The sequence below is a fragment of the Silene latifolia genome, chromosome Y (genome assembly GCF_048544455.1).
Source record: "Silene latifolia isolate original U9 population chromosome Y, ASM4854445v1, whole genome shotgun sequence".
In the NCBI taxonomy this organism is placed as follows: Eukaryota; Viridiplantae; Streptophyta; class Magnoliopsida; order Caryophyllales; family Caryophyllaceae; genus Silene; species Silene latifolia.
Window position 1 is genome coordinate 18711880 of NC_133538.1, and position 72089 is coordinate 18783968.

At 39.7% G+C, this 72089-nt stretch overlaps 1 protein-coding gene across 2 annotated transcripts; it reads right to left on the minus strand.

Moving 5' to 3' along the window:
* Positions 1–493: 493 nt before the first annotated feature.
* On the minus strand, positions 494–54953 carry LOC141627050 (oxysterol-binding protein-related protein 3C-like). Of its 2 annotated transcripts, none has more exons than XM_074440551.1 (4): positions 54482–54953; positions 54046–54186; positions 53163–53340; positions 494–1045 (listed from the first exon to the last, which is right to left on the minus strand). In XM_074440551.1, exons 2-4 carry the CDS (start codon positions 54085–54087, stop codon positions 867–869), a joined length of 399 nt encoding a protein of 132 aa, XP_074296652.1. In that variant the 5' UTR covers positions 54088–54186; positions 54482–54953; the 3' UTR covers positions 494–866. The 2 variants fall into 2 exon arrangements, 1 of the variants encoding a protein (XP_074296652.1); XR_012536615.1 differs by lacking the exon at positions 494–1045 and adding an exon at positions 29907–30177.
* Between the last annotated feature and the right edge of the window lie 17136 nt (positions 54954–72089).

Below are 72089 nucleotides of genomic sequence, written 5' to 3' on the forward strand. Positions count from 1 at the left end.
GCCCGTGAAACACCAAACCACTCGATCGAGCAGTTTGAAACAGCTCGATCGAGTACTTCTTCAAGCAATCCACTCGATCGAGTAGAAATACCGCTCGATCGAGTAACCTCTATTTCCAGCATTGTTGATCGAGTAAAATAGACTGCTCGATCGACCTCCAAAGCCACTAAAACCACTCGATCGACTAATAAATGTCCTCGATCAAGTATTCTTCCTCTAAAACAGCTCCAACTCGTAGCCGACTGCTTCGTAGACCGTTCCTTCACGCATCCCAATGCAATATCCCACTCTGAAAATCCCGTCTCCTCAAATTGCATGCAAAATAGGACGAAAATGGTACGATTACACTACTTTTACGTTCATTCCTACAAGATAGACAAAACGAACCAAAGTAGCCAATTCGGGGCAAAATGCAATATAAACAGTACAAAAGTACATGGAAATACGTGCAAAAATAGACTAAAAAGACTATACAAAATGCACGTATAAAAAACGATGCTCGGGAAGAGGAAGGGGTGTTTTGTTTGTGTATACAATACAGGCATACAGCAGTAGCACACTAGCACGTCTTTTAGCAAAGACCAAGAGAGGCAAATTAAAATAATAAACTCCTTACTAACTTCTTTTCTTACTAGTTGTTGCCACGCGCCCTACCGGGCGCGGGACCTCAATTTGGAAAACCGTTTGGGTGATCACATATGAAGGCGTCAATATGAAAATGGAATTTCCGAAAACCAATTGGGTGATCATAGTGAATAATAAATACAACTACATCGTGTTGGCAGTCGAGGAAACTTGACCTCGAACAGCAGATAAACCACTATACTGCCATGGATTGAACTCCTTGTTCTTCACGTCTTCCACTTCTATAGCGTCTGTCGGTCTATAGCTGTGCGGTGCTCAACATACTTTCCATTGAATTGATAGACTTCCAACTCACCCCACGGGGTGGTTGTAACTTCTTCGGTTAGTTCAAACCATTTTAGGATAAACTTGACGCCATAGGCTTCTCGATTCCTTTTTTCTGCTCCGACTATCCTCAAAGCTGAAAATCGGATAAGAGTCACAATAGTCAGAACTCAGAACCAAACAGCAGAAAATTTTTCTTTTTAAAACAGAAATCTATTCGGAGGGAATCTGGTAGCCAATGAAGTTTAAGTAGTTAATCTCAATTCAACGAAATATGTTAAATCAAGAACTGCAACTAACTATGAGGTGGGTTCTCCTCTCCAAATCATTATGTGATAAATTGTCCAAATTTAATAACATATGATATTTAATGGATCATTCTTCGACAAAACTTTAATCTGCCTTTAAAATTGGTAAAGTATATGTAAGCGTATGAATCCCTGACTAGGGTTGCATATCATTAAGGAATATATAGTTACAAATTACATAGGGTTAGCCTAATTACAAGGAGAGAATATCTCTAAATAAGTTAACATACTAACTAATAATATACAAGATAATCATAAAGATATATACAATCTAATATATTTACTAATACACCTCGCATTCGAAGCGGTAGGAGAACGAACGCTTAAGCTGGAGCGAAAACCTGTAAACAGTGGCTTGGAAAGGCCTTTAGTAAAAATATCTGCATATTGGTATTCGGCCGGAACATGAAGAACTCGAATTTTCTAAAGTCGGACTTGATCGCGAACAAAATGAATATCAATCTCAATATGTTTAGTTCGCTGATGTTGAACCGGGTTGCCAGATAAATAAACAGCCGATATATTATCACAATAAACAAGACTAGCCGAGAAGATAGGAACGTGAAGTTCAGATAATAAATTTCGGAGCCAGCTTGTTTCGGCAACCGCATTTGCAACGCCCCTGTATTCTGCTTCCGCGCTTGATTTAGAAACTGTAGCTTGACGCTTGGAAGACCAAGACACCAAGTTATCCCCAAGAAAAACATAATAGCCGGAAGTAGATCGTCGTGAGTCGGGACAACCACCCCAATCAGCATTCGAGTAAGCAGTCAAATTATGAGTTGCTGATTTGGTAATGGTCATGCCATATTCAAGGGTCCCCTTAACATAACGCAAGATACATTTCAAAAACTGAAAATGGGGCTCACGAGGGGAGTGCATAAAAAGACAAACCTGTTGAACCGCATAAGTTATATCAGGCCGAGTAATTGTAAGGTACTGTAATGCGCCGACAAGACTCCTATATAGCGTGGAATCGGCAAGGAGAGGGCCTTCCGTGGAGCTCAATTTTGAGCCGACCTCAACAGGTGTCGTAGCGGGATTGCATGAAGACATGGAAGCACGATCGAGTAGGTCACGAGTGATGCGTGTCAATTATATGATGTTTTACACCCTATTTTACACGCATTTCAGAGCTCATTTATGTGGTTTAAGGCTACTATTTGCCCCATTTCATCTACTTTCGTATTGTTATGTAATATTGCAGATTTATGCGGAAATGAGTAGATATTGAACCAAATCCGTCCCCGAGTATCTTGCATTGCATTTGACGTGAAGTATTTGCTCAAGGAACGAGCTTGGTGCGCATTTCGAGGCCCGAAGGACAAATCCACGAGGATTTAGAAGTCAAGTATCGCTAAAGCGATCGATCGACCGCTACCTATGGTCGATCGACCATACCTCGACTTCCAGGAGCCACTGTTCAGAGCTTACCAGTTGATCGACCGGCCTCAGTGGTCGATCGACCACACCGCTACTTTGACGTGAATTAAAAGATCGAGGAATAGCAAGCCCATAGTAGTTAGGTTTCGGCAATAAGAACTACGTTGTATTCTATATAACGTATGCTAGGTTTTGAGAACGATTATTCAGTTTTTATCAAGCTTTAATCTAGTTTTATTATCAGAAATTCTTTAGGGTTCTTTAGTTTATAATCTTTTCCATTCAATAAAAGTTACTTTGGCATTCGGGTTCTTGGATCTTTATTCTCTGCAAATTCCGTTCGGTATTCTCCTGCTCTTATTCAGTTTCATTGCTTATATTTCGTTAATAGTATAGAATTGCTAGTTAGTTTCCCGAAGCCGATTATCGTTTATTGTTATTTGTTATTTAACTATTTCAAGCATGAATCCAGTAGTTTTATTCATTAATATTGTTGTTGTTTTTATCAATACCATGAGTAGCTAAATAGCTTGTGCTAGGATGTAGGGGAACTGTAGATTAGGCGGCATTAGAATAGGGGACCCTGAATCGCGCCATGGTCGATCGACTGGGTACCCTGGTCGATCGACCGCCTCGTGAGATATGCTTCGTTTTAATTAATTTAATTGCTTTGTTTGACGAATCCAGTGCACGCGACTAGTTGAATGTTTAGGATTTGACCGACCCAATAAAGATCGAAAGATAGGGAAAGGAGATAGCCTACCTAATTAAGATGACTAGATTAACGAGATCGAAAGATAATTTAGTTTAGCCTTTTAGTCACTTTTCAGGACGAAAGTTAGTATTAGTGATATTAGGGACCTGTAGCGAGATCGAAAGATGCTACTTGTGAGAGTGGACCGAGAGGACCTCTTATTTTTCCGTCTCACGCGTTTGATTTAGACCTACCTAGTATGTTTGCCTTAAAACTATAGTGAACCGACCATCTTAGCACCCTTTTAATCCTTGATTTCATCTCTTTGTTTAGTTTATTTTACTTTTATTGCCTTAGCTATAGATAACTCAAATCAATCAACCCCACATACTTCATTACCTTAAGACTAGAAATAGACAATTATTAATTACATTCGCCTCCCGTGGTTCGACCACTGTTACCACTAGCTTCATTAGTTTTAATAGGTACTAGGTAGTATCCCGCGCTTCGCGCGGCCTATTTTAAAATTTTATTATTATAATTGAAGAAAAATAACAAAATTTGTATATGACCTTTAATATTTTTAACTATAAATAAAAATAAATCATTTTTTCTCAAATTTAATTTTTTAGGTTTAACTTCAATGTTTTAAAATAAATTACATACCGTTTTAATTAAAACTAATAAGTGATAATTAATTATGTATGATCAATGTTTATAAATTATTTTATGACTGATCAAATATCATATTAATTAAAATAAAATTTATTCGAATAATGCAACAATCAACATTAAGTTCTCAAATTATATCATTTCACTATATTTTATGTTCCAAATCAATTAATATTTGTTCAAAATAAAGTGAATATAATTTTATATAATTTTTTGTTTTTTATTTATAACGTGTGATATTAATGTATCAAACATATAGAGTTCAAACTCAACTTATTCAAATGTTTTCATTGTGTCTTACACGTGTTATGTGTCAAGCATATCTATAAGAATTGCACCTTTTGTATTTTTAAACAACTATATATAAATGATGTTTAAGAGTTTACCTGTAAATAAAATAGGTTAAACTTTCTTAAATAATATATTTTGATGTTTAACTTCAAAGTATTTAGAAGATGTCATATAAAATATTTAACTAAAAGTAATATTTAGCTAGTCATGATCAATATTTATACTCGACGTATACATATTTTAATTGAAGATATTAAAGAAAAATATAACACTTTTTCTACTTTTTCATGTCGTTTATAATTCTATATTATTTTATAATCATTACTTTTGTTTTGATTATTTAAATGCACTCGCGATCACTGTGTACATACATACTCGTTATCACACTATTTAAAGCTATCAAAATCTCACATTTAACTTATTACGGGATTCTACCTAGGTTTGTGACCCGTGAAATTCACGGGTTTATGAGAATTTTTATGAGGCTTGGTGTCGATTCAACAGCTTTATGTTTACGTAAAAAGACATGTCGACGACACCAAGCCTCATAAAAATTCTCACAAACACCTCTATTAAATCATCGGGTTCTCACCACTATTTAACTTATTACGCATAAACACCTCTATTTAACTTATTTTGACTCCTGTACTCTCTCTTTTCAAATGAATTTTATAATTTTGTTAAAATATACTTCACATATAAATATAAAATATATGAAATTTATTTGAATGAAGGGAGTATTTTATTTTCTCCATAGTTTCTATGAAGACAATTTATCGCCAGTTGTGACATAAATTTTTTACCAATTTAACATTACATATTGAGTAAACTTCTTAATATTTGGAAATTCAACTATTTGAAAGCGAGAAATGACGTTTTGAAAAAAACCATTGAAACTTCAACATATTTGTATAACACACTACTTTTGTACTCCACTTGTAAAATTGCGATGAGCATTTAAAAATCTTGAAAATGTATACACAATTACTAATTGTAAAGCTATGAGGGAAGAGGATTCTCTCTGTTTTTTTTGTTGTCCATTTGCTCTCACAAAGATGTTTATTATTATTATTATTATATACTATATTCCAATTTTACTCATTAACCCTTTTCATTTTTAAGTAAATTCACAACCATTCGATTAGGCCTAGAGAATCTGGACATTTGAGAAGTAATGAACATCCATTTCGTTTTTTTCTAAGAAATAGGGAAAATCGTTACTCATAGAAACATTAGTACTCCATACTATATACAGTAGTCCCTAATAGTGGCAACATTCGTAAAATTGTTCGGAGTATCAATATCAACTATTTTATACATTAGATTTTGTTTTCTCAGTTTGGGTAAGCATAATGAAAGAAAAGAAGCCTATATATATATCAAAAATTAATAAGCATAATTAAAGAAAAGAAGCATGGATGTATAAAATAAAAGTTGTACCATATTTTTATTTTTGGCATAATCATCACCAACTCGATTGTTTTTACACCATTTTCTCAAACTGTTTTGAACTTATTCAACAACTATACCGCTTGTTATGCAAAATTGTTAGCCGTTTAGAACTCTTTATTCATTGAACCCATTGAAATTTTTACATTTAGAAAGAATGCATAACAAAACGGATGCGAAGATTTCGAATAAATAAGACAAAGTGAAAATTTGGTAGTTTGACCTTCATTCTACTATAAGGAAATATAAACCTCTAATCTCATTAACTTCCCTTTTTGGTTGTAATTCTTAGAGAACATCATCATACACATATATACATATTCAATTATCCACAACTAATATAGAATCATATTAGTAAGGGAATTGTCCTCACTTGAACTCATAGTTGATCTTGCACTTGAACCTAATAATATCACCATATATGTGTGAATGTGTGATTCCACTTTGCTATTCATTGAACAACTGAAGTTGTATAGAATTTGTTTTTCATGGGAAGTATGACCAATTTCAGTTTTCTCCTTGAAATAAAGGGTTATCATTTCCGATGCATTTGGCAGCCATTTTGCCAGGAGCGAGGCCGGGTTCGGTGAAGTTCTTTAATGGATCATCTTGATCTTAGACGATGATACTCAAATCAATGATAAAAAACATTTAACATTTAGGAAATGATCAATGTGACTAATGTAAATGCTAAGTTTTTATTTGAAGCTTTTTGCAAATCTTCTTAAAATAAAGAGAAAAAGAAGGATGTGACTCAAATCTGATGAGAGAAATAAATTTATAGGGTAAATAAGTGGATGAAGAGAAGGTAGTCAATAAAAAGATATGAGTTACATTCAATGATGAGTCTACCACTCTTTTGAATGAAAAATTGGGAAAATGTGCGTTGAACATTGTTTGTTGACATTACATTGAAACAAAATATTGCACATAATAGTATACTCGTAGTCTCATATGGAGTATCGGAAGATAAATCATACATTGGGAATGTGCGTAGTAATTTAGTACACCTCATTTCATTTCTAGTCAATTTATCATTTTTCTTTACATACTACAGTAAGTTACTAATTTGTGTACCTAACGACCTACTATATTTCAAAGTACTATATTATTTCCAATTTCCAATTATTTATTTTCTTTTGCATGCTACTCCCTCCTATTCAGGGTATTTTTCCCTATTTCCATATTCGATTATTCGGGTTTTCTTCCCTATTTCCTTTTTTGGGTTGATTTGTGTGGTCCAAACTCAATGGCATGTGGGGGTAGTGTGTTTTGTGTGGTCCAAATTGATTTCCTTATTTCTTGGGTAAAAAGTAAAGGGGAAGAATATAGTGAATAGGAGGGAGTACATGTCTAATCTACATTGTTGCAACCCAACTTTATATATAGATATAAAGTTTATAACTTTCTCAAAAATGTCTTTTTGAAAATTCACGGGATCACACTAAGTTTTATAACTTAGTGTTTGTGAAAATTCACGGGATCACACTAAGTTTTATAACTTTCTCAAAATGTCTTTTCACGTAAACATAAAACATTATGAGACACTCACTTTAATCATTTCTACAAATAAAAAATATTTCAATAAATATAATGAAAATTATACTCAATTTGAAGCATTTTTCGCAATGAACGTAATTATTTACGTTTTAGAATTTATATCAAAATAATTTTTTAATAAATTTAGAATCAAATCACCCTAATTATTTAATTTAATTTTATAATAAAATTTATTAAATTATAATATATTTTGCTGAGATTTATACAACATTTATTATGTTTATATTTAATGTTCAAATTTGTAATTAATACTTGTATTTAATGTCAAGTTGACACGTGGCGCATCCACAAATAAGCTTTCAACCCATATATATATATATATATATATATATATATATATATATATATATATATATTTATTGGTTGAGCTGGTGTCCTCCACAAATTAGTGTGATAACATTTGTAAATCTCTTACAGGTTCACAAGGGTATACTTCGTATATTTAATCAGTTGATTAACGTTTACCTAATAACGGTTGGCTTGCTAGAAAGTTTGACGTTATTATCATACAGATGGCGGTGATCAACTGGTCCCTAAAGGTCACACCTATAGGACGTATTTGAGAAATGTGGTTATAGAAATATAATTACATTGATGCCCAAAATGACTAAAAAGTTAGTCAATGTGTTGATGAGATAATTATTTAATGAAAATTAAATAATATTAAGTTGAGACGAATTAACTGTCAATTCGTAAATTAAATATAATAAGTTATATTTAATTAAATATATATAAGGTTAGTTTGGACGAATTAATTTGTTAATTCGTAGTTAAATATAATCAGTTGTATTTAATATCAACAAGTTGAATGTGTCATAGTGGTAATAGTGAGGGTACACAAGCCAAGAGGTCATGGGTTCGATCCTCACTAGATGACAATTTAACACACTTTATATATTTTTGGAAAGACCAAAAATAAGGAAATTCTATTCCTTATTTCGGTCAATGTTGGCCGAAAATTAGGAGATATATTTCTTTCCTAATTGATTTCGGATTTTGGTACAGAAAATTATGAGTTGCTGATTTGGTAATGGTCATGCCATATTCAAGGGTCCCCTTAACATAACGCAAGATACATTTCAAAAACTGAAAATGGGGCTCACGAGGGGAGTGCATAAAAAGACAAACCTGTTGAACCGCATAAGTTATATCAGGCCGAGTAATTGTAAGGTACTGTAATGCGCCGACAAGACTCCTATATAGCGTGGAATCGGCAAGGAGAGGGCCTTCCGTGGAGCTCAATTTTGAGCCGACCTCAACAGGTGTCGTAGCGGGATTGCATGAAGACATGGAAGCACGATCGAGTAGGTCACGAGTGATGCGTGTCAATTATATGATGTTTTACACCCTATTTTACACGCATTTCAGAGCTCATTTATGTGGTTTAAGGCTACTATTTGCCCCATTTCATCTACTTTCGTATTGTTATGTAATATTGCAGATTTATGCGGAAATGAGTAGATATTGAACCAAATCCGTCCCCGAGTATCTTGCATTGCATTTGACGTGAAGTATTTGCTCAAGGAACGAGCTTGGTGCGCATTTCGAGGCCCGAAGGACAAATCCACGAGGATTTAGAAGTCAAGTATCAGCTAAAGCAGTCGATCGACCGCTACCTATGGTCGATCGACCATACCTCGACTTCCAGGAGCCACTGTTCAGAGCTTACCAGTTGATCGACCGGCCTCAGTGGTCGATCGACCACACCGCTACTTTGACGTGAATTAAAAGATCGAGGAATAGCAAGCCCATAGTAGTTAGGTTTCTGAATAAGAACTACGTTGTATTCTATATAACGTATGCTAGGTTTTGAGAACGATTATTCAGTTTTATCAAGCTTTAATCTAGTTTTATTATCAGAAATTCTTTAGGGTTCTTTAGTTTATAATCTTTTCCATTCAATAAAAGTTACTTTGGCATTCGGGTTCTTGGATCTTTATTCTCTGCAAATTCCGTTCGGTATTCTCCTGCTCTTATTCAGTTTCATTGCTTATATTTCGTTAATAGTATAGAATTGCTAGTTAGTTTCCCGAAGCCGATTATCGTTTATTGTTATTTGTTATTTAACTATTTCAAGCATGAATCCAGTAGTTTTATTCATTAATATTGTTGTTGTTTTTATCAATACCATGAGTAGCTAAATAGCTTGTGCTAGGATGTAGGGGAACTGTAGATTAGGCGGCATTAGAATAGGGGACCCTGAATCGCGCCATGGTCGATCGACTGGGTACCCTGGTCGATCGACTGGCCTCGTGAGATATGCTTCGTTTTAATTAATTTAATTGCTTTGTTTGACGAATCGAGCGCACGCGACTAGTTGAATGTTTAGGATTTGACCGACCCAATAAAAATCGAAAGATAGGGAAGGGAGATAGCCTACCTAATTAAGATGACTAGATTAACGAGATCGAAAGATAATTTAGTTTAGCCTTTTAGTCACTTTTCAGGACGAAAGTTAGTATTAGTGATATTAGGGACCTGTAGCGAGATCGAAAGATGCTACTTGTGAGAGTGGACCGAGAGGACCTCTTATTTTTCCGTCTCACGCGTTTGATTTAGACCTACCTAGTATGCTGCCGCCGAAACTATAGTGAACCGACCATCTTAGCACCCTTTTAATCCTTGATTTCATCTACTGTTTAGTTTATTTTACTTTTATTGCCTTAGCTATAGATAACTCAAATCAATCAACCCCCACATACTGTTACCTTAAGACTAGAAATAGACAATTATTAATTACATTCGCCTCCCTGTGGTTCGACCCTGTTACCACTAGCTTCTGTTAGTTTTAATAGGTACTAGGTAGTATCCCGCGCTTCGCGCGGCCTATTTTAAAATTTTATTATTATAATTGAAGAAAAATAACAAAATTTGTATATGACCTTTAATATTTTTAACTATAAATAAAAATAAATCATTTTTTCTCAAATTTAATTTTTTAGGTTTAACTTCAATGTTTTAAAATAAATTACATACCGTTTTAATTAAAACTAATAAGTGATAATTAATTATGTATGATCAATGTTTATAAATTATTTTATGACTGATCAAATATCATATTAATTAAAATAAAATTTATTCGAATAATGCAACAATCAACATTAAGTTCTCAAATTATATCATTTCACTATATTTTATGTTCCAAATCAATTAATATTTGTTCAAAATAAAGTGAATATAATTTTATATAATTTTTTGTTTTTTATTTATAACGTGTGATATTAATGTATCAAACATATAGAGTTCAAACTCAACTTATTCAAATGTTTTCATTGTGTCTTACACGTGTTATGTGTCAAGCATATCTATAAGAATTGCACCTTTTGTATTTTTAAACAACTATATATAAATGATGTTTAAGAGTTTACCTGTAAATAAAATAGGTTAAACTTTCTTAAATAATATATTTTGATGTTTAACTTCAAAGTATTTAGAAGATGTCATATAAAATATTTAACTAAAAGTAATATTTAGCTAGTCATGATCAATATTTATACTCGACGTATACATATTTTAATTGAAGATATTAAAGAAAAATATAACACTTTTTCTACTTTTTCATGTCGTTTATAATTCTATATTATTTTATAATCATTACTTTTGTTTTGATTATTTAAATGCACTCGCGATCACCGTGTACATACATACTCGTTATCACACTATTTAAAGCTATCAAAATCTCACATTTAACTTATTACGGGATTCTACCTAGGTTTGTGACCCGTGAAATTCACGGGTTTATGAGAATTTTTATGAGGCTTGGTGTCGATTCAACAACTTTATGTTTACGTAAAAAGACATGTCGACGACACCAAGCCTCATAAAAATTCTCACAAACACCTCTATTAAATCATCGGGTTCTCACCACTATTTAACTTATTACGCATAAACACCTCTATTTAACTTATTTTGACTCCTGTACTCTCTCTTTTCAAATGAATTTTATAATTTTGTTAAAATATACTTCACATATAAATATAAAATATATGAAATTTATTTGAATGAAGGGAGTATTTTATTTTCTCCATAGTTTCTATGAAGACAATTTATCGCCATTGTGAGACATAAATTTTTTACCAATTTAACATTACATATTGAGTAAACTTCTTAATATTTGGAAATTCAACTATTTGAAAGCGAGAAATGACGTTTTGAAAAAAACCATTGAAACTTCAACATATTTGTATAACACACTACTTTTGTACTCCACTTGTAAAATTGCGATGAGCATTTAAAAATCTTGAAAATGTATACACAATTACTAATTGTAAAGCTATGAGGGAAGAGGATTCTCTCTGTTTTTTTTGTTGTCCATTTGCTCTCACAAAGATGTTTATTATTATTATTATTATATACTATATTCCAATTTTACTCATTAACCCTTTTCATTTTTAAGTAAATTCACAACCATTCGATTAGGCCTAGAGAATCTGGACATTTGAGAAGTAATGAACATCCATTTCGTTTTTTTCTAAGAAATAGGGAAAATCGTTACTCATAGAAACATTAGTACTCCATACTATATACAGTAGTCCCTAATAGTGGCAACATTCGTAAAATTGTTCGGAGTATCAATATCAACTATTTTATACATTAGATTTTGTTTTCTCAGTTTGGGTAAGCATAATGAAAGAAAAGAAGCCTATATATATATCAAAAATTAATAAGCATAATTAAAGAAAAGAAGCATGGATGTATAAAATAAAAGTTGTACCATATTTTTATTTTTGGCATAACTGTCACCAACTCGATTGTTTTTACACCATTTTCTCAAACTGTTTTGAACTTATTCAACAACTATACCGCTTGTTATGCAAAATTGTTAGCCGTTTAGAACTCTTTATTCATTGAACCCATTGAAATTTTTACATTTAGAAAGAATGCATAACAAAACGGATGCAGCATTTCGAATAAATAAGACAAAGTGAAAATTTGGTAGTTTGACCTTCATTCTACTATAAGGAAATATAAACCTCTAATCTCATTAACTTCCCTTTTTGGTTGTAATTCTTAGAGAACATCATCATACACATATATACATATTCAATTATCCACAACTAATATAGAATCATATTAGTAAGGGAATTGTCCTCACTTGAACTCATAGTTGATCTTGCACTTGAACCTAATAATATCACCATATATGTGTGAATGTGTGATTCCACTTTGCTATTCATTGAACAACTGAAGTTGTATAGAATTTGTTTTTCATGGGAAGTATGACCAATTTCAGTTTTCTCCTTGAAATAAAGGGTTATCATTTCCGATGCATTTGGCAGCCATTTTGCCAGGAGCGAGGCCGGGTTCGGTGAAGTTCTTTAATGGATCATCTTGATCTTAGACGATGATACTCAAATCAATGATAAAAAACATTTAACATTTAGGAAATGATCAATGTGACTAATGTAAATGCTAAGTTTTTATTTGAAGCTTTTTGCAAATCTTCTTAAAATAAAGAGAAAAAGAAGGATGTGACTCAAATCAATGAGAGAAATAAATTTATAGGGTAAATAAGTGGATGAAGAGAAGGTAGTCAATAAAAAGATATGAGTTACATTCAATGATGAGTCTACCACTCTTTTGAATGAAAAATTGGGAAAATGTGCGTTGAACATTGTTTGTTGACATTACATTGAAACAAAATATTGCACATAATAGTATACTCGTAGTCTCATATGGAGTATCGGAAGATAAATCATACATTGGGAATGTGCGTAGTAATTTAGTACACCTCATTTCATTTCTAGTCAATTTATCATTTTTCTTTACATACTACAGTAAGTTACTAATTTGTGTACCTAACGACCTACTATATTTCAAAGTACTATATTATTTCCAATTTCCAATTATTTATTTTCTTTTGCATGCTACTCCCTCCTATTCAGGGTATTTTTCCCTATTTCCATATTCGATTATTCGGGTTTTCTTCCCTATTTCCTTTTTTGGGTTGATTTGTGTGGTCCAAACTCAATGGCATGTGGGGGTAGTGTGTTTTGTGTGGTCCAAATTGATTTCCTTATTTCTTGGGTAAAAAGTAAAGGGGAAGAATATAGTGAATAGGAGGGAGTACATGTCTAATCTACATTGTTGCAACCCAACTTTATATATAGATATAAAGTTTATAACTTTCAAAAAATGTCTTTTTGAAAATTCACGGGATCACACTAAGTTTTATAACTTAGTGTTTGTGAAAATTCACGGGATCACACTAAGTTTTATAACTTTCTCAAAATGTCTTTTCACGTAAACATAAAACATTATGAGACACTCACTTTAATCATTTCTACAAATAAAAAATATTTCAATAAATATAATGAAAATTATACTCAATTTGAAGCATTTTTCGCAATGAACGTAATTATTTACGTTTTAGAATTTATATCAAAATAATTTTTTAATAAATTTAGAATCAAATCACCCTAATTATTTAATTTAATTTTATAATAAAATTTATTAAATTATAATATATTTTGTTGAGATTTATACAACATTTATTATGTTTATATTTAATGTTCAAATTGTAATTAATACTTGTATTTAATGCTGGGTTGACACGTGGCGCATCCACAATGTTTCAACCCATATATATATATATATATATATATATATATATATATATATATATATATATATATATATATATATATAGGATTATTGGTTGAGCTGGTGTCCTCCACAAATTAGTGTGATAACATTTGTAAATCTCTTACAGGTTCACAAGGGTATACTTCGTATATTTAATCAGTTGATTAACGTTTACCTAATAACGGTTGGCTTGCTAGAAAGTTTGACGTTATTATCATACAGATGGCGGTGATCAACTGGTCCCTAAAGGTCACACCTATAGGACGTATTTGAGAAATGTGGTTATAGAAATATAATTACATTGATGCCCAAAATGACTAAAAAGTTAGTCAATGTGTTGATGAGATAATTATTTAATGAAAATTAAATAATATTAAGTTGAGACAATTAATCATCAATTCGTAAATTAAATATAATAAGTTATATTTAATTAAATATATATAAGGTTAGTTTGGACGAATTAATTTGTTAATTCGTAGTTAAATATAATCAGTTGTATTTAATATCAACAAGTTGAATGTGTCATAGTGGTAATAGTGAGGGTACACAAGCCAAGAGGTCATGGGTTCGATCCTCACTAGATGACAATTTAACACACTTTATATATTTTTGGAAAGACCAAAAATAAGGAAATTCTATTCCTTATTTCGGTCAATGTTGGCCGAAAATTAGGAGATATATTTCTTTCCTAATTGATTTCGGATTTTGGTACAGAAAATTTTAGATTGATTTCTAGCATAATCAAAGGGTATATCTCAGATCGTCTTGGGTGCAACTAATAGGCGAATATCAACTTTGATATTGTTCTTAGGCCAATTTTGCAAGGACCCGAGGTTAATTCTAAATCTTTTTACTTATGTTTATGTATTTTATTTTATGACCTTAGATCATCTTTATTATATCGTTATAATCCTTCATATTAAAGGGAAGTATACAGATTATTTCCCACAAGTGGTATCAGAGCACTAGGCTACAATTTTAATTTTGATGATTTTCATAAAATTTGTATGTAAACGATCAGATTTTCGAGAAGAAAAAATTAGGGTTTCGATTTTTTTTAGGATCGAAATTTTTATGCCGTTTTTTTTTGTTTGATGATAGTTTTTCCATTCTATTTTTCATATTATAGTTTATAATCAGTTAAAATTATCATATGAAGAATTGGTAGTTTTTGATTTAATGCAGATTAAGTTAAAATCAAATGGAATCGTCATGTTTATGATTAAAAGATTGTTTTTGCTATATAGTTTTTGGCATATAAATTAATCATGTTTATTATTTCATATGCTAATCATGTTCTAATAGCAAAGGTAAACAATTGATCATCAAATCTTGTTTTAGGGCATAATTGCCGCAAAAAGAAAAGAAAAAAAAAAGGAGGCTGTTTTTTTAGGGTTTACCGAAAAAAAAAAATGTATGTTAATTTTTTTTGGTAAACCGTGAGAAAGAGAAAAAAAAAATTAGGAAAGTTTTTTATTTTGCCTTTTGCCGAAAAAAATAGAGAAAATTTTTTTTGGAAAGTTTTTTTCCCTTGTTTTTCCTATTTACCGAATTAGAATAGGAAATGAGTTGTTTTTTTTTATTTTTTTCAGCCGTGACAAATAAAAAAAAAACCTTTTCGTTTTTTTGGCCGAGACATATTTAGAGAATTGGATTTTATTTTTCTTTATTTTGGCCAATTAGTTATTGTGAATCGGTTCACAATTTAATGATACCGAGTTATTTTAAAGCAGTTTAAAATTTTTGACGGATAGAATTCATATTACAAGTATAATATGGATTAAGTATGAAATTAATGTGATTAAATTGCGGAATTGTCACTTAATTTAATTTAAATAGGTGGTTTGGATAAATTAATCAACATAATTAATTTATTGTATTATGTATGTTTAATTTATTTTTAGTTGATGCTTTTAATTATGTTGAATGAATCGAATGAATGAATTTTATTTACGTATTTAATTTTGCAATCGGTTGTAATTTGTAATACTTAGTGTGGCCTTAGTCAATTATGTTTTCGTAATGAATGAAACATAATTTTTATGTAATTATGAGATCTCGAATCTCCTTTATTTTAGTTTTGGGTTTTGAAATTAGAATGTAATTAATAGGTCAATTATGTAATTTTAATTATTGTAATTTCAAAGAAGACTAAAGAGGAAGATTCAAGCTCACTCCCGCTACATGGATCAAGATGGAACATCAAGACAAGCTTCTCGGGTCCAAGGATGGATTCCAAACTTGTATTTATTGTTCATTTTGATAGGATAGGCCACACTAGGACATTTACTGTTTTTTTTACGTTTTTCATTTTATTGCTTTTCATTCACATGCTAGTAATTGCATCATATTCCGCCTAAAACCAAACCACCTACTACTAAAATGCATGAAAATTGACTCATATAGGTTGTATGTTAGTTTTCATGGACATGCAGATGTCACAGTCTTTAAGCCATCACCTTAGTTTAAATCATTCTCGCATGCTAGATTATAGTTCACTTAAAATGAATTAAAAAGGTGATGGGATCTTCCTCTAAAACGGAAATTGAGATTAGTCTTTATAAGGGCAAACATCTATGAATCCCTTCTTCGTCGGTAGGCCTAATATGACCCCTTCTACGTTGGGTAAGTAGTTGTGTTGACTTAGTTTACCTCAATATTGTAGTCCGAAGAGTTTCTCGTGATTATGATGGACTAAAGATTGTATTTACAGAAATTTATCGACCAAGAATTCTAACGGTAGAATTAGCTAACAGGTTAGCTTATCAATTTACAGAGAATTGAGTCTTGGGGTCATTTATATAATTCTTGAGGGAGGTCAATTGTATAAATGTTTTTGAGTCTTCGCGTTATGACATTAGTTCATTAGACTTAAAATAAAAACGATGCATGCTTATTATTTTATCCTTCTTTCGCAGTGCATAACACGCTTATTATCAATAATACTGTTACAACAAATGGCTGGAAATAACGCAATCCCAATGCCTAGTGCCACATTAGATCGTTCGTCCTGGCTTAAAATGTTCATGGACCAAATGAATCAGTCCACTCGATCAAGAATGATGGGTCCAATTTTATGGATCGGGAGGCGGCACTACGGAATGTCACCATCGCCGACGGTAAGCTCGGTATTTAACTGAGCCAATACCGGTCAACCCAGGCCCAAATGCAGGAGTCAACGAGTCACTCGCTTATAGTGATTTCGTTATGGAAGCGGGCGCGATAAAGAAAGTACTCATCTTTGCAATGGAAACCAATTTGCAGAGACGCTTCATTGCCCAAGGTGCAAACAAGATTTTCACCACGCTCACTAACGAGTTCTCAAAGGCACCGAGAATCGTTACATATGAGCGTACCTGTCGCTTCTTTGATGCGAAACTCCAGAAGGGCCAACCGGTTAGCCCACACATTCTTCACATGATTGAGAATATCGAGAAACTGGAGTCACTGAATTGTAGAATCAGTGAGAGCATTGTCATTGACCGAATGCTTCATTCTCTTCACGATGGTTTTGCCCTTTTTAGGGCGAACTACTACATGAATGACTTGAAAAAGAGTCCTCATGAGCTACACTCCCTTCTCGTAGAGACCGAGAAGGATATGAAATTGAGTGGGAGCATGAAGCAGGATGTTCTCACGATTCACAACAAAGGTAAAGGTGAGGGCAAGGCTTATGGCGACCTAGCTGTAGGTAAGCCAAAGTTTAAGAAGCCAGGAAACGGTAAGAGTGCGCCTGGTGAGACTAGTGGCTCACAGGGCAAGACAAAGAGCAAGGGCGGTGACATAGAGTGCCACCATTGTCACAAGACTGGACATTGGAGGAGGAACTGTCCCGTCTACCGTGAGGAGGCCGTGTCGCTCCTGTTGGTATGTCATCTTATATTCATATGATTGAGATTAACCATGCAAGTTTCGGAACTTGGGTACTAGATACTGGTTGTGGTTCTCATCTGTGTAATCATTTGCAGGGCCTAAAGAACATCATACCTCTCGAAAAAGGTGATGTGGACTCATGAGTCGGGAATGGAGCACGAGTTGTCACGCCTCGAAGGGGACATATGTAATCCAACTCCCTAGTGGTTTTGAGTTATCTTTAAATAACTGTTACTATGTACCCAGTTTATCTAAGAACATTATTTCTGTTTCCGTACTTGCTAAAGACGGTTTTACATTTTCAATAAAGGATAATAGTTGTATTTTCTCTTTTAATGAAATGATTTATGGCAAAGCAGTTTCCATGAATGGAATTTATATCTTAGATCAAACCACGGAAGTATTACACATGAATAATAAGAAATTAAAGGTTGGTGACAAAGATCAAACCTATCTATGGCATTGTCGAATGGGACACATAAATGAGAAACGCGTAAAGAAACTCGTCGATAATGGGACTATTCCCTCATTCGGATTTTCTGCATATGGCACGTGTGAATCATGTCTCATTGGCAAGATGACTCGAATTTACTTCAAAGGTGTTGGAATGCGCGCTAGTGACCTATTAGGACTCATACATACGGACGTATGTGGACCTATGTCAATTACCGCTAGAGATGGCTATAGATATTTTATCACTTTCACGGACGATTTGAGTAGATACGGATATGTCTACTTAATGAAGCATAAAAGTGAGTCCTTTGAGAAATTCAAGGAATACCAGAATAGGGTACAGAACCAACTGGGTCAAAAGATTAAAGCACTCCGTTCAGATCGGGGTGGCGAATATCTTTCAAATGAGTTTGATCAACATCTGAAAGACTGTGGAATCGCTCTACAGTTAACTCCACCTGGAACACCTCAATTAAATGGTGTGTCCGAACGGAGAAATTGAACCTTACTTGATATGGTTCGATCCATGATGAGTCACACAGTAGTGCCTGATTCATTATGGGGTTATGCTCTTTTTGTCACCGCTCTTATACTTAACCGAAATCCGTCTAAAGTCAGTCGACAAGACTCCATATGAAATGTGGAAGGAACAAGACCTAACTTGTCCTTTATTCGGGTTTGGGGCTGCGAGGCTTATGTCAAGTGGAGACACGAGGATAAGCTCGGCCCGCGATCGGTCAAAACATACTTTATAGGTTATCCAAAAGGAACATTTGGTCATTACTTCTATTCGCCAACCGAACATCGAGTTTTTGTTGCGGCTAGTGCGACGTTCTTAGAGAAAGAATTTCTCAAGAACAAGTCGAGTAATAGAACCTTCGAGCCGTCGGAGATTCCGAACCAACAACCGAGGAACAGATGGAGGAAGTCTGTACCTCCAACCGATGATACATTAATATTCCCGAGGAACCTAGGAGGTCGGGTAGAGACTCTCATCCTCCAGACAGATACATTGGTATGGTCGAGGAGAATGATGTTTTACTTCTAGAAAGTAATGAACCCGCAACCTATAAAGGTGCTATGGCCAGTTCCGACTCAAAGCTATGGCTTCAAGCCATGCAATCCGAGATGGACTCCATGTATGAGAATAACGTATGGGATCTAGTTGATTTACCTAATAAGGTAAAACCTCTACAAAGGCAAATGGCTTTACAAAATAAAGCGTTACGTAGACGCGCAAACTGATATCTATAAGGCACGACTTGTGGCAAAAGGTTTCACTCAAGTGCAAGGATTGCATTATGATGAGATATTTGCACCTGTAGTCATGCTACGTTCCATTCGGATAATCTTAGCGATTGCCGCATTTCATGATTATGAGATTTGGCAAATGGATGTGAAAACCGCCTTCTTAAACGGTTATTTGGAGGAAGAGTTGTACATGGTGCAACCCGAAAGTTTCATAGATCCTAAACATCCTAAGAAAGTATGCAAGCTTAAGCGTTCCATTTATGGACTTAAGCAAGCTTCTCGGAGTTGGAATCATCGTTTCGACCAAGTGATAAAAGAGTATGGTTTCACTCGATCGGTCGAAGAACCATGCTTATATATCAAGTCGAGTGGGAGCAAGATTGTATTCTTGATATTCTATGTCGATGACATACTCCTGATTGAGAATGACATTCCTCTCCTATCTTCGGTTAAAGAATGGTTGAAGAACCATTTCCGGATGAAAGATCCGGTGAGGCACAGCGTATTTTGGGAATCCGTATCTCCGAGATAGATCACGACGGACGTTATCACTTAGTCGAATCTTATCTAGATAAGGTTCTTGAGAGGTTCAAAGATGACCAACTCCAAGAAGGGGAACCTTCCTATGACGATCGGGATGCGATTGAGCAAGTCTCGATCACCCACGACGCCCGAAGCTATTGAGCGCATGAGTCGTGTTCCTTACGCTCGCAATAGGATCGATCATGTATGCCATGATATGCACACGCCCGGACGTGGCATATGCATTGAGTATGACGAGTCAAGACCAAAGACTCCAGGTGAAACACACTGGATAGCAGTAAAAAAATATCCTCAAGTACCTACGGAGGACTAAGGATTGGGTATTGACTTATGGAGGCGATACTAAGCTATGCGCAACCGGTTACGCAGATGCTAGCTTCCAAACGGATCGAGATGATTCAAAATCTCAGTCCGGGTTCGTCTTCACTCTTAATGGTGCTGCGGTCAGCTGGAAGAGTTCCAAACAGAGTGTTGTAGCAGATTGTACTACTGAATCCGAGTACTATGCCGCTTCGGAGGCAACAAAGGAAACGATATGGATGCGTCAATTCTTACAAGGGCTTTCGGTAGTTCCTAGTTCGAATGACCCGATCACCATCTATTGTGACAATAGAGGTGCCATCTTCCAGGCTAAGGAGCCAAAGTCTAGCAACAAATCTAGACATGTACTTCGGAAGGCTCACCTAATCCGTGATTACGTGGAGCAAGAAGAGATAGTGATTGACAAGATTGCGACGGATGATAACATCGCAGATCCTCTCACCAAACCGTTGAATTATGATAAGCATGTAGGGCATGTTAATTCCATGGGAATTAAACATGTTCCTAAGTTGTAGTACTTGATTATGGATTTGATACATTATCTTTTTCATATATTATTTACAACTTCATCGTATTATATAGGGTTTTTTGATAACTACTACCTTTGTATTACCATATTTTAAGAACTATTACCAAAATAATTTTCGCTTAAAAACTACTACCAATAAGTTTGAATTTTTTAAAAAACACTACCAAATCTCATCCAAACTCAATAAAACACAATCTCAACCATTTATTTTTGAATTTTCATCCTAAGTTGTTAATTTTATCCCTTAAACTAGTTAATTTGATGAAGTTTAAACAACTTTTTTTTACCTTAATTACGTTAGATAGGTGAATTAGATGAAGCTAATTTAAAGTGATTTTGCCCCAAAATGATTGGCAAACGGTAGTATTGGTAGTGTTAAAGGGATAAAGTTTACAACTTAAGATAGAAATTCAAAAATAAATGGTTAAAATTGTGTTTTATTGGGTTTGGATGAGATTTGGTAGTGTTTTTAAAAAAATATCAAACTTAGAGGTAGTAGTTTTTAAACGAAAATTATTTTGGTAGTAGTTCTTAAAACCGTGTAGTACAAAGGTAGTAGTTATCAAAAAACTCTATTATATATAATATTTTGTTTTTCATGTGGATTGTACTGACAACATTGAACGCCACAAAGTGAACTGAATTACATTATATTTGTTTAGGTCCATAATCGCCAATGTGAGTGATAACTCCTATATTATATTGTGCAGTCGATTGATGGTCGGTTCAACAAGGCATAAGTTAAACGGTTGACTAATCGATCACAGATACGAGATTATGACGATACCTCGTAGGACAATTTTTATTTGTGACAACGTAATGGAGTCCTAAATGTTTTATAACATTCGGTGCCAGGTCGTGGATAGGACATCTATTGTGTACCTAGAGTCGATTCTTTTGACTATCAACTGTCTCTTGAGATTAAGGCAGTCTTTGGGTGACTTTGGTTTCTTTCTCACGCTACACCGAATCGGGGCTAAGTAGATTTTTTTTCTCGGGTCATTTCATACCGTGCTTACATCTCGCAAGATTTGAGTTGAGAAAATATCCATCCCTTATCGGGTATAGTTATTTCTCAGGGCCACTCGAGGAGTTGTAACTGAAATGCATGGCCATGCTCGAATGTTGATTCGCTTATCAGTTAATTTACTCTCTAGTCGGGAAAACCACTCTTGATACTGATCGCTTGTAAAATACGACCTTTGTGAATTCGGATTTGCAAATTGTTTTACATTGAGTGGGAGAAATTTTAAAGGAGATGAGAATCGGTTATCGCACATACACTTGTGAGGACAAGTGGGAGTTTGTTGGAGCTGGTGTCCTCCACAAATTAGTGTGATAACATTTGTAAATCTCTTACAGGTTCACAAGGGTATACTTCGTATATTTAATCAGTTGATTAACGTTTACCTAATAACGGTTGGCTTGCTAGAAAGTTTGACGTTATTATCATACAGATGGCGGTGATCAACTGGTCCCTAAAGGTCACACCTATAGGACGTATTTGAGAAATGTGGTTATAAAAATATAATTACATTGATGCCCAAAATGACTAAAAAGTTAGTCAATGGGTTGATGAGATAATTATTTAATGAAAATTAAATAATATTAAGTTGAGACGAATTAACTGTCAATTCGTAAATTAAATATAATAAGTTATATTTAATTAAATATATATAAGGTTAGTTTGGACGAATTAATCTGTTAATTCGTAGTTAAATATAATCAGTTGTATTTAATATCAACAAGTTGAATGTGTCGTAGTGGTAATAGTGAGGGTACACAAGCCAAGAGGTCATGGGTTCGATCCTCACTAGATGACAATTTAACACACTTTATATATATTTTTGGAAAGACCAAAAATAAGGAAATTCTATTCCTTATTTCGGTCAATGTTGGCCGAAAATTAGGAGATATATTTCTTTCCTAATTTATTTCGGATTTTGGTCTATATAAAAAGAAAGGTAGAGAATTATTTCTGACCTAATTCTTTTTCTGACCGAGCCTCCTCTCTCTCATCACAAAAACACAAAGACAATAAAATTTTACAGAAAATTTTAGATTGATTTCTAGCATAATCAAAGGGTATATCTCAGATCGTCTTGGGTGCAACTAATAGGCGAATATCAACTTTGATATTGTTCTTAGGCCAATTTTGCAAGGACCCGAGGTTAATTCTAAATCTTTTTACTTATGTTTATGTATTTTATTTTATGACCTTAGATCATCTTTATTATATCGTTATAATCCTTCATATTAAAGAGAAGTATACAGATTATTTCCCACAATTATAAATATTATTTTTGGTACTCACAACGACGGGTATCAAATTTTGGCGCCGTTGCCGGGGAGGCAATTGTTCTAATTTTTAGTTGTTTTATTTTAGTCTGTTTCTTAGTTTAAGGGACATTTGTTCCTTAAACTATTTTCATATTCTTTTTGTAGTTTCCTCTTATGCGCAGGTCACAGGGTGGTGAATTAGTACCGTTCAATCCTGAGATTGAGAAGACTTTGCGCGAGTTGAGACGATCATCTAGGATATTGCTGACAGAGGAAGAGCTGAGTACTCTGTCTAGTTACTACGAGAACGAGCTGTTCGAGGAGGATCCACCTTCATCTCCTATTTCTACTTCATCAGCTGAGACCGTCACTTCTCCAGATTTTCTAAAGATGGCTGAAGAAGCGACTATAGCAAGTCACTCGAGCCGACAAATTGCAAATCTATACAAGGGGTTCGAATTACCGGGAGCTGATAGGAAATTCGAACCGAAGCCTTCTTATATCAACTTGGTTGAGAGAAACCAATTCGGGGGAGCTGCAATTGAAGATGCAGCCAAGCATATGGATATATTTATTGATTATTGCTGCTCTATACCCCCCGCCGACCGATGTGACCCAGGACCAGGTGAAGGAGACAATGTTTATATTCTCACTCCGCGATGCTGCAACGGAGTGGTATAGAGACCTGGATCGAGCTGCTAATGGGATCACCGACTGGAATTCTTTGGCCTTGGCATTCTACAAGAAATATTTCTCTGCCTCGAAGACAAATGCTATTAGAGCTCAGATCACGGGCTTTAAACAGGGTCCGAATAAGAACTTTCATGAGGCATGGGTCCGTTTCAAGAAGCTGGTGTGAACCATTCCGCATCATGGGTTTGAGAAATGGAGCTCATGCAATCAGTTCTACAATGGGCTCTATGACGATCAGAGAGCTATCCTGGATGCGGCAGCTAGTGGCAGATTCCAGGAGAATATGGGAGAGACTAAGGGGTGGAAAATCATTGATGAATTGGCCACCCATAAAGCTGAGTATGGAAATTCCAGGGGAAATCAAAGGAGAGCTACTGAATCTACTTCTATAGCTGCATTTAAAGATCTCACGACGAAATTTGATAAGTACGAGTTGGGAGGAGATTCAAAAGGAAGGATCTACCATATGAATGCTGTTTCAGACGGTCCTTTCGTCTGCAAAAGATGTGGAGCTGAGGGACATGTTTCAGACAACTGTCCTAATCCCTTTGAGTCCTGTGCTGCCTTTCAACATTATAGGCAGACAAACACTTACTATGAGCCGAATGTCCATCCGAATCTGAGGTGGAGCAGCCAAAATGTCTTAAATCCGACTCAACCTCCACAGCAGCAGCAGCAGAATTATGTGCCCCCTCATAAGAAACAACAGTTCCAAAAGCCTCCATATATCCCTCAGCAGCAACAGCAATCCCAAAATTCTGAGTTTGCCGAGTTGAAGAATTTGTTGTTGAAAGAATCCCAAGCTAAAGAGGCCGGGATGAAGATGTTGGAGAGCCAAATTGCCCAATTTGCTAGCAAAAATACAACTCGAGCTCCGGGACATTTACCGGCTCAAACTGATCAAAAGGAAACTTTAAATGCAATTACCTTGAGGAGTGGGTCTACCCTTGATGGGCCCATTATGGTTGAAGACGTCACTGAAAAGGATGAGGCGGAACCAAGCAAGGAGAAGGCTGTGACGAACAAAAACAAGAAAAAGACGATCAGCAGGTATGTCAGTCGATCGACTGATATACCCAGTCGATCGACTGGTCCGCGACAACCAGAAGCTACTGTTCCTGTAGAAGTCAGTCGATCGACTGACCAAGCTGCTGAAGGTGATTCTTTTCGTCCTCCGATGCCCGATAACTTGAGGGACCACTTGTTTCGGGGTACTACTGCCCCGAAAATATTGAGGCCAGACCCGAATGCTGATGGGTCTGTTCCGGTTCCGAAGTACGACCCTTTGTCGATTAATGGTTCACATTTGAGACGGTCTGAAGAAGAGTCAAGCTACAACAAGGAGAAGGTGGTGGATTTTCAGCCTAAGTCCACCGATGCCGGCATGAGAGATTTAGAGGAGAGGGCTAAGGTTCTACTTTCAGTCCCCTATCCGGAGATATTAGTGCCGAGGAAGGAACATGTATCATTTAATAAGTTTGAAAATGTTATCCGTAGCTTAAATGTACAAGTTCCTTTTCTTGAGTTAGTAAATCAAGTGTCTGCTTATATGAAATTCATGAAGCAACTCTTATCTAAAAAGAAGTCACTTGAAACTGTGCATACTGTCGCACTCACTGAGGAGTCATGTTCTTATTTGAGCCATACTGCACCCTTTAAGCTAGAAGACCCAGGTATTTTTTCAGTCCCATGTAATATTGGCACATTTCCTATTGAGAAAGCCTTATGTGACCTAGGAGCCAGTATTAGTGTGATGCCTTTGAGTCTTACTAGGAAGTTAAAGTTGTATAGGTTTGCAGTCACAAACATGACAGTACAGATGGCTGATCGTTCTACGGTCCAGCCAATAGGAGTCTTAGAGGACATTCCCGTGCAAAGAGGACATTCCCGTGCAAATAGGGAAGTTCTTCTTCCCTGTTGACTTCGTGGTACTAGATATGCCCGAAGATGCCCACATTCCTATTATTCTAGGTAGACCATTCCTGCACACTGCTGGTGCAGTGATTGATGTTGGTTCGGGTACTTTGACCTTTAAGGTAGGGAAGCACTCCATTGTCTTTGCCCAGACAGCTAGGAAGAAAGATCCCATGTGGCCCGTCACATGCAATACGGTTTCTGAAAAGAAATCTTATTTTATACTTCCTTATATGCCTATCTCTACCTCTACTCCTCTTGTGACACCTCCGCCCCAGACTAGGAGCAAAGTGGAGGAAGATTCTTCTGTTTTAGACATTGCAGGAGCTGGTTTGGGGAAAGAAGAGCCGCATGTCGCTCCAGCTGTGAAAGAGCCAGTAGTTCAAAGAGGCGGTCTAGGATGCCTTAGCTATGGCACGGATGAGGAGCCTGAAGATGAGCCAGTCAAAGCAACGGAGTCTGATCTGGATTCCGACGAGTCCGAAGAGGTCATTGAATGGGAAGATGTCCGACATGTTGATCCGTTGAGTTCTGCGGATGCTGGAGCTAAGAAGAGTGCAGCTGAGAAGATGAGCACTATTGAAACTACCTCTTGTAGCCAGAAGCCGACCAAGTGGGCCATTCCGTGGCCATTCTTGATCAACTATTAGTTGATTACGACTTTTTCAAAAACTATACACTTTATTGCTTTCGTTGAACTTTTTATTGTTTTGTGTGCGCGAGACTTCGCATTTTAAGTTTGCTTAGGATTTTATATACTTTAGACTATTGCTTTGGGTTTTGCGCAATTTTTGGCACGGTATTATGTGCGTTTGCAGGTTTATAGACCATATTAGCTCAAGTTCTCGAGGTAATTGAAGAAATCAGAAAGTTACAGCAGGTTTTCCAGTCGATCGACTGACCTCTAGGGTCGATCGACTGGGTCAAGCAACTCGAAGCTCTGTCGTTCACCTTGGTCGATCGACAAGGTGATGTGGTCGATCGACCACCCGTAGTCGTCAGACCTATTTTCGATCATTCCCCTGCTGTGTTTGATCGATTTGCGGAGTTCAGGGAGTCTTTTCTCCACTTTATCCTCCGCTTAATTTCTATTTTCTTCTGTTTTATCATTTCCGCACATAATTTTACCGTCCCAATTTTGCTTTCTCGGTTTTATGCGTGGTATTGTTGTCTTTTCAGGTACCTATTAGTAGCACTACTGGCTACTGAAACCTCCTAGCTCACGCTGGTTTGGGGAGGTTTCCTTTTGCTGCGCTTAAAGTCTTGTGAGTCTCCATGTCTTCACTTCATGTCTTGTTTACTTAATTTTTTCGCAAATTCCCGTTTTCTTTTTCTTCATTACATGATTTTGCACAATGGGGACATTGTGCGATTTGGTTTGGGGAAGGGTTTTGCGTTGCATTTCATATGTTTTTGCATTCACGTTTACATTTTGTCTTGCATTGTTGTTTAATTTCTCCATATTTAAAGAAAATTCAAAAAAAAATTAAAAATTTCAAAGCTCATTGCACGTTTATTTTAGCATATAGGTTGAGTCGGAACGGGAGTATTTCAATGATGACATTGCATTTACATCTGTTTTATCGCCTAAGCCTTGCTAATTGATATGTTATTAGTAGAATCAATTGCATAGTCTACGAGTTCTCGTTAATTTATTTGCTGGACTTGAAACTTGACTTTGATTTTTGGCAAACAACATCATTTTCTGAGTTGTTAGAGCTTATAACTGGTGTCATCTATGACCAGTTTATCTAGGATGTGAGTAGTTACTCCTTATGAGACATGTTTCATTAATTTGCATAAATATGAACTTAATCTGCTTAATACCTGTGTGCATTCGGTTTGTGGTTTGTTCACACATGTGGTAGAGGTCCCATTTTTCTCATTTTGCCCATAAGCTCCACACTGCCAAAAACAGCCTTTTTGTCCCATTGCTACATCCTACATTTAGCCTGCCCTGGTCAAGCTAGTAGTTTAGTTTTTGGGATTGTTACTACGTTTTTGGTGGCATATGCTCATTTTGAGATGAAGTTGGGAAGTTGGAAAAAGGAAAGAAAGAAAGGAACAAAGAAAAAAAAAGAGAAAAATGATTCGAAAAAGAAAAAGAGAGTGTTGTACTGTTTAATGCAGTCTATCGACTGCTCTACTTGGTCGATCGACCGATGCCCGAGAAAAAAAAGAAATCAATTCGCATGATTCAAGTCTTTATTCAAATGGCGATTTTTGCTCCCATGTTTCATTTGTATCTTATGGGGAGTTGATTATTTCGGAGATTGTGAGTTTTGTGCTTGCTATAGCACCGTGTGGATTGAAGTTTGAGCAAGAAGTGGATATTGTCATATGGTTTTGTTACGGTACTAGCTTGATCACCTGTACCCCCACATTCCCATAAATGTTTTGCCTTTCCTGCCAATTACTTCACATATCCCTTATTTACCTCGGCATGTGTCATGGTCATTTGTTCGGTTGGAATGCATATGTACGGTTGTAGAGATTACTTTCATATTATATTACAGGCATGTTCTTATAGGTCGTAGTTAGATGAGTGTCACTAACAAAATGAATTCTTTCTATCTTTCACATATATTCACCTGTTTATTGAGTGATTTGAGCGACCCGTGAGAGTCCATATTGATAAGTCTCTATAATTGACGGTTCAGCAGTTTTTGACGACTACATAACTCGTTTGCATGATTCACATTTCTAGTTGATTTTTTGGTTGTTGCATTAAATCGGTTTAGGCTTTACATGTGCATTTCGCTCTGAGATTGAACTCGTTCCATTAGGTTTTAGGATCGAGTCTAGTTCTTGCTTGGGGATAAGCAAGGGTTTGGTTTGGGGAAGTTTGATGCGTGTCAATTATATGATGTTTTACAACCTATTTTACACGCATTTCAGAGCTCATTTATGTGGTTTAAGGCTACTATTTGCCCCATTTCGTCTACTTTCGTATTTTTATGTAATATTGCTGATTTATGCGAAAATGAGTAGATATTGAACCAAATCCGTCCCCGAGTATCTTGCATTGCATTTGACGTGAAGTATTTGCTCAAGGAACGAGCTTGGTGTGCATTTCGAGGCCCGAAGGACAAATCCACGAGGATTTAGAAGTTAAGTATCAGCTAAAGCAGTCGATCGACCGCTACCTATGGTCGATCGACCATACCTCGACTTCCAGGAGCCACTGTTCAGAGCTTACCAGTAGATCGACCGGCCTCAGTGGTCGATCGACCACACCGCTACTTTGACGTGAATTAAAAGATCGAGGAATAGCAAGCCCATAGTAGTTAGGTTTTGGCAATAAGAACTACGTTGTATTCTATATAACGTATGCTAGGTTTTGAGAGCGATTATTCAGTTTTTATCAAGCTTTAATCTAGTTTTATTATCAGAAATTATTTAGGGTTATTTAGTTTATAATCTTTTCCATTCAATAAAAGTTATTTTGGCATTCGGGTTCTTGGATCTTTATTCTCTGCAAATTCCGTTCGGTATTCTCCTGCTCTTATTCAGTTTCATTGCTTATATTTCGTTAATAGTATAGAATTGCTAGTTAGTTTCCCGAAGCCGATTATCGTTTATTGTTATTTGTTATTTAACTATTTCAAGCATGAATCCAGTAGTTTTATTCATTAATATTGTTGTTGTTTTTATCAATACCATGAGTAGCTAAATAGCTTGTGCAAGGATGTAGGGGAACTGTAGATTAGGCGGCATTAGAATAGGGGACCCTGAATCGCGCCATGGTCGATCGACTGGGTACCCTGGTCGATCGACTGGCCTCGTGAGATATGCTTCATTTTAATTAATTTAATTGCTTTGTTTGACGAATCGAGTGCACGCGACTAGTTGAATGTTTAGGATTTGACCGACCCAATAAAAATCGAAAGATAGGGAAGGGAGATAGCCTACCTAATTAAGATGACTAGATTAACGAGATCGAAAGATAATTTAGTTTAGCCTTTTAGTCACTTTTCAGGACGAAAGTTAGTATTAGTGATATTAGGGACCTGTAGCGAGATCGAAAGATGCTACTTGTGAGAGTGGACCGAGAGGACCTCTTATTTTCCCGTCTCACGCGTTTGATTTAGACCTACCTAGTATGCTTTGCCAAACTATAGTGAACCGACCATCTTAGCACCCTTTTAATCCTTGATTTCATCTACTGTTTAGTTTATTTTACTTTTATTGCCTTAGCTATAGATAACTCAAATCAATCAACCCCCACATACTGTTACCTTAAGACTAGAAATAGACAATTATTAATTACATTCGCCTCCCTGTGGTTCGACCCTGTTACCACTAGCTTCTGTTAGTTTTAATAGGTATTATAAATATTATTTTTGGTACTCACAACAACGGGTATCAACGAGCATATTGGTTTTGCGATAAGAACAGCCTTTAGAAGATCATGTTACCCGAATCCCAAGAAAGTGATGTAGCTTTCCAAGATCGATCATAGCAAATTCCTGCAATAAATCATTAATAATACGATGAAGCAAGGAACTGCTAGAAGCTGTGAGTACAATATCGTCAACGTAAAGTAGCATATAGGCCATATGGGAGCCGTGAGTATAAAAAAATAAGGAGGGATCGCAGATTCTACTTTTGAACCCTTTAGACACAATAAAATTCGCAAACCGCTGATACCAAGCTCGTGAAGCTTGCTTGAGGCCGTAAAGTGACTTGCGGAGGCGACAGATATGATGCGGGGCACTAGGGTCCACAAAACCGGGGGGTTGATGCATATATACCGTTTCAGCAAGGTCCCCATGAAGGAAAGCATTTTTGACATCTAATTGGTGGATTGGCCAAGAGCGTGAAACAACTAGACTCAAAACAGTCCGAATTGTCGTTGGCTTAACCATGGGGCTAAAAGTCTCGTTACAATCAATGCCCACTTGTTGACATTTACCATTGACCACAAGCCAGGCCTTGTAGCGTTGAAGAGTGCCGTCAGATTTGAATTTGTGACGATAGAGCCACATACATCAGATTACAGGGGCACTATTTGGTCGAGGCATGAGTTCCCATGTGTTGTTCTTAATTAGATCACGATACTCGTCAGTCATGGCGGTATTCCAGTTAGGGTCCTGAAGGGCAGCACGTGAGTTTTTGGGTAAAGATGAGATGGTGATGTTGGACGTAACAGTGAGGGCACGTGGTTTGAAAATTCCGTTCATAGCGCGCGTGGTCATTTTGTGGTCACGGAAATCAATAGGTGGTGGGTCAGGGGAGTGGTTATAGTAACTGGGTGTTGGAGAGCGAGTAGGGGCAGGGGAGGCTTGGGTGTTTGTCATGGCAGTAGAGATAGTAGTGTCGTTGGCAGGGGCAGTAGCAGGGGAAGGTGGCGAGGGAGGTGTGTGTGGGGCAGGGGGGTTTGAGGTGGCTGGGGAGTTGGTGTGGTGGTCCGTGATGAGTGAGGAGGGTCAGGGGGTGGCGGGTCAGAGGTGTGGAGGAAGGCATCGATGAGGGCTGGTGTAAGTTTGCGATTTTGGGAGTCACGGGTAGGTGGAGGTGCGATAGACGTAGAATTAGCGAATGGAAATACCGACTCATCGAATGTGACATGACAGGAAATAATGAGTTTACCACTAGAAATTTCGAGACACTTATAACCACGGAACTCTTGCGGGTATCCGAGAAAGACACATTTGGTAGACCGAGTGGCTAATTTGTGTGGGGCTTTGGCTATCAAGTTTGCATAACATACGCAACCGAAAACTCGAAGGTGGTTATAAGAGGGATTTTTGTGAAATAGGGCGGAAGTGGGTGAGAGGAAGTGGAGTGTTTTGGTTGGTAGTATATTGTGGAGATGTACAGCTGTGTGAAAGGCATCGGCCCAATATATTAGAGGGACAGAGGCATGGTGTAATAAAGCTTAAACAATTTCATTTATGCGACGAATCATACGTTCAGCTTTACCGTTTTGGGACGACGTTTGAGGGCTTGAGAAACGGAAGATTAGACCGTGTTGATCAATTTTTGAATTCATTATTATCAAATTCACGGCCTAAATCGCGTTGGAAAGTTTTAATTTGGCGATGAAATTGGGTGTTAACATAGTTCCGAAATTTGAGAAATTTGGAAAAGGTTTCGGATTTTAATTTTAACGGATAAACCCATACAAATTGAGTGAAATTGTCGATCAAAATTAAATAATATTTATAACCTGCTTTGCTTTTGATCGGGGATGTCCACAAATCACTATGAATAATGTCAAAAGGAGCAAGAGTATTAGATAAAGACTCGGAAAAAGGTAATCTCTTGTGTTTGCTTATTTGGCAAGAAATGACATAAAGAATTTGTTTTTCTATTACAAGCAATACGACAATTAGACTTACACAAATTAAATATAGATGAACCCGGGTGGCCTAGGCGAGAGTGCCAAACATCGGGTGAAAAAACAAGCAATGCAGGGCTAGACGCGGTGGTGGGAGACGCGGTTGACACGGCTGACACGGGGTATAGGTCACCGTCATTATTGCTCCTCAGAATCAGATTCCCATTCGCTAAATCCTTCACAGAAAAACCATAAGGGTCGAATTCAACGGATACGTTATTGTCTTTTGTGAATTGTCGTACCGAAATCAGATTTTTAATTATTTGGAGGGAGTATAAGACATTGGTAAGGCGAAGGGTGAGGTTTGGTGTGTCAATAGTGGTTTGGCCGGAACCGTGTACTGGAATACTAGCACCATTCCCGACATAAATAGAGCGAATTGTACTATAATTAAGAGGGGAATTAAACGTACCTGCGTCCGCGCTAACATGTGACGATGCCCCGGTATCCATGTAAAATGGACTGTATGGTTACATAGTGAGAGCATTGAAAGCTTGTGCCATATCAGTCATTTGAGTAGCATCATCAGAGGCCGCGATATGGGCTTGTCTGTAACCGTAACCAGGAGTGGCATGGGGTTTATTGCTACGGGTAAAGGGCCTGTAAACAGGCGGTGCTTGTGGCATAGGCCACGGTGGTGTCCACTCGGGGTAGGTAGGATATGGGCAGGGTGGTGGGGTCCACGACGGTGGCCACCCTGGCATCGGGCCCCACATTTGCGGAGCAGCAGCAGTAAGGGTCTGTTTCGACTGGTTTTTCCCCCTACCTTATGATTTTCAGAATTGTGACCGCGCTTACCGGAGTTTCCACGGTTGTTGCGGGACTGGGTCGACTTGGGTGCATCATCCTGTAGACACCTCGTTTCTGCACCTCTCGCAAACCACCCGGTGATGATTGGGCCGCATGTTTGATTCGCGGAACGATTTGTGACAGTTCGTAAGATTATCGTCAAGTGATTGCTCAAATATTAATGTCAACCTCTTAAATGTCATCTACGTGCCGATACGGTCGTTTTGGCAGTAATTAGAGTACATTCGGAGTCCGGGTCAAAAACCGTCTCCACTTTCTGATAGCTGTTAAATCCCGAGTCAGAATGTTCTGGAATGTTCCGGATATTTCTATTCCATATTTCTCAAATTTTATCTTTTGGCAAATAATATCCCGTAATATTTACATAAGATATTAAAGATAATCGATTTATTTCCGTCCTACCATAACTTAAACACGGAAATCTTTCTTAAGCAGGAGGAAACCTCACGGGAATAGACGCAGTCTTTGCGCCTCTTCCAAGAGACGCAGTGGCTGCTGCGCCTCTTCCCAGGCCCTTCTTTGCATGATTTACGTATCTTTTTCATATCTTTCCGAGATTCACTTCCAAAGAGTCTCCGAAACCCTATTCCTTCACGTGATTAGTATAAATAGGAGCTTTCGTTCCTCATATTTCTCACGCGAGTGTCCGCCCTTCTCTTCTCCCTTTGCATTCTAGACTTCGTTCTTACTTACTGGCGCCTACGTGCTTGGACTTTCGACCACGTAAGCTCGGATCTTTCCGGGTACCAGCCTCTCCGTTGCATGACCGACCAATTTGACCACTACACTCAATCAATCTAATTAATCAATCTTGTTAAATCGTTTTCCTCTTTCGAGGGCACTCTTTCCTTGCATTCGCGTCGAGCATTCACTAATCGATCTTCTTAGTTCTTCTCGTTCCGTCAACATGTAAGTCTGAGGGTGTATTAATCTCTCTTTTATTTATTGTATTTTAATTATCGTATAACAATTGTAAGGTTTATGTCGAAAACACCATTAAAATCGATTTCTAAAACCGTCTTTAAAACCTGTTTTGCGAAATTCCAGTAGACAGACGTCGAGAAAAGACGCAGCAACCGCTGCGCCTCTTCGAAGGAGCGCAGTTCCTGCTGCGCCTCTTCGTGAGGCTGCCGCAGTTCCTGCTTCTTTTCTTCTTCCTCCGTCCTCTGTAATTCGTATCAAATTTATTTCTTTTGTTTTGTTCGTCTGTTAATTCGTTCACATGATAGTTTAATAATTCATATGTATATTAACCATCATCATTAACATGTTTAAATCGTCATAAATCCGACTCAAATCCCTAATAATCAATATTTGCGGGTTTTTCGTCATTAAATTCAATTCGGGTTTTAGGGATTCAATTCGTTCATGTTGGGTTTCTGGGATTCATCGTTGGTATATTTTCACCTGTTTTTTCATTAATCCGTCGTCAATTCATCATGTTTAGTTAATAATTCGTTTAGTTAGTTAGTTTAATTAATCATTCATTAACATCGACCCTTCACATAATTAATCTGTCTTGTTTCCGTCTCATCCATGTTTTACTGTTTTATGACCTCAATCATATGTAAATAATTCATTAATCACTTTCATCCGAGTCTAATATCGTAATCAATCCATTAATTTACCAATTAACATTAACGGTTTGCGCTTCCGGCTTCACGGCCGAACTCACCCTTGAATGACGCGACAAATCATTGCGCCTCTTCCAAAGGGCGCAGTGCCTGCTGCGCCTGTTCCAGGGTGAATTCTGTCCCTGAACTCCTGTTCTGCCTTGACCTAGTTTAATTAGCTACGTATTAATCAACTAATATCTGTATTATCACCTTCTGACTCGTTCGTAATTTATTTGTTTTATTTTCTTATTTCTTTTCCCAAATTATCCGTTTTAAAGGTATTTCCGACATAAATCGCCTATTCCAATGTAATTTTCATTATTGTAATTCATATTTATTATTATTGTATTTTGTATCATTTGTATGTCTTCACATGTAAATGAGCATTAAATGTCAACTTCGACCCAATTGTTTGCTAATTACATGTCAACCGACTTAGTCTAATTCTCACATGCTAGGATTAATCTATGGATGTTGCATTGCATGCATATAGCCGACGATATATCAAGTACGAATAACTTCCCTAATCATTAGTAGAGGCCGCTATCGAGGCGGGCGGGATTAGGTGTTCGATCAAAAGAGCTTCCTAATACGTACCCTCACCCCTTACTCCAGATCTCCGTGAGCACCCGTGTTCATTGGCATCCACGAGAGTCATTCTAGACATAGAATGCTAAGGGTAACGATTGCTTAGTGTTCATGTCACTACTTTGTGTCTTGACATGACACGAGGTATTCGAACGGTTCCAATTTCCCATAAAAATTGGTGGCGACTCCATACAAAATGCAAACGCTTGTTTTCGAGCCCTTCACCAAGCGCCCCGTGGGCGGCCCGCTGTCCACGCTTTGGCGACTCACTGGGGAAAATACACTTACGTGTAGCTAAGGGTGAAACTTGAACAAGGTTAGGGAATAAGTTTGTACAAGACAATTGTCGGTTTTCATAACTCGGTCTTCCTAGACCGTTTAAATCGGCCTTCCTAGGCCCAACCCAACCCATTCGACCAATCGTCCCGTCTAAACGGTCCTAATTCTTATTTGGGCCTAAGGATGGATAGCGATTGACGTCATCCATACCATGATGCTTACTCTTGTTTGTATCAAGGGCCTTCACTACTTGAGGAAATAGACTAGGAATCGGCCTTACTCTTGTTTGGCACGAGCCTCTCCACAGACTTCGGGTTTGATGGTTCGGTATGGCAACCCACCCTTTAAACCAAAACCCTTCTAAAAGCACTCAGCATCCCGTTATAATGCTTGTATAAATGTGTAAACCTTACATGATCACCATTTCAAAACAAATCTTGACGAATTTTCAAAAAATCAAAACCCAATTTCAAAACAAGAATTTCGAAATAGGGCCTTTAATTAGTACAAAATCCGGTCAAAACTCTGTCCGTTTGTCGTGTCAAAATTCGGGCCACAAGCCCATTTCAAACCTCACTTCGAGTCCACTCCTACAACTACACTACAGTTGACTAGGACACACATTTTCAAAGACCTTGTCTTTCTTCAAAACTCACTCAACACAAGTGGCACACACCCACTTCACGAGTCAAAACTTTTCCTCTTTTAGCAAGTGTGATAGAATGGTCGATCGTGTTTTGATTCGTCGCCGATCTCTTATCCAGTTTCCAAGATGCCTGGGTCAAGTGATGATACGAACCTCCAGCAAATTCAAGAGAGTAATGATCGAATCCTAGCCGCGATAGCCCAAATGCAAATTACCCAAGAACAAACCTATGACCGCCTTGAGCTTATCGAAGGCCGTATCTTTGATGTAGAGGGAAAGCTACCTCCCTCTAAAGGTGGAGTGCTACAATTTTCCGATGACGAATCTAAAGATGAGAATCCTGTCCTAGGAACAACCGCAGCTGAGAAAAGACTCCAATACCTAGAGGAGCAATTGATGTACCTTAAGGGGGATGACATATATAGGGAAAACAATCGCAAGTATGAGGCCGTCAATTCCAAGTTGCCAACTAACTTTAGCATGACGGATATCCCTAAGTTCAAGGGGCACGAGAACCCTTTGAACCACATCCGAGCTTTCAAGGAATACATGTCTATCAAAGGCATCAAACCCGAGATGTTCTTAAGGATCTTTCCTTCATCTCTTGACACCATCCCAAAGCAATGGTTCTACACTTTAGATCACAAAAAGGTCGCTACTTGGGAGGACGCCGCCATCGAGTTCTCGAAACAATACGCGGATAATGCCGAGATCCAAGTCAACATGCGCACTCTAGAGGTTCTTACCCAAAATGACAAGGAAGGATTCACCGACTTTCTAAGTAGGTGGAGGAAGACTAGTACCCAACTAGTTGAACGCCCGGATGAGGCTACTCTTGTAGAAAAGTTTGTGGACAATCTCAAGCCCATATATGCCAACCATTTGAGATATCAAAATATCAAGACTTTCAAAGACTTAACCGTGTTAGGGACACGAATTGAAGATGACATCCGCAAAGGACTCTTGTCCAAAACGGTAGGTCGAGGATATCAAGGGTCCACAAGTCGTTCATACGGCTCTACTAGCAAGACCGACGAAGTTAACCTTCTCGAGCCTTCCAAGAAAACTAGCCCACCAAGGAAGTTCACAAACCTTGGGGATACATACTCCAATGCTCTAAAAAGGCTAATGAAGCAAGGCAAACTCCAACCCATTGGACCTACTCCCGAACCCGAAAGGAAGTCCAAATTCTGGGATGAAAATTCCTACTGTGAATACCATAGGGGCAAGGGGCATGACACAGAAAAATGCTACAAGTTGAAACACGTGCTTCAGGATATGATTGAAGATGGTCGACTTCCAATTCCACCAGGAGGTAAGCCCAATAACACTCAGAATCCTCTTGGAGTTCTAGTGATTACAAGTGACGAATCTACCTTAGATTGATCACATCTCATTTCTCCCACCGAAAATGAAATTCATGCAATTGAGAAAGAAAGACTCTACTCTACCATCTCCCCTACCATTTCCGACTTCATCGCATGGGCAAGGAGTGTAGATAGACAAGTGTGGGAACTAGAAAACATGGTAACGACCTTACGCGATCCCAAGGCAACGCCTAAAGAACGCGTACCATTGACCTTCTCTCAAAATGCCACTATGCAAGAAGTAGTCGCCGCGGTCGACAAGCTAGTCGATCAAATCATACAACTAGAAAGTGACATCATGAGGATGAAGGAACTAGCTGCAATCAATGGAGTTTGGGCCGATGACGATGAAGACGAATATCTCATTGAAAACTCTTTGGTAAAGGAAATAGTCCAAAATGGTGAAGACCAAGATGTGGATCACCTAACTGGTTCGGGTCGCCCATATCAAAGCACCACTCAAAACGGTCCAACCAATGTCATCACACCAAATGACAACGAAGACGACCCCACTGATCATTTGCTCAAGCAATTACAGAAAACCAAGGCTGATCTTTCAGTCTGGCAACTAGTGGCAAGCTCATTTCCGCATCGCCAAGCTTTACTGCAAGCTTTGGCCAAATTGAATGTAGCGCATAACTCTACTCCCGAAGATGTAGTCAACTTGGTCTTCCAAGAATCACCGAAGCTAAGTAATCCTATTACTTTCTCAGATGAAGACCTGCCACCTTTTGGCGCTAGTCACAACCTTGCTCTATACATCACCGTCATTTGTCTAAAGAAGAACGTGCCAATGACTTTGGTAGATGATGGCTCCGCGGTCAACGTCATACCCCTCAAAACGGCATACAAACTAGGCATGAAAGAGTCGGACTGGACCCCTACAAATCAAGGTGTACGTGCATATGACGGTACACGACGAAAAGTGGTAGGACTTGCTAACCTAACCATAGCAACAGGACCAATCGAACGAAAGGTTAACTTCCAAATAGTGGACATCGAAGCTTCATTCAACATACTTCTGGGAAGGCCTTGGGTTCATGCTTCCAAAGCAGTAACATCCACCCTTCATCAAAAGATCAAGATCCCACTAAATGGCAAAGTTGTGACGATTACTTCATCACCCATCAAGGCCATAATCGAGAAGCAATCAAATAATCAAGTCCTTGTGGATCCCATATACGAACTTGGGGGCTTCCAAAGTGTAAATGTCATAGAAAGTGAGTTGGCACCCTTATACTATAATCCCTACTCTAACTTGGTGGTCAACCACATACTCAAAAATCAGGGATACTTCCCTGGAATGCCTTTGAACCCGACTCGGAAGAACACCTTCGCGCCATACAAGAAAGGCAACTCATCGAGAATACCACTTGGACTAGGGTACAAACCCACAACGAAGAAGAGTTCTCGAAATGCTTGCCCAAGTCCAAAATCGCAAGTATGTAGGAGTCCAAATGAGGCCATATCTCCCCACCTTAAATGGATACTTCGTTCAAGAAGGAAGTTCGGAACTCTTTCATGGATTTCCCGAACCTTGGCATTACCTTGAGAGGAAGTTAGCCGGAATCGAGATCTTTCACGATTGCTACTTCATCCCTCCAGAAACGGTTCCTACCGTCAAAACCCGTCAAGCACCTTGCTTAGACGAACAAGCTGTTAGCCTTTTGTTTGGAGAGGACCGATTTGTTAAGGCCGCGCAGGATGAGATCATTACTACGATACTTCAAGACGATCGCTTCAACCCCACCGCATTGATCACAGAAATCGACACAAAGCAGCGAAAGGATGGAGAAAATCAATCAAATGGACCAACAATCAAGGAAGACTCTTCAAGCTCACCACTGGAGAAGGAGAGATGTTCAAAGAAGAACCGGAAGACGACGAGTTCGAATCGGATCGTCGAGTCGGAGTCGGAGTCGGAGTCTAGAGAAGTCATTAGAGAGTCTACTCCTGTCGTCATCCCCACACCCTTCGTTTCTCCTAGCTTGTTTTCAAGTAGCCACGATAGTTCGGGAAATGCCCCACCATCGTCCTTTACCGCCACTCGACCATGGATCAGTTGGCCTCTTTGTTTCAACTTTACTCGAATCTTAATATGAATAAATCAGGTTCTGCTTACTCTTTGCGTTATCTTGAGTGCAATTCCGTTTATGATGATACTGAGGATGACCAAGACCCAGACTTGACCGAAATACCTCCCTACGTAGCCAAAGAAATACTACAGGAAGGGGAAGGGGGACCGAGAATGAGGACACCGAACCCATCAATGTAGGAACTGAACTAGAACCCAAAGAACTTAGGATAGGGACTACCTTGAGCTCTACCGAACGAGCCGACCTCATAGACCTCCTAAATGAATTCAAAGACGTTTTCGCTTGGTCCTACAAAGACATGCCAGGGATCGACAGGGATATCGCCGAACATAGGATTCCGATTAAGCCAGGTTTCAAACCTGTGAAACAGAAGCTTCGACGAATGAGAACAGAGTGGGCTCTAAAGATTAAGGAAGAAGTTGACAAACAATTCAAAGCAGGGTTCATCAAATTTTCCGAGTATTCTGACTGGGTAGCTAACATAGTGCCCGTACCCAAAAAGGATGGGAGAATCCGAGTTTGTGTTGACTTTAGGGACTTGAACAAAGCAAGCCCAAAAGATGACTTCCCTCTACCTCACATCGACATATTAGTGGACAATCTGCACCACGCATTACTATCCTTCATGGATGGATATGCGGGTTATAACCAAATCAAAATGGCCATGGAAGACATGCATAAGACCGCGTTTCACCCAATGGGGAACCTATTGCTATACGGTAATGCCGTTCGGATTGATCAACGCCAGAGCTACATACCAACGCACCGCAACTACACTCCTACATGACATGATGCACAAAGAAGTTGAGGTATATGTAGATGACATGATCGTCAAATCCAAGAAGAGAGAGGGACATATTGCGAACCTTCGCAAGTTCTTCGCAAGGCTACGGAAGTACAACATGAGACTCAATCCTCAGAAGTGCACATTTGGGGTGACATCTGGCAAACTCCTAGGATACGTCGTTAGCCAACGAGGCATAGAAATAGATCCTTCCAAAATCAAAGCTCGATTGAAATGCCACAACCTCAAACGAAAAAAGAAGTCGGAGGATTCCTGGGAAAAGTGCAATACATAAGTCGATTCATATCGAAACTTACGATGATTTGCGAGCCTATCTTCAAGAAACTCAAGAAAACAGACCACACCATGTGGGACGATGATTGTCAAAAGGCGTTCGACAGAATCAAGGAGATATTGGCTAAACCACCAGTGCTCATGCCACCACAACAAGACCAGCCTCTTGGTTTATATCTCACGGTAACCGAAACCGCCATGGGTGCCATGTTAGCTCAAACCGTAGGAAGTGAAGAAAGAGCTATTTACTACCTAAGTAAGAAGTTCTTGGAATACGAGTGCAAATACTCACAACTCGAAAAGACATGCCTCGCTCTTGTGTGGGCAACAAAGAAGCTACGTCACTACATGCTTAGCTACTCTGTCAAGATATTCTCCAAAATGGATCCAGTCAAATACCTCTTCGAGAAACCCGTTCTCAACGAACGCCTGGCAAGATGGACCATGATGCTCTCGGAATTTGACCTCAAATATGTGCCACTGAAAGTAATAAAGGGTTGCGCCGTCGCCGAATTCTTCGCAGAAAATCCCATCAACGACGCACAAACCATAGATACTTGGTCATTTCCCGACGAGGATATACTTCAAACAGATGTAGACTCGTGGGACCTATACTTTGATGGAGCATCAAACCTAAGAGGATTTGGGATAGGAGTGTTGCTCATTTCTCCCGAAGGTGAGCATACACCGATTGTCACAAACTCGACTTCGAGGTGACGAACAACGCCCATGAGTATGAGGCTTGTCTAATTGGACTACAAGCGGCGATAAGCTTAGGCATCAAAAACCTCCGAGTGCATGGAGATTCATCACTGATCATCAACCAAGTTACGGGATCCTGGAAAATCCGAAGTGAAAGCCTAGCACCCTATCAGGCTAGGATAGACCAAGTCGCTCAATTCTTTGATCACGTAACCTACTTACACCTACCTCGAGAAGAAAATCAATTTGCAGACGCTCTTGCGAAACTTGCATCTTTGATAAACATGCCCGATTACATGATGGAAATGCCTTTGTGTATCGAACGACGGTCGAGCGCTTATGTCCATCAAATTACCGATGAAGAAGAAATCGCACAGGAACCCTGGTTCCAAGCAATCCTGAATTTCAAGCTCAATGGTACCTATCCGCCAGATATGGACAAAAGGGGACAACGCGCTATACGCCTAATAGCTTCCCAATACACCCTAATGCAGGGAGAATTGTACAAAAGAACACCTCTTGGTGTAGTCCTACGTTGCCTTGATCATTCACAGGCACGAAAAGTGATGGAAGAAGTCCACGACGGAGAATGCGGTCCTCACATGAGTGGACCTATGATGGCAAAGAAAATCACACGTCTAGGGTACTATTGGACCACAATGGAATCGGATTGCATCAAATATGTGAGACATTGCCACAACTGTCAAATCTTCGGGAACGTACAACATGTCCCTCCTTCGTTGCTCTATACGATGACATCTCCTTGGCCATTCTCCGCATGGGGAATTGACATAATTGGGAAAATAACCCCAGCCGGAACAAGAGGTCACTGTTTCATCCTAGTAGCAATTGACTACTTCACCAAGTGGGTAGAAGCGGCTTCCTACACCGCTCTTACGGCCAAAAATGTAGCCAAATTCATACAAAACAACATCATCTGTCGATATGGTTGCCCACATGAGATCATCAGCGATAATGGGTCCCACTTCCAAGCCGAAACCGAACAATTGCTAGCCAAGTACAAGATCAAGCATCATCACTCCTCGCCCTATCGACCACAGACTAACGGCGCGGTAGAGGCGGCTAACAAGAATGTCGTCACAATCCTCAAGAAAATGACTGACAATTACAGAGATTGGCCAAGCAAAATACCCTTCGCTTTGTGGGGGTATCGAACATCCGTCAGGACGCCCACTGGGGCTACTCCTTTCTATTTGACTTACGGCATGGAAGCCGTACAACCAGTCGAGCTAAAAATACCATCCTTGCGTATTCTGCTAGAAAGTCAAATCCCGGAAGCCGATTGGAAAAGGGATAGATACGAAGAACTCATCCTCCTGGATGAACGTAGGCTACGTGCCTTACATAATGTCCAAACATATCAAGCACGTATCAAACGAGCTTTCAACAAAAGGGTTAGGCCAAGAAACATCAAAGAAGGAGACTTAGTACTCAAATCGGTTAGAGCTCTTTTACCTGTCGACCCGAGGGGAAAATTCAAACCTAATTGGGCCAGACCATATCTAGTCAAATCCATACTCCCAGGAGGCGCGGTTAGAATCACAGACCTAGATGGGAATGAGTTTTCAAACCCCACAAATCTCGACCAACTGAAACGATACTATGCCTAGAATAGGATAAAAACGCGCCTCGCGTAAACCTAAGTGTCGCTCTTGTGGCACTAAATAAGCGGCCCCTGGCCCATCTGAATGTCACTATGCTCTTGCATCTTGGCAAACTTGTCATCCTCATATCGTCAAACAAACTAAAATTCGCACCTCCCGAGTAAGCAAAAGCTCATGCTTATTTTCTATGTTCATTACAAGCTCTTGCTTCGAACAATTATTCTTTTACATTTACTCGAACTACGCGCAAGGGTTTGATTTCGCTTTCTTTAAGTGAATACGTAGGCAATCCTTCACGGGATTCAACCCACCATTATATTTAAAATGTAAATAGAAGGACATTTGCATTGCATATGAAATTCGACAAGAATAATTAAAGAAAATCACAACGGTTTCATAACCACTTAACCTTTTTATTTCATTCAATTTCTAATAATAATAATACGACAAATAATAAAAATAGATTAGGCTAGGATTCTAAAAATCCCTCCTCTTGTTACAATAATAATAATAATAATCAAATAATAAATAAGACCTGGGCTATTCCTCCATCTTTCCCTTGCCTTTGTCGTTCTTGTCATATTTCTTGTCACGACCTCGAGCCGGGCGCTCTTGCACCACTTCAGACCTAATCACCAACGGTCTTTCTCGAGGCCTGACTCTTCCATTCTTGCCAACCACCATCTCTGCGACAGGAGTAGTCTTCGATTTCTTGGAAGGATGAATGACTTGAAACCCGGCTTCTTCTTCTCCTTCTGTCAGATGCTTCTCCTTCTCTTTCTCTCCCTCGCGCACCTTGTAGTCAACGGGCTCGCGCTTCCTCAGTTTTTCGCGCTCTTCCGAAGTTGCAGCCTTTCTCCACCTCAGATAAGAGTCCGACACCCACAAGGCATTGGCGGAGAAGCTCAAGAACCACATGTTCCTTTGGGCCCATTTCATGGCCCACTCTCTTCGGCTCTCTGTAGTAAGCGCCATAGCAGTCTGCGGAATGGTGTCAAGCCTAGGGATCATCTGCTTCAACCCGACTTGCCTCATCAGTCTCTCAGGAAAGATGCATACCATAAACTCCAATCCAGGAATGCGCACGGACCTAGTAGGATCCAAAGAAGACACTCCAAAGGATGACTTGAGGTGCCACCACGGGCGACCCACCGATCGGCGGGCCATCATCATTCTTCAGCTTGTTCTTCCAATAATCGCAGACCCGGGTGAAGTCCACCATGTACAGCCGTGTCCTCATCGAAATCATACGGGCATGATAGGAAAGTGCATGAACTGGGGGCTCGAGCAATCGAAGCCGTTCCATAAGCCAAACCTACCAAAAAACAGGTATTAGACATCCGCAAAAAAAAAAAAAAAAAAAAAAAAAAAAAACGAAAGAAAGATGTCTTTTACCTGCAAAATAACGGGACTTCCCAAGAACGGCAGATCACGGTTGGATTTCCTATTATCCAAACCCAAAATGATCTCCCCTAGGCATAGACAAGCTGGGCTCCTGCGCAGCTCCATTTGCTCAATAAGACCCAATAGACGGGGATCACCTCGCAGTTCTTCATCAACATGTCCCTGGAAGACATATACATGCAGCAAACAGAAGCCAAACGCCCTCCTCCTGGCAACATAAGAAACAGTAGGGTCGGCCCTGTTGATGAATCGGTCTATAAAATCCAACATTCTCACGCCTTTCGGGGTAACGAGACGATCTACCTCGAGTCTAGTAAGTCCAAGCAAATCTCTAAACTTGCTCTTATACCCTTGAGCAGTAGAAGGGATGGCAGGTAAATGTTCAGGGTCCCACCCGCCAATAGCAGCAATTTCCTCCGGAAAAGGACAAATATCACCTCCTGGGAACGCAAAAACATGATAATTTGGGTCCCAATAATCAAGACAAGCATCCAAGAACGGTTTTACAACCTTAATGAGTTTCAAACTCAATAAAGACCCAAGGTTATAAGCACCCATATCATGTTTCTCAATGTTCGAAAACTCATTAGTCCATTCCTTCAAGCGGATCTCCAAAGTATTCATGATGATAATTTTCTCTTGAAAATTTTATGTGAGGCGACGAAGAAGAGAAGGAAGAATTATATGATTTAAAGCTTCGTCGACGCTCCCATTTATACTAAATTGCTGTTTCCAAAAATCCGTCAGAACGGACAAGCCTGGGAACAGGCGCAGCACCAGCTGCGCCTCTTCAAAGGGACGCAGCTCATGCTGCGCCTCTTCCCCAGCCTCACTTCTGTGATTTCCGCGTTTGGATATTTCCTAATTCTATAAACGCGCAGTTTCCTATTCTTGCGGGATTTTATTTTGGTAAATCCGAGAAATTTACCATGTTTCGGGTTTCCTAAATTCGCGGGCACGCATTTCGAGGCGACATCGACACCTCCGCCATTTCAGCACACTTTAAATCGTTTCTTTTTTAATTTTCTTTTGTTTTCATTTTAATAAAATTCAATATTTATATTTCTCCATTTTCTAACTTATAGATTTCTCTTTTTTCTTTTTTTTTTGGGGGTAACCCTCCCTACCGTCCGGTCATTTCCGATAAAATTTTTGCATTTTCACGTCCTTTCGAGTCTCATTTTGCACTAATTAAAGGCCCTATGTGTATATAAAATGTATGTGTTACGTGATTTTCTATGTAAATTCCAAGCGATGACATGGCAAAAAACCGTTGTCTACCAAACCTGTTCAAAAGCTAACCCGCAGTACAAACAACACCATCCAAATGCAAAAAGGCACTCGGCCATCGTATATACAACAAAAAAGCAAATATACAAGAAATCAAGCTACTTCGCCCCAAACAGTCCAAATGTACAACTGGGGGCTCCGCCCCAAACAAATCCAAATCCAAGTAAACTGGGGGCTTGCGCCCCAAAACAAATCCAAAAATGTTTCAAAAACAGGTCCAAATGTACAACTGGGGGCTCCGCCCCAAACAAATCCAAATCCAAGTAAACTGGGGGCTTGCGCCCCAAAACAAATCCAAAAATGTTTCAAAAACAGATGTCCAAATGTACACAAAAGCTACTGCTGGGCACCCTCCAGCTCGGCAACCTCGCCGTAAGAGCGGCGATCTCGGCGTCCCCGAAACTCGAGCTCCTCGGCCAAGCGAGCCGTCTCCTCCCGAGATCGGGCCAACTCTCGCTCCACTCACGACCGCCCGTGAATGCGAAATAAATTGACTCATGTCAATCAACTCAATCAAAATTGGAAATAATCAAAAATCAAAAGAAGTCAAGTGAGATTCATACCTGACGACCCCGACCACCGATGAGTGCCTCGATGGCGGTAGCTCGCAGCCGGTTGGCCACCCTCCATAATGCCACGAACCGGGACGGCGCAACCTGCATTTTCAAAAAGTAATTCTCAGCAAAATTGAACAAATTCAATCAAATGTGTTCTTACATGAAAACTATGCAAAATGGGAACTCACCCTCCGAATCGATCTTTGCCATCATCTAGGCCAAAGATCCGTCACAAACCACGTCAAAGTCACGCAGCTCGGAGATCGTCGTCCTCCCAGTAGCGTCAGTGTACTCGAGGGTCTCGGGGTACTCTGGGGGCTCGATGCCCGCCGCCTCAACCTCCTGCAAAATGGCTCTCGTTAATCGATGATCTTTCGTCGCGATTCTCGAAAATCAAAATCCAACAAGAAAACAAAAGATACTCACCACTACCGGCCAATACGCCAACCTCCCGTAAAGGAACGCCGAGTAATCCTCGTCAGGGAGAAGAAGGTCGTCGCCACTAGCGCCAGCCAAGTCCGCCTCCCTCTCAGCCTCAGAAGGCTCCCTAAACATCGTCCTAGGAGGATCGACGGGAACCGTCAACGCGCCCCGAAAGCACTGACGAGCTAACCGCTCGCCCAGATACCACACAGGACCTATCGACGTCCACAACAACAGCCGACTCGAGCTCCTAGGTCGAAGGACCTCAGCGACAAAGGAGGCGCTCCAGGCGACTCCGCCCGAGGTCTGGGCACCCACTGCGACAATATGAAGGCAAAGGTCATTCCTATCAATTAAAAACGAAGTATGAGAAGAATAAGTGCATACAAATGGGATACTCACGCTGCTCAGCTGAAGAGCGTTCACATCCCGCCGGTAGACATTGTGAGAAGAACGCTTGCTCTTCGTCCGGCACATGACCCAATCCCTCACCACGGGGTAGGCCCTCTCCAGCGGCTCCGTCCTCTTGGGCGCGAGGCCCGGAAAGTAAGAGTACACCCACGCCTGTAAAACAGAATAGTCAATGACGATCTTTCGATCTTTGATAAAAGAAAGGAATTTACTTTGGTCTAAAGGAAGGTTCATACCTCCAACAGTAACCCAGGTCCGACGGCACCAGGAGAAGTCCCCTTCTCCATCAACTCCGGACGAACCATGGCCCTCATAAAGCGGATGAGGACCGCAAAACCAGCAGTGACCCAGTCCCAACGCCCTAGGGAACTCAGGTCAGAAAGAAAGGGAAGAAGCTTCGTCGACAGCCTCTCACCCTTGTCTCCGAGGTAGATCGAAGACAAGAACCACCAAAGCCACAGACGAGCCCTCTCGCTCAGACAGGAGGAGGAGCCGTCTCCCTCCCATTGATCGTCACCGCTCCGGGTCTTCCCCGCAAAGTAGTCTCGAACGTAGGAACGGGTACCAAACCCGACCGCAACACCTTCGGCGACAGTTCCGGCCGATCAACCTCCTCGCCTCGGCCGAATCCGCCCTCATGCCGCCTCTCCGGCCACACCATCTCCTCAGTCCCGCACGGCAGACCAGAAATCATGCCGTAGTCCTCCAAGGTGACTCCCACCTCACCAAAAGGCAGGTGAAACGTGGAAGTCGTATCCCAAAATCGATCCAAGAAAGCGCGGACCAGGCTAAGGTTGGCCCGCAACTTCCTCTTCACGATATCCCTCCAGACCTGAACCAGAGGACCAAACGCTCCACGCTCGATCATGGCCCTCTCCTCCGCCGACAACCGCTCGTAATGCTCCATCGCTGTCGTATACCCCGAGAACGACCGGATGTTCCCAGCCTCCTATTATGATTCGAAATAAAGCTATCTTTAGTTTTGAGTAAATTTGGAAGAAATTTGAACAAAAATAGAAAAGGATAGGTAATGAGTTAGGGAATTCCTATTTACCAAGCTCTTCACCGTCCTGTAGGACAAGTGACCCTCTGCAGCCCACACGAGGTGCCTACTCTCCCGTGTCTCGGCCCATGCAGAGCACCTCTCGGTGACGACCTCCTCGTCCGAGGTGGGCCCGTCTCGGAATCTCCTCCTCCTCAGCAGCCTCCTCCTCGGGAACCTCGTCCGCAGCAGCCATCACCGCAGCGGTGAAGGCCTGCTCTAGCGCCTCCTCAACAACAGCGGCGTCTATGTCCATGGGATCTCTCCCAGAAGTAGAAGCATCGTCACACCGCAAACATTAAAGCAAATTCAGGCCGCGTCCCATGACGACAAGCCTTTGTTAAGAAGTTTTCGAGCCTTCAAGGCCCCGGAATTCCCCATTTCTGGCCATCCTTGGCCATATTCCCACCAATTCAATCACTCATGTGATGAATTGAGTCAAGTCAAGACAAAGTCAAGGCCTAGTCTCGGGTTCGAGTCGAAAATTCGGCAGCATTTCGCTATAATGGCGGTTATGCCCTAGAAGAGTGTCTGGAAAAAGTTGTCACAAACCAAACTTCCAAGATGGTAGAAAGTTTACCCATCATCCAAGGGTCCCAAATATCAAATTTCATCACAAATGGGCAATCCTAAGGCCATTTTCGAAGCAATTTACGATCTAGCTGTGAAACCGTCTCAATTTCTGCTCAAGGGCTCAAAAATCGATGAAAATTCGAAGTAAATACATGGTTATGTTCCTAGCATCACCTATTATCCATTCCTAGCATCAATTGGGCACGACAAATCCATTTGGGGGAAAAGCCCCAAATTTTCGATCAAAAGGGTCGAAAACCCTAATGTTCGCGGCTCAAAATTCGACAAATGTGGAAGATTAATGCAAGATTAAAACACATACCTCGATTAGTCATGTTTAAAGCAAGCTTTTGCATCAAACCTTGGCGGAAATGGTGAAGATTTGAGAGAGAAATTGCAAAAATTGTGTTTCGAAATAATGAAATAAAACCTTCTGATTTCGCGTTTTTACGCAGAATTGCTGAATTGGGGAAAAGACGCAGCAGGTGCTGCGCCTCTTCCAAGAGACGCAGCTCTTGCTGCGCCTCTTCCTTTGTTTCCCACCATATGGATTTTCAAAAATCCGTTATGGGTTCGTTATTCGTGGGTCCATCTTTGGTGCGCCTCTTCCTCGATGACGTTTTATCATTTTGGTCCGTTTCGACGATTTTCTTTCGTTCCGGCCCACGTTTTATCCAAATAGCGACAATATTTTGCGATATCGTCCAAATTCATTTTATCCAAAGACAGTAGTATTTTGCGATCGCTCACTCAAGACTTTCTTTCTACGACGATCAAGATGTTCCTGGTCGTCTATCCCCAGCGCAGTAGTATTTTGCAGTACTGCTCACTCAAGGTTTCCCCTACGACGATCAAGATGTTCCTAGTCGTCGACATATTCTCCAACGCAAGCAGATTCAACCTCCAAATTTCGCCCGAGTTCGCTTGAGACCGACGCAAGCGGATCCCCAGCAGTTTCTACCGACGTCCTGCTGTTTTCAATATCTCTCATTCCCCGCAAAGTCCGATTAAATCACAGGTATGGTCTCCTCTTATGGCTGGCGAGCCTCCTTACGTAGTCTAATGGACTTTAAACGACCCTCCCGATAGTCGACAGACTCTAAAATGTTCCCGACGACAGGTCCTTGGCTCGAACCCCTTGAGTCGCCTCGCGTCGCCATAGTCGTCAGGTTGTAATCTTCGATTGACTTGATGGCTATACTTTGACTTTCGCCTTGTCCAAGCCTCGGTCAAAGTGGGGCTCTGTAGACACCTCGTTTTACGCACCTCTCGCAAAACCACCCGGTGATGATTGGGCCGCATGTTTGATTCGCGGAACGATTTGTGACAATTCGTAAGATTATCGTCAAGTGATTGCTCAAATATTAATGTCAACCTCTTAAATGTCATCTACGTGCCGATACGGTCGTTTTGGCGATAATTAGAGTACATTCGAGTCCGGGTCAAAAACCGTCTCCACTTTCTCGATAGTTTGTTAAATCCCGAGTCGGAATGTTCTGGAATGTTCCGGATATTTCTATTCCATATTTCTCAAATTTTATCTTTTGGCAAATAATATCCCGTAATATTTACATAAGATATTAAAGATAATCGATTTATTTCCGTCCTACCATAACTTAAACACGGAAATCTTTCTTAAGCGGAGGAAACCTCCACGGGAATAGACGCAGCAGGTGCTGCGCCTCTTCCAAGAGACGCAGTGGCTGCTGCGCCTCTTCCCAGGCCCTTCTTTGCATGATTTACGTATCTTTTTCATATCTTTCCGAGATTCACTTCCAAAGAGTCTCCGAAACCCTATTCCTTCACGTGATTAGTATAAATAGGAGCTTTCGTTCCTCATATTTCTCACGCGAGTGTCCGCCCTTCTCTTCTCCCTTTGCATTCTAGACTTCGTTCTTACTTACTGGCGCCTACGTGCTTGGACTTCCGACCACGTAAGCTCGGATCTTTCCGGTACCCGACCTCTCCGTTGCATGACCGACCAATTTGACCACTACACTCAATCAATCTAATTAATCAATCTTGTTAAATCATTTTCCTCTTTCGAGGGCACTCTTTCCTTGCATTCGCGTCGAGCATTCACTAATCGATCTTCTTAGTTCTTCTCGTTCCGTCAACATGTAAGTCTGAGGGTGTATTAATCTCTCTTTTATTTATTGTATTTTAATTATCGTATAACAATTGTAAGGTTTATGTCGAAAACACCATTAAAATCGATTTCTAAAACCGTCTTTTAAAACTTTGTTTTGCGAAATTCCAGTGAGACGACGTCGAGAAAAGACGCAGCAACCGCCGCGCCTCTTGAAGGAGCGCGATTCTGCTGCGCCTCTTCGTGAGGGGCCGCCGAGCTTCTGCTTCTTTTCTTCTTCCTCCGTCCTCTCGTAATTCGTATCAAATTTATTTCTTTTGTTTTGTTAATCATTAATTCGTTCACATGATAGTTTAATAATTCATATGTATATTAACCATTATCATTAACATGTTTAAATCGTCATAAATCCGACTCAAATCCCTAATAATCAATATTTGCGGGTTTTTCGTCATTAAATTCAATTCGGGTTTTAGGGATTCAATTCGTTCATGTTGGGTTTCTGGGATTCATCGTTGGTATATTTTCACCTGTTTGTTCATTAATCCGTCGTCAATTCATCATGTTTAGTTAATAATTCGTTTAGTTAGTTAGTTTAATTAATCATTCATTAACATCGACCCTTCACATAATTAATCTGTCTTGTTTCCGTCTCATCCATGTTTTACTGTTTTATGACTTCAATCATATGTAAATAATTCATTAATCACTTTCATCCGAGTCTAATATCGTAATCAATCCATTAATTTACCAATTAACATTAACGGTTTGCGCTTCGCTTCACTTCACGGCCAACTCACCCTTGGAACAGACGCAGAATCCGCGCGCTCTTCCAAAGGGCGCAGTGCTCGCTGCGCTGTTCGAGTGGTGAATTCGTCCCCCCGAACTCTGTTCGCCTTGACCTAGTTTAATTAGCTACGTATTAATCAACTAATATCTCAGTATTATCACCTTCCCGACTCGTTAAGTAATTTATTTGTTTTATTTTCTTATTTCTTTTCCCAAATTATCCGTTTTAAAGGTATTTCCGACATAAATCGCCTATTCCAATGTAATTTTCATTATTGTAATTCATATTTATTATTATTGTATTTTGTATCATTTGTATGTCTTCACATGTAAATGAGCATTAAATCTCAACTTCGACCCAATTGTTTGCTAATTACATGTCAACCGACTTAGTCTAATTCTCACATGCTAGGATTAATCTATGGATGTTGCATTGCATGCATATAGCCGACGATATATCAAGTACGAATAACTTCCCTAATCATTAGTAGAGGCCGCTATCGAGGCGGGCGGGATTAGGTGTTCGATCAAAAGAGCTTCCTAATACGTACCCTCACCCCTTACTCCAGATCTCCGTGAGCACCCGTGTTCATTGGCATCCACGAGAGTCATTCTAGACATAGAATGCTAAGGGTAACGATTGCTTAGTGTTCATGTCACTACTTTGTGTCTTGACATGACACGAGGTATTCGAACGGTTCCAATTTCCCATAAAAATTGGTGGCGACTCCATACAAAATGCAAACGCTTGTTTTCGAGCCCTTCACCAAGCGCCCCCGTGGGCGGCCCGCTGTCCACACATCCCAAGTGTGGTTATCAGCAGGGGGGAATTGGGGACGAGCAACGCCGCAGGTTCCTCACGGCTGTCCTGCCTATGATTCTCAAGCTCGATCATACATCTCGCTGTTTCGAAATTCGGGAGCGTTTGGTTGATGTAGGACGCGACCGTATCATATTCTTTGGGAAGGCCGCGAACTAACTGGAGGACCAAGCGCTGGTCACTGACGGCGGCGCCGACATCTGACAGAGCTACTGACAAATCTTTAAGTGTTTGTCAGTAAGAATCGAAATTAGGAAATTTACCGAGTTTGAGATTGATGAATTCATGCTCGAGACTAGCGGCATGAGCGCCCTTGTTGTTGAGGAAGATGTTCGCAACACGAGTCCAAGCTTGATGAGCGGTGGAATCACGTTTGAGAACGGGGGGAAGGAGATCGTCTGACATGGTGCCATAGATCCATTGTAAAACAATGGCATCGATTTCCGTCCATGTATCATATAACGGGTCCGTCGAGGACGGAGGGGTAGTACCGTCCATGTGATGCAGAACCTTGTAACCACGAGCATGAAGCATAAATAGGTCGACCCATAGCGAGTAGGAGACCTTAACGCCGTCAAGAACACGGACCTTATTTTGAATGTTGGTAACCGTGTAGACGGGGTGGAGGGCGGGCTTTTGGTGGTCATTTTTCTCTTCTTCGGGCATGGTGGCGTGAGGGTAGACCGGAGTAGGAGAAGGATGACGACTTTGTGATGCCGAGGGCGAAAATTCACAAAGGATGAGACGTGTACACTGATACCATGTAAGCGTATGAATCCGACTAGGGTTGCATATCATTAAGGAATATATAGTTACAAACTACATAGGGTTAGCCTAATTACAAGGAGAGAATATCTCTAAATAAGTTAACATACTAACTAATAATATACAAGATAATCTCTAAACCTGCTCTTTTCTGTACCCGCCCTAGATAAATAACCCATTTCAGAGGAAATATATCCGGCCTTAAATGCGAGTCAGATGCCAACAATTTCTTGGGAGCTGTGTCAAAGCTGTCTATCTTCTGAGCAAATAGACTATAATGAAATTGGTCATTTTTTGAGGTATCTACCAAATGCCATACCTGCGCACCAAATTTATCGTCCACAATTGAGGGTAAACAAAAAACAATCTTAATAGGAACTTAATGCTGTAAAAGTAACACATTTCACTGACTAAAAAGTGCTTGGTTAAGGGAATATAGAATATTTGATCTGTTGTCCAGCATATTTACCGAGCACAAAGAGTGACTAACTTCAGCTTTTGGATAACATTTAGCCGTAACCCCCAGGTTATTAGATCAAAGAACTCTTGTAGATCTAGGATAACTGGTATGATTTTCATCTTTGTTACCCTAAGAAATGATCTGGAAATATTCTCATGCTTAGGTTGTGTGAGAACACAAATTCTTGTTTAAGATGGGCGTATCCATCTTAAACTTAAAACGGGTCAAATAGCATAGATAAGACAAATGCATAATGCCCAGATATTTCCCAAAAAAACTTGTCCTATCTATGCAAGTGGGATGCTATTTGGACCGATTTAATCTTGACGGATATATTCGTCCTAAGAGAGATTAATTGGAGATAGAAAGATGCCTGCACTGTGACCAACTTTTGAGTTCTGACAATACACGGCAAATGATAGCCCTAGAAGTTTTAATCTAAACAACGGGCAGCAGATTTTTCTAACATCAGGCTCTAAGAAGTAAGAACCACATTATATATGCTTTTGGAAGTATCAAGCCAAGAAAAATATGACAAAAAAACACCGGCCTTCTAAGATATACCTCTTTCAGTTCTGGGGCAGAGCCTCCCCATATCCAGCACATGGTTGATAACTCATTGACTCGTTTTATTTACCAGTCATCAAAATTTAAGGTTCCTCATTAGCATCATATACATAACCATCCACCTCGTGACGTGCAATACTGGAGGAAAACACGAGTTCAAGTAAGCCAACATGCACTAAAAAAAAGGAGAATACATTAAAGAAAGCACAACTGAATTGCCAAATCTGATACAAATATGACATAACCAGTGAGCAATAAATTCTGGCTATTCACATCAATACTCCATCAGAGCATAGATTAAAAAGGTGAGAGGCCTACTGAGATAACGGATCAAAAAGCACACTTTTTTTCCAAACAAATGCCTTTTTAGAGTTTAAAGAGGGAACAATGAAATGTACAGATGATGGCGAAGAGAAAGGCATAACATAATAACCAGAAGAAAAAGGTGGAAGCTGAATAATTGCATGTCTTGCTAGTTGAAAACTTGAACCTTATCACAATATAACTTCAAACCACTGGCAGCTGATGACCAAATTGGAAAAATCAGAATAAACACGGATCATATAAACCTATCTATTTATCAACAAAGAACAGTAAGGAAAAATTGAGGATTGTAGGGACTGCAGGCTGGTGGATGTGTGGCCCATTAAAAGGAGAACAATAGAAGCAGATCGGCAACAAAATTCAACAAATTCATCACATATGAAACCTTGATGGTTAATTGTATAAAGCATGACACGGCTGTCGCAACCCTATCAAAAGTAAACCAACTGGCTCAACTAATAAATATAGCAGAGGTAAGTCGGGTATCGTATCCACAAGGAGGCTATTATATCTATCTACTATCTAAGTCTGTCGAGTAACAAACTGGGTGTTTTGAATTTGTTTCGAACTACTAAAAGAGATTAAGGCAAGAGAAATTGAGCAACAAGAATAAAGAGTAATAAGAGGTGTGATCAGATAAAGAGAAGAATGTTAGGATGTGGGTCCACCATGGCAGGTAATCAATTCAGTCATAAACAGCTCAAACGGTCTAATGTGAGAAGGGTATAGTAAAGGTCCTTTCGGTCCGCTATCCGCCCTAAAATACTACTAACTTAACTTTCATCCTCATTAGCGTAGTCTACTGTTCATAACAGGTCTGTTCATTCCAATCTTTTGATCTAGGTCTGAATTTAACCAAATTAACTGGTTTAGAAGCGTGCACTGAACTAAATGATTACAATTATATTGTCATAAAAACAGTTCTCACAATTCAACCATCTAATCTATTCATAACTTCATTTATTCACTACCATGGCTCCCCTAATCCTTGTTAAGAATATAATATTATCCAACAACAAGTCAAGCTCCTCCGGTCAACCTGCACAACCGAAGCCCCCTTCCTCTCCTTAATTATCTCCTAGTTTAGTTAATTGTTATTAGTCAAATGCATCTTCCTTATTTGTAGTTCAGTTAGCTAGTTTATGGAACTTAGTTAGCTTAGCTTCTAGCCTTACCTATTTGTATACATACCTGATATTGTAACCTCAGAACACAATAATGAATTATAATCTTATTCAATTCTTTACATGGTATCACGAGTCTGTCGATCCTCACGATCATAAAACGATTCCCGGTCTCGTTCCTTGTATTCGTTACTCAGTCAATCCGTCCCTTTTCTTTCTCGACAACCATGGCCAATACCCACCTTCAACTCGCCAACACCGCTGACCCAAATTCCCCCTCACTCTTGTCACGTTTTCCAACTGTGTCCAACTTAAGGATACGATAACATTCCGTCAATGGCGTTTTCAGGTGCGTGCCATCATGAACGGTCTCCAACTATTTTCCTATCTTGATGGTACAAACCCTGCCCCACCCGAAACTCTCACTGTGCAACCCGTCCCTCCAGCCACCGAACCTACCATTAACCCCAATCCCGCTTATTCGACATGGTATCGCCAAGATCAATTAATTCTCGGTGCTCTCACGGGTACCTTATCTTCCCCTATTGCTGGCCTCATTGTGAACGATACCACGTCTCATGGTGCGTGGTCTACCCTCACTCGTACCTTTGCTAATTCTTCCTGTGGTCATCGTTTCCAAATTAAAGACCGCCTTAATAACATTACTCATACCGATGACATGAGTATCACCGAATATATGACAGCCATAAAGGCTTGCACTGACGATATTGATGATATCACCGCAAAAATCCTCAATGGCCTTAACCCGTCAAATATGGTTCTGTAATCGATGCGGTTCGTACCCACGATACTCCGATTACTTTTGAATCCCTTTATGAAAAATTATTACAACATGAACTTCTCCTCAAAAATACACCACCCGTCTCCACCACTTTTCAGCCTTCAGCCCATGCTGCTACTAATTCCCGTCACCAATATCAAAATCGTTCCTCTTCCTCCACCTATCACAAATCCCCTTCCATGACCCCTGCTTCGTCCAACACTCAGACTACCAACGATCAGACCACCTATTCCAAGCCGTATCATGGTCGTTGTCACTTTTGTGATCCAGTCGGTCACGTTGCATCCAACTGTCGCCTTCTCCAAAGGCTTTATCCGAACGTTGTTTTTCCCACCCGCCAGCCTCGAGGCCCTTGTCCTCAGGCCAATACCGTCACTCCTAGCACTGCCCCTCCTCCTCGTTCTTGGGTTGTTGACAGTGGTGCCTCCCATCATACTACCGATGACCTAAACACGCTCTCCCTTCATCAAGCTTATGATGGGCCAGACGATCTTCTTATCGCTGATGGCTCTCCTCTTGAAATTAGTCACACTGGTTCATTCACTCTTCCTTTATCCTCTCGTTTACTTCATTTTTCTAATGTTTTAGTTGTTCCCAAAAATTTTCCTCGCTCATTTTCCGTTTCACAATTCTGCCATGACAATAATGCAATTGCTAAATTCTCACTCACTTCTTTTTCCATTCATGACATTCAAACGGAAGCGGTCCTTCTTCAAGGGCAACTCATTGATGGAATGTATGTTTGGACTCCTCCTAATCCGCCTCACGCTCGGATTGCAATTGCTCCGGGTCATTCTTCATGGCATCAACGCTTAGGACACCCTTCTAATAAAATTATGCAGCTTTTAATTTCTAAGTTTCAATAACGCATTTCCCATTCCGATTCTTGTATCTCGTGTCACATAAATGAGAGCCATAAGCTCCCTTTTGCAGAGTCTTCGCTTAAGTCGCCTGCTCCGTTATATTTAATTTATTCGGATTTATGGACATCACCTATTCTTTCCACTGATTCCTTTAAATATTATGTGGTTTTTGTTGATCATTTTACTCATTATATATGGTTTTATCCTATTAAACAAAAATCCGACACTGCCTCTACTTTTGTCAAATTCCGTGCCATAATTGAAAAATACTTCAACAAACCAATCCGTCAGTTTTATTCCGACAATGGTGGTGAATTTGTTAAAATGACTCAAAATCTCCACATTAACGGCATAAATCATCTTACGTCCCCTCCTCACACACTGGAACACAATGGTTTCGCTAAACGACGACACCGTCACATTGTTGAGACGGGTCTCTCATTACTCACTCATGCTCAAATTCCAGTCTCTTTCTGGCCTCACGCCTTCTCCATAGCCGTCTATCTCATAAATCGCCTTCCCACTCCTACTCTTCAAAACCGTTCTCCTTACTCCACTCTTTTCCATAGCGAACCCAACATTCACAAATTAAATAGCTTCGGTTGTCTTTGTTTTCCTTGGTTACGTCCTTACACTTCTCATAAACTCGACCCTCGCTCTATTAAATGTGTATTCCTTGGTTATTCTCACACTCAAAGCGCATACTTATGTCTTGATCCACTCACTTCTCGTATTTATACCTCTAGACATGTGCGTTTTCTCGATGATACATTTCCTTATCCTACTCTCCTTAAAACTACTTCATCAGCTCCACCATTAACCCCGTCTGATTGGTGCTCTCTCGTTATTCCTATTCTCTCTGCCAACTCGTCTTCTCCTCTATCTAACCCGTCAACCTCCAACCCGTCTTCTCCTCTGTCTAACCAGTCCACCTCCTCCCTTGTGTCCTCTGCCACTGCTCCAACATCAACTGCCCAGCCCTCTTCTACACTCCCCTCAACCGATTCCTCTACCTCTTCTTTATCCGGCCCTGCCTCAACACCCACCATTGTTGTTCCTTCCTCTGCTCCCCTTCATGTTACTCGTCTTTCCAATAATATTCGAAAGCCCAATCCTAAATACGCAAAACTCTCCCAGTCCCCTCAACCTCTGTCACCCCGACTACTGTGAAGCAAGCTCTCATTGATCCTCATTGGAGAGCTGCTATGCAGGAAGAGTACGATGCCTTAATCCGAAACTTGACCTGGACCCTAGTTCCTCCTGACCAAGCCCGAAATATTATTGGTTGTAAGTGGGTCTTCCGCATAAAATATAACCCTGATGGTTCCCTTAAGCAACACAAAGCTCGTCTTGTTTCAAAGGGTTTTCATCAACGACCCGGCTTGGATTACTCTGAAACCTTTAGCCCCGTAATCAAGCCTACTACTATCCGTCTCAGCTTGTCCCGTGCCATCTCCCATGGTTGGTCTATGCGTCAAATTGACATTAATAATGCCTTCCTACAAGGAACATTGACTGAGTTCGTGTACATGGTTTAACCCCCGGGTTTCATTAATACCGAGTCCCCTTCCTTCATTTGCAAATTAACTAAAGCAATTTACGGATTAAAACAGGCACCTCGTGCTTGGTACACCGAGTTAAAAAAATTATTTTATTTCATATGGATTCCGCAATTCAATCTCCGATTCGTCTCTATTTATTTATGATTGTGCTAATGTCTGCTTATTCGCGTTGGTCTATGCTGATGACACTGTTATCACAGGTCCTAATTCTAACGAAGTTAATAAGTTTATTGCAGCTATCTCTCAACGTTTCTCGCTCAAGGATTTAGGTCCGCTATCGTATTTTCTGGGTATGGAAGTCACGCCAACCTCATCTGGTCTCCATATCAATCAATCGAAATATGTTTCTGACATTCTAGCTCGGTTCAATATGCTCGACTGTAGTCCGTCTACAACACCAATGCTCTCTCACGCGCCATTAATTCGACAAGATGATAGGTCTGTTGAAGACATCACAAATTATCGTGCTATTGTCGGCAGCTTGCAATATTTGTCCCTTACCCGTCCCGACATAGCCTTCTCGGTGAACAAATTGGCCCAGTTTCTCACACATCCCACCCGCGGCTCTTTGGTGTGCTCTCAAGCGTCTGTTACGGTTTTTGAAAGGAAGTATTCATCATGGAATTAATTTTCTCAGAAATAACTCATTTGATCTTCATGCGTATTGCGATGCGGATTTGGCCGGTGATCATGGTGACTATTTGTCCACAACCGGGTACATTGTATATATTGGCCAACATCCTATATCATGGTCTTCCAAGAAGAAACGAGCTCTCTCCCAGTCCTCTACTGAGACCGAATTTCGAGTTGTGGCTGACACGACTTCTGAAATGCTTTGGTTAAAATCATTACTCTCTGAATTGCGCATTTCATTGTCTCGTGCCCCTGTTATTTATTGCGATAACCTCGGTGCTACAAACTACTCGGCCAATCCAATTTTTCACTCCCGAATGAAACATCTTGCCTTGGCCTTTCATTTCGTCCGAGAACAAGTTCAATTGGGTACCATACGCATTCAACATATTAATGGCGATGATCAACTTGCGGATACTCTTACTAAGCCATTGGTCCGACCCCGGTTCAATTTACTCGCTTCCAAGATTGGACTCACCCTTCGGCCGTCCATCTTGCGGGAGCCTGTTAAGAATATAATATTATCCATCAACAAGTCAAGCTCTCCGGTCAACCTGCACAACCGAAGCCCCCTTCCTCTCCTTAATTATCTCCTAGTTTAGTTAATTGTTATTAGTCAAATGTATCTTCCTTATTTGTAGTTCAGTTAGCTAGTTTATAGCACTTAGTTAGCTTAGCTTATAGCCTTAAATATTTGTATAAATACTTGATATTGTAACCTCAGAACACAACAATCAAATATAATCTTATTCAATTCTTTACAATCCTAACATAGAGGGATTGAGCTACTCATGCTTGTAACAAAATTAACAATAACGATTGATGAAATAAGAGACATAGTATAAAGATGAACAACAAGAAACAACATAAACTAAGCAACAATATTGATTAAACAGAAATTAAGAGACAAACAATTAAGTGCAAAGAAGATTTAATTAAGTATAAAGAGTAGAGAAAGATTACAAAGAAACGAATCCGGCAATAAGAACAAGTTACGTTCCAAAGGAAAAGAAGAAAAATTAAGTCTGCTTAAGAGAGTTTTTTCAGATTCAAGAGTGATTAAGAGATAATTATAACCTAATTACGTCTTCCCTTATATAGGGAAGATATTTATTAAACAAACTAAACTATTAATTACGGATAATCACGGAATAAAATCCCGTGTAAACAGCAAACCACTCGATCGAGGTATTTCATTCCACTCGATCGAGCAGATCTTCAGCTAAACCACTCGATCGAACAAGTAGGGACTTCGATCGAGTAAACTCCAAATAACTCATTTCGATCGAGTACAGAAGGGACTCGATCGAGTTTCCTTACCACCATCTTCACTCGATCGAACAGAAAAGGGTTCGATCGAGGATCCAGCTACTAAAACAGCTCGTGTTCTTCACTTGGTTAGCTTCAGAGACTCCCTCACTCTTCCCGAGGTATAGCATTCCTGCTCAAAACCTTCCATCTCAATAAATGGATGCTAAAGGACTGGAAACAGGTACAATTCTACTACTTTCGGATCTATTCCTGCAATTAAGACAAACCAAACCAAAGTAGCCTATTCGGGGCATTTTGCAATACAAAACTATGAGAATGACATGGAAATACGTGCAATAAGAGGCCAAAAGGACTATATAAATTGCACGTATCAAATCTCTCCAAACCGAACATTTACTCGTCCTCGAGTAAACTAAATGCAAACTAATGGAACGGATAAGAAAACTCAGAGCTAACTATAACTTTTCCACTTAAACCAGTTTAATGCAAACAAAACTGACACTTATAGCCATAATATTCAAGTGCAAACGAGTTGTATGATGTCTATCTATAAATAAGCTGAATTGTCGACCCTGCAAGACCTTTAAAAATGGACTCTCACGGGTCACTCTTCTCTCATGAAGCAAAGGGTAAGTATATAAATGTAAGAAAGAAGAAAAGTAAACGCTCACCTAGACTACGACCCACAAAAACATGGTTGCAACAAAAATGATAGACAATTCTAAACGCCATACATAAATTCCAACCAATCGAGGACCATCACAGCCGAGGGCTTACAAAAATTATGGTAAAGTGAGGCAACGGGTAAGAAAAGGCAAAACAATTATGGGATTGTGAGGCAATAGTCAAGCTAGCTGCCTAACAAAACCTTACTAAGCAAATCCGATTCTTACTCAATTAGAAAATTACGCACAAGTGCCCTTCATTTGGTACAAAAACTCACTAACCAACACAAAAACTCCTCAATAGATAAAAATAAAGCATAGGAGTGAAACCGTCACAAACAAAATTCTTTTTCTTTTTCACACGGTTTCCTTTCCTTTTTTCTTTCTTTCACTTTTTTTCTTTCTTTCACGTTTTTTTGTTTCTTTAACGTTTTTTTCGTTCTTTCACGCTTTTTTCTTTCTTTCACGTTTTTTTTTCTTTTCTTATTTTTCTGCTCACATTCGTTTTTCATTTTTCAACTCTTTTTTTCAACCAACCTCCTTCCTCCTTTCATAAATTTCCACTCCAAACAATACAAAACAAACCAAACTCGCATTGATAAAATATATACCGCAATAACACACTAAACTAACTTGACAAGCAGGCTTAATTTGGGTGTAGTTAAGGGTCAAAAAGGCTAAGTTTGGCTAATAGTGGAGTTAAGTGGGTAAAAATGAAAGAAAGGGAAATTGTAAGCACCTCCCTGCATGTGACACCGACCACAAACCTGAATGTATGCAAGCAAAAAGTAATTGAATTTCACAAAAGTGCCAAATAATGAACATGTTATGCAAGAAGTATACTACTCTCAATTCCTAGATGAACTGGTCATAAATGACACCAGTTATACGGCTCTAAAACTTAGAAATTTTAAGTAGTTTGCCAAATTTATCAGGTCAAGTCTATATGTTCAGCTGTACTTTAACATTAACTCGTAGATATGCACATGACAAAGCTAATAAAATGACAGTTTGATGCAAGGCTTAAGTGAAATGACAAGTTTTAGTGCAATATCATCACAGTAATCTACCTTTCCGACTCGACCTAAATGCAAAAATAAACGTGAAATATTTTAATTTTTTTTTGAATTTTATGATTTTTTCTTAAATTTTTCATTAATTATTGAAATTAAAAACAATGCAAGCAGAAAATAAACGTGAAGTGCAAAACAAATGTAGACTCAAAGGATGCAAAACCCCTCCCCAAACCAAAACGGACAACGCCCTTGTTGTCCTCCAGCATACACCAGCAGTATAAATGGAGAACGAGAAAATACAACCAATAAATGAATAAATGAAATAAACAAATAAAAGGAGATAAAAAATAAATAAAAGCAGAAATACTCACAATATATACGAACTTTCCCAAACCAGCTAGAAAACTGGGGAAGTGAGTAGACCAGCAGCTACTCGTCAGCCTCCACCTCGTCAACCACCGTGTAGTCGGGGTCATGCTCCTCCTCTCCTCTCCTCCTATTGCGACCTGCAGCAAGTTCGGCTCTGACCCTCTCCTCCTCCTCCTCAGCAGTGTCCGCCTCGCTCTCCGGCTGTGGGTACCTCTCTGCCGGGTACCGGTAGAAAGAAGGGTGTGGCCAGCCGTCTAGAACGGGACGCCCTCTCATCATGTGGTACTCATATAGAGGGAACAAGGCAAGTGCCTGGTCCCGCTCTATAAGAGCCACCCTCCTACACATCTCCAAAAACAGAGCATCACGACGCCCTTGGTCCATGACCTCAGGCGCCTGAAAGGGAGATGGAGCTACAAAGTTAGCCGGCAAATCCGGCTGGGGGACTGAAGGGGTAGGAGTAAGGGTCGGATAGGCGTGGGCGTGGACGTGGACGTGGACGTCTGTCCAGCTTGTGTCGGTGTGGACCCCTCTCCGGTCTCTCTGACAGCAGTTTCAGGTCTTTTTCGCTTCTTAGAAGCGAGAGGAGCAAGTTTAAGGAGGTAAGAAGGTGGAGGTGGAGGCAACCTACCTGACACGGTGGTAAAGGGTAAAAGACGGGGTAGGTCGGGTAAAAGTAAGGTCACAGACAAGGAACCACAAATCTTCCATGTCCGCTGATCCTTGGCTAACCAAAACATGGCCAACATGTCCTGAATATCAATGAATGTGTCCCTATCTACATGTGCCAGGCCTCGGGGAAAGTCAGTGAAAAGGCTACGAGCAATGTGGGTTGCTAACCCGCCACAAGAAATCGGGCCTTTCACTTTCTGCCCAACAATGTTAAAATGTTGAGTTGTCAAGTAAACATTGTTAAGAACAAAGGGGCCAGCGCAGTCAATGTTTAGGTAGCCCGCTAAAATCGAAAACTCAACGTTGTTAACGTTGTTAGGCTCGTGGCCTCCAAAGATCGTCTCTCCTAAGAGACGGAGGTAATAACGGGCTGGGGGAAGATGGACGTGAGCCACTTTCCGCTGGTCGAAGGGAGTCTGTGCAAGAGTGGGCCAAAGTAAAGCAAGGAGCTTCCTAGGAGGCTCCGAGGAACCGTCACTATTCAAACCCAACCGCCTCCAAAACTCGGCTAAGGTCCAGGTGAAGGTCCGGTTGAACAGTCTAAATGAAATACAAGAACTCCCTGGGTCAGTCTTATAAGCAGCAGGTGAAAATGTGAAAGAGCTAAAGAATTCGAGAGTCACTTGTTCATATGTTAGCTCTCTCATCGAGGTCAAACCCGTCATCCCTGTCCCGTTTAACAACTCAACCACGGGTTCGAAAATTCCCAATTTTTCTAATGAAGTACGACATAAAAAACGAGTGGAAGTAACGTCACAGTCCATCATATGAGTGAAACGAATACGGTGAAGCGGGTTAATGAAACGTACCTCAGGAAACTCCGGTACAGGATCCAAAGAAGTGTCAGCCGCGAACCTGGCGGCAGAACATGCAGCAGCTCTAGGACCCACTTCCCTTCCCCGTCCCCGTGAACCTGAAGCAGCGGCAGCAGCGAGACCAGGAGCGCGGACAGAGGGTGGTATCGGTACCAAAACAGAAGACGTGACGGTGACAGCCGGTGTCGACACAGCAGGAATCGACACCAGGATAGGGATAGAAGTTGTAGCAATAGCAGCAGTAACAGTAGTAGGGGCAGGGATAGTAGTGGTGATGGTGGTGGCAGTAGGGACCATCGTCTCAGAAGTAGACGGGAGAGTAGAACTAGTAGAAGCAGAAACCAGGGTACTACTATCCACCTTGACGAATACCCAACAAAGAATTGCAATTAAAATCAACCAAAAGGCACAAAAATCAATCGAAACGAGTTCGATTTTTCGAACCCTAATTCCTCAGAAAACCCGCAAAAGACACGAAATTTCAAGGGGAAATTAAGGGGTAATGATTTAATTGATAACAATGAATGAGTTTGGGTAATTAAATTGGTAAAAAGGGAAGAAAATGAGGGATTTGGGGTTGATTAGGGTTATCGCAAAAACAAAGGGGAAGAACAACTTGAGGTAAATGAGAAAGATTAAGGGGAAAAAGAAACACCTTCGAGTATTATCAGTGGTTTTTACTCGATCGAGTGATTTGAATTCACTCGATCGAGACCTTTCCTCAACATGTCACTCGATCGACACCTTTGGGGTTGTTCGAACGAAGACTCCCTGCTATTCCTTGTATTCTACTCGATCGAAAACAGTAGATTGTTCGATCGAGTACTTTAGCTCCCCAAATCTTCTCGATCGAGTACAGGACAACTCGATCGAGGACCCTTCAAATTGGACATTTCGATCGAGTACTGTTACTCACTCGATCGAAGGCTTTACCTGGGCAATCTGCAAAATCGAGTACAAAAAGTATTCGATCGAGGCCTTTTCCTTTGGCACGCATCCCAATGTAGTATGTCTTCCCCAAACCTGCATAAAAACACAGAAAATACTTCCCGAAAATACCAAATTCACAAAATCAGTCTATATTTGGTCTTACGCCATTAAAACTAATTACGCTAATGTCTAAAAAGCAATTAAAAATGTCTAACAAAATAGACAAATTACAAAAGTTTTTATAGTGGGACAGCTCCCCGTTTATCTTCCAAAACACTTCAATAGCCCACAGGAGGGCTTCTGAATGGAGGAGGTCCCTTCAGCATCGTGGACCGTCCTTCTTGATCTCCATGAATTTGAATTAACTGAAGAAGAATAGTTTGCATCCACATACGCCTTCACTTTCTTCTTTTCCTTGTTCCAGCCTTTCTCTTTGGCATCTTCTTTGGCACCATTCTCATATGTGAGCTTGACTTTCATTGTACCTTTATCGACGGGGTCTCCAATGTCCACTTTGTTTATACCTGTAACAATAGAAACAACATAATGTTCCTCCATATTGCTCTCAATCTAAGGCAGAGGTGTCAATATAGCAGCGCATGACTCAATATTATCAGTTGGAGAATCTGTGTCAGGGTTCATAGAGGGCAATGCGTTGCAAGGCTGAACTTGCATAGGGGCCCTACGAACATTGTACTGATAGAAAATCAGCTCCTCATCACCTACCTGGAAAGTTAGAGTCTTCCCCCCGACATCCATTACTGCGCGAGCGGTAAATAGGAATGGTCGTCCTAAGATAATAGGAGTGTAAGAGTCTTCGGGGATATCCAAGACTACAAAATCAATGGGAATAAAGAACTTCCCGATCTTAATAGGTATGTCCTCTAAGACACCTAGGGGCCATGATAAAGTACGGTCCGCCATCTGCACAGTCATGTTGGTACAATGAAATTTAGTCAAACCGAGCCTCTTAGCGAGAGACAACAGTAAGACGCTCACACTAGCTCCCAAATCACATAACGCATTATCAATTAAATGGGTCCCTATATGGCATGGAATAGAAAAGCTACTCAGGTCGGACAATTTAGGTGGAGTCTTATTTTGAATTAGGGCAGTGCCCACTTCAATTAAAGCCACCATTTCATAATCATTGATATGCTTCTTACGAGTTAAAATTTCTTTCATGAATTTCATATAAGAGGGTACCTGGGTTAGCAATTTGGCGAAATGAACGTTAACATGAAGGCTTTTTAAAATATCAGCAAATTTACCGAATTATTGCTCGGCCTTTTTGTTCGGTAATCGCCTCGGGAATGGGACCGTGATGGGAATAGCTAGTCCTTCATTTCTTTTTGCCAAAGAATCATCGTAATCAGCGTCAGTTTTACTCGATCGAGCTTCAGTTCCTCTCGATCGAGTAACTTCCTCATCAATTTCACTCGACCGTGATCAGAACCATTCGATCAAGTAATTTCCACAGCTCTTTCCCTCGATCGACCATCTGAGATTAGTCGATCGAGTACTTTTCTCGGATTCAGCATTGTTTCATCAAATGACGACTGTTCACGTACAGTGAAGAGTCTATTGATCCAAAATACACAAGAGGGAGGGGGGGTGAATTGAGGATTTAAAACTTTTGAAAGCTTTTTCGATTATGCGAATGTAATTTTATTATTTAAAGTTTATTGATTAAACTTTAACTAATCAACTAATGAAAGTAAGCAAAATAAACGAAAGAACGAAGAGACACACGGTTTTTGAAGTGGTTCTGTTTCACAAGTTGAAACCTACGTCCACTATTCTCGATTAATAAATTTAGTACCTTTCTACGGATTACAAATTTACTAACCCAACTCGTACAACTAACTCTAGCTGTAACTCAATGAGTACCATTAAATACTCGAGTGACTAGCTTACGCTAATAAGAAAGTACTAATGATTCTAACAAAGGTTCACGTTAATGAACAAGTAAGAAATCAACTAAGCACTATTATCTTATAACGATAAAATAAGAACAAGTATGCGAGCTTTAAAAACACATGACCTTTCAAAATAACAAATCGGTTTTTCTGCTTGAAAACACACGGTTTGCTTTGTAAAATTAAAATCGATTTTTATGCTTAAGGTCTCTATTTTAGATGTTGTAAATAGCAAAGTATTTATAGGAAAGAAAAGAGTAGGCCACACGGTTGTTGCAAAAACCCTAATAGCCGAAAATAATAAGATATTTAAACAAATCTTATCTTCTTATTATCTCTTTCCTAAAAGCCTTAAAAGATAATAAAGAATATTCCAAAAGATAGAACATAATCTATTCAATTATTATCTTTACTATAAATTCTAAGATTATGATAAGATTTCCTAAAACAAGAATATCTTTTATCGTAAACAAATATATTAAGTAGGATACATAAGATATGTAAAGATATTATTATAGAATAAAATCTTTACCTAATATACCCTAGGTAACAAGAGATGTCACGGCTCATATGCCTTGTGACTCGTGCAAACCCTAGTCTTAACATATGGGTTAGAATTTAGGTTTTAAGAGAAGTTTTGTTGAAACCCTAATTAGTAGCAAAGTCCAACTCATAAGTTGACCCATCACGACTACTAATCAACGTCCAATACAAAACCGAACTCCTCACTAAACCGGGCTTTATTATATAAATACTTTCATTAAAACATTTAAAATAAACTTTAAACTATTATAAAAACAATTTTCGAAACAATATAAGTCGTGTGTAAAAACTCAGCATCTCAATGTTATAGTAGGAGAGCTATAACATTGAGTTCTTTTACTAGTAATGTTATAGCTGTAAAGCTATAACTTTACTAATTCAAGAAACTCATTCTTGATTATCATTACGAGATAATCACCTATACTATTCTAATCTTCAGAGAGATCTTCGAGTATAGGCTACATCATCATCCAAGCTTGATTAATCTTTAGACGGACTTCGTCTTCACATAATTCTTGAATGAATCTTTAAACCGTTTGATCTTTGAATGAAGGCTTGAACTTTTCATGCAATTGTCACAATATTCTTTGTCGCTCGTTTGTAATAAGTTGATTCTAAAACACTTTGACAAACGATTACACGCAACAAGTATATAAAATATAAAACACCTTGACATCATCAAAACATAAACATATAAGCTATATGATTCAACAAATTCGCCCTTTTTGATGATGGCAAGCCTCCTAAAATTGTGACTAAGTATTTAATTCCCCTTCAATATAATACCGTCATCTTAATAATAAAGATCAACGCAAGATCAAAACGATTTTTCAAAAACTGAAACTTTAAGGACTTTAAGAGACAATTGGTCTTGACAAGGAGCAAGCTTAGGTAGATGCTTACTATAGATGTTCTTTCCCCCTCTTGACATCATCGAAAAGCTAAGAACAAATCAAAAATGACTAGAATAATATACGACGAGACAAGAGAGAAAACGTCATAGGAAATAAAAATATCACGCAAAACCATAAGCATCCAAAAGATAAGTATCATACAAACTTAGGAATTAAACATGTTTAAGCCAAAATGGGCCGAATGAACACATGTCTAATGAAACACTTGGGCCATAACCTCAAGTGCATTGCCAAAATGGGCCGAATGAGAATGTTTAAACACACCAACAGAAAATAAACAGAAAGCTAAATAAGGTAAGGGCTAGATATGGTAAGGCGAGAGGAAATCAAATGTTGCGGGTCTTATACGGGTTCATGTAGTCGGGCCTAGTACGATGCTCTAAGGCACCAAGACGGTCAAACGAGCTCCGAACAAGATGAGAAAGAGTCTTAATACTCCTTTCAAAGTTAAGCACTTTCAGAGAGAGAGCTTTCGTGGCCTCCAATGTGAGCGCTTGATCACTTGCCATAGCTTTTCCGTGCATGACCAACGCTCCACCTTGACTTGTAAGGAAAGTAAGACGATCACCGTGTGGGAACACTTCCCCACGAATTGCCTTCAATTCCCTTTCAAAACCTGCTAACCGCTTATCCACTTCCTCCATCCAAGAATACACCCGAGAAGCATCCAAACCCGAGTCTAAAGACTGAGATGGTCCAACCCGAGACAATACCGTAGCCAAATTCGTGGAATGCTCCTCAAACTTCTCCATTAAACCACTCATAAACCCTTCCAATTTCGCCTCCATAGCTCCCAAACCCGAATCACCCGGGGTTTTCTCAACATCCTTAACAAGAAGTAACTCGGGTCCATCAACAACAAGACCCATAAGCTTGATCAACCTATCACACATGCAATCTCGTGCACTAACACCGTAACTATCTTGTCCCACCACCCGTTTTATCTCCAACAACCGAGACACCCACATCCCATATGGTAAGTCGATTGTGGTGCTCGACTTCTCTTTTGTTACCGTGAGACTTGTTTGGATTATACGGTGCAACACAACACTACCCAAATTCACTTTCTGTCCCTCCAACGAAGAATAGACCATGATAGCTTCATAACTCGAAACCTTATCACGACCTCCTCTCCTCGGCACAACTGTGTTCCACAAAAAGTTCAAGAGGAACTTGATTTTTGCCGGGAGAGGACGAACCACAATATTACCTCCTTCCGTCATCTCCTCAAAATACTTTTTCACTAACAACTCCTTTTCACTCACCACATTAGACCATTCAAGACTCGGATTTAATTCAGTCCCGTTATCGGGAACCGAAAAAGCAGAGCAAAAATCCGAAACAGAGACCGTCACATCTTTCTCATTAACCACGGCATGCAAGACTCCCTTTTTAACCGACACACTAGCAAAGAATTGAACGACTTTCACCGGATAAATAAGACCTAAAAATTGACTAATGTGACTCCACCCTTGAAAAGCAATAAAATTAACAAAGAAAGCAAGAGCGGGAACATTAACCAACCAAGATTTCGGATAATACCTTCCACTATGAATGGAATACCTCAAGACACGATTAACAAGGATGCTTTCGTCATGAGTGAGCCGAACACGATTTAACCCTTCTTTTGTTGCGGCTTTCGAAGCATCTCGGTGTAAGGTACGAGCAACACCATTCCAAACAATTACCTCGGGTTCCTCCACATCATCACTCTCATTACAAACTACCTTATTCTTCCTCTTAAAAGGTGTCGCCTTTTACCTTCGGACATCGACTCGTCCCGACTACGGAACAGGGGCATAGTTGGGTTTGGTTGTGGTGAAGGAAAATTAGGATCATGTGGTGGTAGTGGTGATGTTTGCTTATGAAAGTGGCGGTTTTGGTAGTGACGGGTTGATGATCGGGTATTTTTTGCATGGGTTGGATTCATGATGATGGTGATAGTTGAAAAAGGAGGTGATGGTGATGGTGATGGTGATGGTTTGTGTAAAGAAGGAGATTTGTGATGATGGTAAAATTTTGAGAGGATAAAAAAGTATGCAAGTGGGGGTGTTTGGACGGGTTACACACAAGGAAGGGGTAGATATAGGTGTAGTCTAGGTCTAGGTTTTACAAGTGGAAGGCAATTATGGTAAGTGTTAATTAGGAATAGGAATTATGGTAGGTATAGGAATTTAAGTGATAGATTTAATATGGTAAAGGATAAAAATTAAGAAAGTTGAATGTATGTAGGAAGTGTGAGCCGTGTACAATGAATAGCAATATAGGAAAGATTCTTTGTGATTTGGAAAGATAAAGGATTTGGTGTGTTTTATTTATTGTGATAAGGAATAAGTTTGTATAACAATTAAATTCCAAATTACAAATTGAAATTTATGATAAAAATATTTCTACAAACGAAATTATTCATGCAACGCAATATACGGACACAGTCATACAATCTTAACTTAACTAGTCAGTCATAAGAAGATTGAACATATACAGAAACTTAGGCACCACCGATTAAACCAATTTCCAACCGTAAAGTCTCAAATCGTTCTCTAGCTAATGATTTTGTCAAAATGTCTGCCCATTGTTTTTCAGTACTACAAAATTCAAGTTTTATATTTCCCTTCTCAACATGGTCTCGAATAAAATGGTGTCTTATTTCAATGTGTTTGGTGCGTGAATGTTGTGCGGGATTTTTAGAAATTATAATTGCACTTGTATTATCACATAAAATAGGAATACATCCTACGTCAACACCTTAACCACGTAATTGTTGCTTAAGCCATAAAAGTTAAGTACATACCAGTCCTGCAGCAATATTATCGGCTTCGGCAGTTGAGAGAGCAACCGAATTTTGTTTCTTCGAACCCCACGTGATGATACACGGTCCGACAAAGGTGGCGACACCCGACGTGCTTTTTCTGTCTAGAGAACATCTTGCGTAGTCGGCATCGGAATAACCGACAAGATCAAAATTGCACTCCATTGGATACCAAGATACAAGTTGGCCGTTCCAATTAAATATCGTAAAATCCGTTTTACGGCCGTCATATGCGATTCTTTGGGAGATGATTGTAGTTTCATCAACTGATTTACCGTTTTCATCCAATGTCAATTTCTTGTTCTCGACCATTGGAGTAGGCATAGCATGTGAATTTTCCATTCCAAATTTCTGAATCAATCCCTTGATATATTTCTGTTGATGTATTTTAATGCCTTCATCAGTTTGTTGTATTTGCAGACCTAGTTAGAATTTCAATTCTCCCATCATGCTCATTTCGAACTCAGAGGTCATCAACTCAGAAAAATATTTGCATAGGCTTCGGTTGGTCGATCCAAAAATAATATCATCGACGTATATTTGAACAACCAAAAGCTCAGAACCCTCAGTTTTTAGAAATAGGGTTTTGTCGACGGATCCTCTACTGAATCCACTGTCAAGTAGAAACTTAGATAATCGATCGTACCATGCCCTAGGTGTTTGCTTTAATCCATATAGGTCTTTATCTAATTAATTTGAATACGTGATCCTCAAATTTGATATTCTTAAAACCAGGGGGTTGTTCAACAAAGACTTCTTCTTGTAAATAACCATTCAAGAATATCGTCTTGACATCCATCTGGAAGAGC

Bases quoted from the DNA above. Each gene is read 5' to 3' on its own strand.
- LOC141627050 (XM_074440551.1), bottom strand. From the start codon at position 54,087: ATGTGCTGGATATGGGGAGGCTCTGCCCCAGAACTGAAAGAG. The intron at 53,341-54,045 runs GTATATCTTAGA...TTTGGTGCGCAG, and splicing joins CTGCCCCAGAACTGAAAGAG to GTATGGCATTTGGTAGATAC. The intron at 1,046-53,162 runs GTTTAGAGATTA...TCCGATTTTCAG, and splicing joins GCGGGTACAGAAAAGAGCAG to CTTTGAGGATAGTCGGAGCA.